This window comes from Hordeum vulgare, chromosome 2H (assembly GCF_904849725.1).
Source record: "Hordeum vulgare subsp. vulgare chromosome 2H, MorexV3_pseudomolecules_assembly, whole genome shotgun sequence".
Taxonomy (NCBI): Eukaryota; Viridiplantae; Streptophyta; class Magnoliopsida; order Poales; family Poaceae; genus Hordeum; species Hordeum vulgare.
Window position 1 is genome coordinate 58,743,109 of NC_058519.1, and position 72,089 is coordinate 58,815,197.

The 72,089-nt window shown below is 45.2% G+C and overlaps 2 protein-coding genes across 2 annotated transcripts; both read left to right on the forward strand.

Annotated features, from left to right (window-relative positions):
- Positions 1-2,212: 2,212 nt before the first annotated feature.
- Positions 2,213-8,307, forward strand: LOC123429551 (3-oxoacyl-[acyl-carrier-protein] synthase I, chloroplastic-like). Its single transcript, XM_045113576.1, has 6 exons — positions 2,213-3,061; positions 7,288-7,461; positions 7,614-7,727; positions 7,864-7,965; positions 8,078-8,147; positions 8,240-8,307. Exons 1-6 carry the CDS (start codon positions 2,213-2,215, stop codon positions 8,305-8,307), a joined length of 1,377 nt encoding a protein of 458 aa, XP_044969511.1.
- A 10,045-nt stretch (positions 8,308-18,352) lies between these two features.
- LOC123429552 (serine carboxypeptidase II-3-like) lies at positions 18,353-21,720 on the forward strand. The gene is made up of 7 exons (XM_045113577.1): positions 18,353-18,958; positions 19,076-19,338; positions 19,462-19,719; positions 20,542-20,660; positions 20,804-20,896; positions 21,001-21,106; positions 21,222-21,720. The coding sequence occupies exons 1-7, from the start codon at positions 18,433-18,435 to the stop codon at positions 21,387-21,389; spliced, it is 1,533 nt and encodes a 510-aa protein (XP_044969512.1). The 5' UTR covers positions 18,353-18,432; the 3' UTR covers positions 21,390-21,720.
- The last annotated feature ends 50,369 nt before the right edge of the window (positions 21,721-72,089 follow it).

Sequence of the window (72,089 nt, forward strand, 5' to 3'; positions counted from 1 at the left end):
TATGCCTTGTTTGGTACTAGTGTATTTTAAGAAATTAGTGGAGATTATTCCGGTCAAACTCCTAAATCCCCACATATCCCACAACACCATTTGGTTCTAGTGTCTTTGACATGTTTCATCCCCACATTTTTTCACAAATCCTCAAATTCTAATGCATTTTTCTCAATACCCAATACACTACCCCTACCTAGTGGATTGGGGATAAACGGGGATTTGAAGGGATTGGATGAAGGTTGGGGTTTCGTCCAATCCCTGTGGGGATTATCCCCACCAATCTCCTCAAAAACTCTAGTAGCAAACAAGGCCTTACATGTAACTTTGTACATTTCGCCCACCATTTATAAAATTAAAAATGACATTGTACATATAGGCCTTTCATACTGTGTCGCTAAAAACATACAATATATCCCAAATGGGAACATCTGACTTGCAACAGAGCGATGGTCGGCTCTGTTTCTAACTCCATTGCGCCTCAAGCAAGGCCTTCACATCTACCTTCATTATAGCAACAATATGACAACTTCAAGATATATCAAGACGCCAAAAGGAAAGTATACATTTTGGTTGGATTTATACACGTTGAGGGCTTTGCTATAGAAACCAAATCAACAACCATAAACTTTCGGATGCATTCCTTAAATCCTACTAACTGATTTTTTTTTGGATGACAGGGCACATATTACACCAAAAACTATATACAGCCTTCAATACTTCATGAATTCCACTCATGCATGGCACATTAAAAAAAGTGATGTATCTAAGAAAGCATAAACTTGTTGGTTCCTACTACTTGTGGAATGAATATGGCAAGGACGTCAGTGTCATATGACAACCACCTATACTCTAACAACCCTGACCGTCTATCCAATATTCCCCACCCCTGTCCCCCAATCTACATTTACGAAGCAGTTAACGAAGCTTGCAGATCGCGAAAATTATAGTGGATGCCGGTGGTAGAGCTATTGTCACTTGAGCCGAAGAGGAAGGCCTCGCCGCTTCTGATGCAGTCGTCGTGACGATCATCGTAATCCCCACAACGTAAGTGCACACCACTACAATCTTAGTCCCACCCCCGCATTCGAAGTACCCGCCGCCGATGATGGCTCAATACATGATGAGCGCGACGGGGTGCAGAAAGCGGGTGGTGCCTTGATCAGCTTTTTCCAACTCCCTGGGTTTGAGGCTCCCTTGCATCATCTCAACGACGGCTATCCTTTGGAGGTGAGCACTCTTGTAGGTGGGGAACCATTTGAGGAGCACGGTAATGAAGCAGCGTCGACCATCGATGGAAACAAAGGGCGTGAGAGAATGGGGTTTGGAGTGGTGATGAGAGTGGGGTTGTGAATTAAGGCTGAAGTGTCCCATCCCCCATGCTCCCAACACCTACAGACGCGTGCCATCCTGCGCCCGCTGGAGCATGGCTCATAGGAAACGGGCGATACGACCGTTCCTCCTTAAGACCCGTGCAGACCAAGTTTTTGATGCAACCAATGAAACCAAGCACGTGCATGTTGTGTCCGCATGGCCTGTATGGAGAAGTTGGGACCATAGGCACGAGGAGCTGAGACATGCGTCATGGGTGTTGCAACGGGCCACACGATGGAGGTGAGGATATTGCAACTGACATGGGTTCGTGTTGCGATCGGTGTCGCCGGGAGCTACAATAAGTTCATAGATATGCTGCGACAAGGCGCGAGCGTGACGATAATGTTGCGACCGACATGGGCCAATGTTGCCACCAGCAATGTTGGGAGCTACGACAGGTCTACGATGGTGATGTGACGAGAATAGGGGTGTGTTGACTATGTTGCAACTGGCTCGGGCTGGCGCTGCAACCGGGGCAACGACGCATGGTGGTACAACGAGCAGGCATGGCTGGAGCAGCAACGAACGTAACAGTGTTGCTAGGTCCAGTTGCTGTGGTGATCCGAGGTCGGTGCCGCGAATGTTGATGTCCAATATTGCGAGCAGTCCTCACAGGCAAGTATCGGACGGCTGGACGCAAGTACATCCGACGGCTGCCGAGGTTACTGATTGGCTGCCCAGATCGGGCGACCGACGCGATGTAACAAGGCACTCTGTCACGACATTCATATTGTACCCGGAATTCTCGGAACCTGGCGTGTCGAGGCCCATCAGCACCGAAGGCGGACACGTACTTCTTAGTGTGAAGTTGCCGGCGACGTTCCCCGAAGCCTCCCTCCTGCGCGCCATGCAAAACCTGCTTCTCCCGAACGCGGCCGCCGCGCCCTGGTGCGCGCGGCCATCCCGCCTCTCCGTTCGCGCCTCGGTAGTGTCGTCGTCGGCGCCTCGGCGGGAGACCGACCCGAGGAAGCGGGTGGTGATCACGGGGATGGGCCTGGTGTCGGTGTTCGGGAACGACGTGGATACCTACTACGACCGGCTCCTCGCCGGGGAGAGTGGCGTCGGCGCCATCGACCGCTTCGACGCCTCCGGGTTCCCCACGCGCTTCGCCGCCCAGATCCGCGGCTTCTCCTGCGAGGGCTACGTCGACGGCAAGCTCGACCGCCGCCTCGACGACTGCCACCGCTACGCCCTCGTCGCCACCAAGAAGGCCCTCGAGGGCGCAAGCCTCGCCCCCGGCACCAGCGCCATGGAGAAGGTCGACAAAGAACGGGCCGGCGTGGTCGTCGGCTCCGGCATGGGCTGCATCGCGGCGCTCTCCGACGGCATCGCCAACCTCGTGACCAAGGGGTGCGGGAAGATATCTCCCATGTGCATCCCGCACGCCATAACCAACATCAGCTCCGCCTTGGTCGCCATGGACGCCGCCGACGGCTTCCGAGGCCCGAACTACTCGATCGCCACCGCATGTGCCACCTCCAACCACTGTTTCATCAGCGCCGCCGACCAGATCCGGCTGGGCCGAGCCGACGTCATGATCGCCGGCGGCACCGAAGCTGGCATCATCCCGATCTCCCTCGGCGCGTTCTTCGCATGCAGGGCGCTGTCGCAGAGGAACGACGACCCCGGCACGGCGTCCAGGCCGTGGGACAAGGACCGGGACGGCTTTGTCCTTGGTGAAGGAGCCGGAGTACTGGTATGTTTGATAGGAATATCTTACCAAAAATGCTATCTTTTCGTAAGAGTCCTACAAAACCTGTACATACGTACTGTACTAGGATGCACGTTCACTTCACTCACGCGGTCACGCCCAACCCCGCTAGAAGACATGTTAGCCTTGCAAAGTTTGAACATGCATTTTATCCGGAGGACCGTTTTGGCTTTGTGGAGCATATGCCCCGGAGTAGTAAGCAACTTTCAAAAATACTGATTTTTCTTTTGAAGGCTTTCATGTTAGTCTAACTAGCGTGCCAGATAATTTTCATGCAAAATGTGGTAGCAGTGCGCGGTGAAAGAAAACGAAGTTAAAAGTAACATTATGCGTTTGATTTTTGTTTTTGTTTTTGATTTTGCACAGCTCAAATGCTTAAGCTATTTGGCTAAGAAACTGCAGGTAGCATTTGTGGCTGACAATGAACACATCAATTCCTTTTTCAGTTTTTTTAACATATGCAAAAGTTATTTTATTTGGCTGGCAGGAGCATATACTCCCAAGGGTCGAATTTGACTTCTACATTGTATCAATCTATATAAGCACTTGAATTAGATAAGAGAAAAGGTCCAGTTTGAACTATCAACTATATATTGTGTTACGTCCGGCTTCAACACTAAATTATGTAACGGTGTGAAAATTAAATCTTGAATTTCTTAACAGTTTAAAACGAAACATAGACTAGTTTGCGAGATCCATGAAAACTCTAAAACATATGACTACTATTGTCATATGCACAAATGAGAAGCGAGATTCATTTCTCTTTTGCGTTTCTTTATATCAAACAGGAACGGTATATATGGGTTGATGATTCATGCCTAATAGTCAAACTCGAAGATTGTTTTTAGAACACCAGAATGCGAAATCAACACCAAAGCTCCACCCGGCTATTTTGTAGGACGACTTTTTATATTAGAAGTTTTGAAAAATAAACTACAAATGTGACCATTTATGTTCCATAGAGAAAAAAGACACCCAATCTACCCATCTCTCTTTATTTTTGATGACATGAACAATCCACATTTTTATGAACATTTGCACATTATAAATTCCTAGAATTATCTACATCTATGAATGGTGCCACAATTTTCTGAAACACGAAAGTACAAAACAATAATGATATCTGACCTAAGTTCAAGTTCAGCATCTTTAAATGGTCAAGGTTCAATATGGACGGCTTCATGTTCCAGGTCCAAGCTAGACTTATAGCATTGTCCTGGGTGGATCACAAAGGGTGGGTTCCGAAGGCCCACCATCCTGTACAACCGTGTACAACCGTGCATGGGATGGGATCGCCGAAAGAAGCAGCAGGGAGTGGAATGACTGTGGGTTATGCGCGAGTGGGCATATGTGATATAATGTGATGTGGGTGATATAGGTCCGAGTCAGTCTCAACTTGTTCACAAAACACGACGTGCAAGTGGTAGAGGAGGAGCGCGCAGGAACCACTCTTCTTCTAGTGCCCCAATAGCATTTGAAAGTGAATCTGTTTTAAGGTCCAAAACTTCCTCCACTTGTAGGATGGTAAAATTCCCACCACCAAGTCATACACCCACATGGGTCTTTACAGATTTTTCTGAAATTGTATTGGCCTAAAGCCCATCTGTATTTCAACACTTGGTTCGGACAAAGAATCTTCATGTTCTTTTCTCTTCCATACTATCTCTCCACGTGCGTCCATGAGTGAGTGAATGGTGTGAGTGAGTAACCGGTTGTATTGGTGATAAAAGGTATTTAGATGTTGAAAACAACCAGGCTTTCCATCCAAGCTTTGTATATCGTAGCCTTGATTGGGCGCTCATATGAATTTTTGTAAATTGCAAACAAAGTTAAAATATCTCTTTGTACTGTATTTTTTACGATATGTGGTCAGTCTGTGACGTCAACCAGGACCTTTAGTATTTGATATTCTTGTTAATGCTACATGTAGTTAACCAGACAACATTTTGTTTAGAGACTAACATTGGCTCTTATTAATAGTCATTACAAAAAATATTGCATACATCTTGTTACTGTGATTATCCATGTTATGTGATAATTATTATATTACAATACATGCATAAATCTGCAACTTGGTTATGGTTGAGTAGGAGCATCATTGGCAAACATATTTGAAATTTGTTGGAAGGTCGTGATGTTGAGCAAATCAGTATTATAAATGATCTCTATGTTATTGTTGTCCCAGTTTTAAATTAAATACTTATAATTAACATTTATTTTTGCAAACATGAGTATTCCCTCCGATCCATATTAGTTGTCGCTGAAACGCATGTATGTAGCGACATACATGCGTTTCAGTGGCAACGAATATGGATTGTGGAGAATATCTGAATTTGTTGAAGCAGCAACTAGGAAAACTAGCCCATGCTATTTTTTATATCAAACTAATCAATTAAAAAATCGAATGTTGCTACCTTTCATATGTGATTGACTTCTCAGTTCCCAGTTTTTAAATTAGAGTTACTCTTATGTTTTTACACTCATCAGCATATAGTCACAATAAGTTTCTTGTTATTTTATATTTTAGTGCTTTGTACAAATGACTACTCTTGCAAAAAACAAATGTTTCTTATCTATTAGCCACAATCATTTTTTTGTTAAATATCATTTGATGTTTTCATGCTCCCCCCCCCCCAACACACACACAAGCATGCATAGTGGCAGTCATACTATACACTATGTGAGGATCAATACTATCAAGGAAATCACATTCTAATGATAATAACTAAATTATTTATTAACATTTTCAAAATTTGGCAGACAACACACACTTCTCAGTAGCTATTATCCCTTCTTATGCAATTCTCTCATAGCTATACCTTTTTCAGGAAGGGGGATGACCCCCGGCCTCCGCATAAAAACTATGCATGCAACCATCTTATTAATTATTCAGCAAGTCCTTACAAGGTAATACATCAATAAGTCTGAAGCCACCATCTCGGCAACATCTGTCGGTATTCCTATCAACTTGATGAAGGGGGTAGAGATTGTTTGAGCCGCATATCTAGACCTCGCACCAATGCCCAACATCTAAAGCCGGAGGCCACAACCAAGCCGCATTGCCGGGTCTGGAAAACGCACCGGTCTAGCTCACTCTCATAGCTATACCTAGGATCATGCTTGGTAGCCATTGGATTCTAGACACACGTCAATATCAAACCCTTGTTTATAATATATTTTCTAACTAGAGCGTTCTCCATAAATCTTATCTTTGAATATTCTACCATTTACAATTCACATATCTAAAATATGTATTCTAATATATTTATGGCAAATATCATTCTCTTTTAGTTTGCTAAACATTTTAAAAGCTTCTCACTTTGATATGAAGAATTACTTACATGGCTACCATGGGAAATAGTAAGTTACATGCTCATATGATCTCGCAAATCATTAGAAAGTTCTCATATATGCATTGCATGTTGAGCTCATATATGCATTGCATATTCTCAACATCTATAGTTGACATAATTTCAGGATAAATTCGATGCAATCCACTCATCGTCGTATATAGCGTTGGCACTAAGATGCTACAATTACATAAATTCTGTTCAGTGAAAGATAATAATGGGAGTAGTGACCTACTCCCATTTAGCTAGCTTACATGAAAGATAATAGTTTCAGTTGCTCTTTATTACCTGCAAGTTCTTGCTATTTTCACATGAAAAATTTTATACTTCATTAGTCAAATCTACTCATTACGTACATTGGTTCGGTCTGCACTGCCAAAATTTGTCACTAGTTTTGGAACACCGACATAGGAAAAACCAATACTTAAACCAGGCTAAACTCAAAGTTCAACGGTTTTAAATAGTTGAGGGTTTAATGACAAACATGGTTTCACATAGTTCAGGGTTCCAATAAGAATTGGCACCATACTTTGGAGTTTAACATAAACTTTTCCCAATAGGCAACAAATGTTTCATCTAGTTCACAGAAGGAAAAAAATGACGCTTACGGTCAAAATTTCTAAAATTTCCTCGAAACATGTCTGCAACATTATTATTTTTTAACTAGAGAGAGTATTCCGTTTGCAAGAATATTTTGGAATGGTGTTGTTGCGTGTGCTAACCGTCGTAAGGCAAAAACACATGCTTCTCTGGAACTTACCACAAGCATAAACATGGGAACAAAAGTGAAAAACATTACCACCCATAGACGATCGATTTTATTTGGAGTTGTACATCAATAAACTGTTATTTATTTTGCAGGTCATGGAGAGCCTCGAGCATGCAATGAGACGTGGCGCTCCAATTCTGGCGGAGTACTTGGGAGGCGCCATAAACAGCGACGCTCACCACATGACTGATCCGAGACCAGATGCACGTGGCGTTTCGTCGTGCATAGCAAGGAGCCTCGAAAACGCTGGTGTGGCGCCAGAGGAGGTGATGACCACCAACTTTTCTACTCCCTCCGTCTCGGTTTATAATTCATCTTAGGAGTATACCATTTTCGCATTAACTGCGATTTTGTCACTGTTTTTACTCTCAAACTGGTCAGAAAGGACACACAAATAATTACCCGCATAGCATTGCAGGTCAACTACATAAATGCCCATGCAACCTCTACCCTTGGTGGAGACCTGGCAGAAGTAAAAGCCTTGAAGCAAGTCTTCAAGGACCCATCCCAGATTAAGATAAATGCAACCAAGGTTATTTTCTCTTCTTTGCATATGTGTGTCATTCTATGGACACATTTTACGTGCTACCTTTGCAATTGCTCTTGAGAGATACTCGAGCAAGACAGTTTTTCTCAGGTCTTGATGCATGCAAAAGCTGTGTTTCCAGTCCATGATTGGCCATAGCCTTGGGGCGGCAGGTGGGTTGGAAGCCATTGCTACCATCAAAGCGATCACCACTGGATGGGTGCACCCAACTATAAACCAGTTTGTACGTACATATGAAACTCTAACAAAGTATTGCGAGTGACATATATATAATAATGCTCGACGCTCAGCCATATTCACATCACTGAAAGTTTCTTATGATTTATCAAACGCAGAATCCAGAACAGTCAGTTGATCAGTTTGACACGGTGTGTAACATAAAACAAAAACACGAAGTAAATGTTGGTGAGTATTATACGCAAATGTATAATACAAACGGAATAGTGGACACCCTATAAACTCCTCTGACTAATTCATATACGCCCTTTAAAATGCAGGCATCTCCAATTCATTTGGATTTGGCGGACACAATTCAGTGGTGGTGTTTGCGCCATTTAAGCCGTGATGTGTTGTTTGCACGATCTTCTGATGGAACAATTGTCTTGGATAGAACGATGAAGCACTTTCGTAGAGGTGACAACAAGGAAAATACTAAATGCAAGCAGTTCAGAGGACCACAGCGTGTTGCAATGCAGGAAAACTTGCATATATTTGGCTTCATCCAAATGAATTGGTTGCAAAAGTATTCTCGACCGTTGGAAGTAGCAGGGTGACCCATATATTTGCATGAATACTTTTTTATGTAATATTGTAATTTGTATTTACATATTTATTATATTACTGAGGTGTTGAACTACAATATGATGTAGTCATGTAGACATTTAAATATGGAAACTTGGCAGGAAAGTCCTATCATAGAGAAACTATCTCTGTCAATAATGTGTCCAGCACCTCAAATAGGATTTCCCCCATTTTATATTATAAAGCAACGAACACCGATCACAAGGTAATTGTTGGGGCAAACAACACATCAAGCCTAAAAAGAAAAAAGAAGAAATACATGCCAACAATGGCAGCTCTAATTTTTTCCCCGACACGCGACGAGGAGCGGGGGATGGGTAGCACCGACGCCCTTCAAGAAGGAATGGCGGCACCCTAAGGCATCGTCGCATCGGAGCCGGATGAACCGGTAGGGATTTCTCCCGCACCCCAATCATCGCCACCCACTCGAACCGGAGTCATTGAACCAACTAGCAACCCGCAAGCACGCGCCACCACGATCTTGAACCCAACCATCCCGCCCCGCTGCGAACACCACGATGAAGTCAAGAGAGTAGAGGCACCACGAGGTCCAGCACCGAGAGCGTCAATTAAGAGCCCAGATGCATCTACTTCCATTGTGGACAGTAAAATAAAAAAAATCCAAAAAGCCTGTTTTTTTGGCATGCAAGATGCTGAGTGCACTATATGCATGGAAATTTCATGGTGAAAGAACATTCAGGGGCTAGTGGCACAAAAACAAAATTCGACACTTAAGGTAACTTTAGGAAAAGGCACCTCTTGGAGACATGATTTGTTCGTTTTTCATGAGCTCCTAAGTGTCCCTTCATGGCGAATAATCTTCACGCACATAGCGCACATTTTTCATGAGCATGGATTTGCTATCAGCACTAGCTAAGGTGGTTGATATCTGAATCCTTTGTTTGCATCGAGATCCGAACTTTTTTGTAGATAAGGTTCCTATTTCTTGAATTCTGGAGAAGGGACCAAATCGCAACATATAACGTGCGGCACAGATTGCAGTCGTTCCAGCGAAACTTTATATATATATGACAAATTTTATCTATCATCGATGGTAGTTACCACCACTTGCTTTTTCTATGTTGTATGTTGTATCTATCAAATCGAAGAGTATGTACGCGTAGTATGTAGTATATAATAATGTTTAGGTAGTATATATACTATTTTTTTGGTAGTATGTATCATATTTTGTGTATGTTTTTTACGTACAAAAATATATGTATTTCGCAAATATAAAAAAACTATGAGCTAACTTGTAATTTTTTCATGTACTCACTTTGAAAAATATTATATATAATATATAAACATAATAAAAATGATAAATTAATATATATACTACCGCATGATAGTATATGGAACATGTCGGATAACTACCCCTGGGTGGTAAGACAAAAACAAAGATGTAAAGTTTCGCTGGAGCGACTGTGCAATCAGTGTTGCATGTTATATGTTGGGATACACGCATGTGTGTGTGCATGTGAGAGAGAGAACCTTATCTACAAGAAAGTGTGAATCTCGATGCAAACAAATGGTTCAGATAGCAACCATCCCAGCTAGTGTTGATAGAAATATATATATATATATACATATATATATACATATATATATATATATATATATATACACACACATATATATATATATACATATATATATATATATACATATATATATATATACCGTTTAGGGAACCTAGGTGCCCAGGCTCCTTACCTCGTGATCATCGGATCTTAGACTGATGCATGCAGATAGTAATGGATGCGAGTATATTTAGCATCTTCCATATATGCTTTATGAAAGTAAATGGTAAGTACCAATAAATTTTTGATTTAGGTGTCTTAATATCATGCGTTGAATAGGAAGGTAATAAATGCAATTTCTTCTTAAATTATTTCATTGTATGAAGAATGGAAACTCCGATCAAGTATATAGATATAAAGTTAGTATTTTTATGGGGTATGCATGTGCAGTACTCATGCATATGAGTATATTTACACACGTAATAATTTCTTGTGAATATACCTACCTTCAACGTATTTTCGGCTCATACACCACATGTGAGTATATTGAAAAGTAATAAATGCAATTTCTTCTTAATTTATTTCATTGTACGAAGAATGGAAACTTCGATAGAGTATATACATATAACGTTAGTATTTTTATGGGATATGGGTGTGCAATATACATGCATGTTATATATATGCACATACTAATTTTTGGGTGTATACCTACCTTCGGCATATTTTCAACCGATACATCACATGTGAGTATATTGATTTTGGGATGTATCACACGTGAGTATACTGATTTTGGGTATATAATTTTTGAGTATGTCTCATTTTAATTATATTCATCGGGTATATTCTTTTTGGGTATGTCTACTATCATTTACGGGTATGACTCGAACGATTATATATGTATATAAATACCTAAAAGTAAGAAAAGTGGCAAATATAAAGGATATATTTGGTATATACATACATGCACACACGCATACACTTGGGTGCATTGATATGCAACGATGGTCAAAATGTGATAAATATAAAGTAAACATACATGCCAGCGATGGGTATTAGTTTTGGAAAGCAATCATTGACCGTTGAGAGTAGTAGTGAATGCAAACAAAATATGAAAACCCATTATTTCGTGGATTGTATTGCATGCATTTATACATGGGTTCGTATATGTGTACATGTATTTGACATTCCCACGTAGCCCGTGATACGTGTTACTGGATATTATATTAAACAAAAATATGTATGTGTCGGTGTTATACTCAATAAAAATATGCACATAAATATCATACATTTTAATAAATATGTTTTAGTGTTATACTCCCTCATTTCCGGTTTATAGGGCTCAAATCTGAAATCTCATCAACGAAGGTGAATTGTGAGTAGATGACACTAGTTTAAACTAGCCAACGAAATATTTCTCACATATTCAATTTCCAAGGCAATAAATGTAGCATCTTTCCTTTCATTGGACTTGCATGGTGGATGTAGAAAACGATGCATGCATAGCCACTCATCTCCTTTCTCTAAACTCTATGAATTAAATATGGCATGAGATTCAAAGCATTTTAACTCACTTAGACTCAAAATGAGCCTAATATAATGGAAATCTGGAAATTTTGAAATGAGCCCTATAAACCCGAAAGGAGGGAGTACTCAATGAAAATATACATAGAAATATTCATACCTCGATGTGAATGTACACATAAAATATACAGATGAATATACATACCTAAGTGTGAATATAAAAATGAATATACACGTGTTGGTGCTATACCCAATAAAAATATACACATAAATATAAATTCCTTGATTTTATTTTTATTTTTATATATACCCATAAATGATGCACCATTTAATAAATGATACATGCATAGATATGTATACAAGTTAGTGAGTATTATACATAATGAAAATATGTATGTAATGATGTTGTACAAAATGAAAAGACGCATGTGTTAATGTTATATCCAACGAAAATACATACGCGCGCTGACATACATGCTACCATACATGACAACAAGTATGGTTAATAATTAATTACAATTTTCTATCATAAAGGGACAATTAATGACACGTATCAATTAGGGATGCAAACAAATAGTGAAGTAATAATGAATGCATGCATGCAAAATTTAAACCAATCTTAACAATGAAATCAAGTATAATCCAACGACATCTAGGTTAGGAGCCTGGGCACCTAGGTGGACCTATGAAAAATACATCCTACCACTCAGGTGTAGTTACCGCACATGTTTCATATACTATCATGCGGTAGTATATATACTAATTTATCATTTTAATTATATTATATATTATATATAAGATTTTTTAAAGTGAGTTAAATCAAAAAAATTACAAGTTAACCCATAGTTTTCATTATATTTTTGAAATACGTATATATTTAGACGTAAAAATGAGCATACACAAAATATGATACATAATACCGAAAAAATAGTATATATACTACCTAAACATTATTATATACTACATACTACGTGTACGTACTCTTCAATTTGATAGATAATACATACAACATACAAAACATAAGTGGTGGTAACTAACACCGGTGTATATATATATATATATATCTTATATATAGTATATAATAATATTTAGATAGTATATATACTAGTTTTTGACAGTATATATATAGCTTTTGAAATTCTAACACTTACCCCAAATCAAAGGACTGGAATATATTTGTTTCAATGAAAGTAAACTCCATCGACTGATGGAGGGGATGAGTGAAGTCCATGTGTTCTTCCTATGTAAATCAATCTAAAACTAAACCCAACCAAACCGCCAAACATGATAAGAAAAATTCTCAAGTACGCGTGAATGTGTGTATATTAAAGAAGAGATAGTGAGGGAAAGAACCATCCACCTCAAAGTGTTAAAAGTTACATGTTAAACTTATAGCACTCCACCACTGGCCAGCTTGCGGCCAAATCTACCCTCTCTCGTTAGCTGACCTAGCAAAGCAACCCCAAAAAATGCCTACGTCGCCTCTCATAATACCGGGTCTCATAAGACCAGCATAGCTCCAGCTCCTACCTCCCCTCTTGTTGCGATGGTGTTACCCCGTCAAATACAATATCATTTTGGTGTTTCCCGAGCACCCGCATGGTGAAGATTATGATAGCCCTAGACTCTGTAGTATGGTGATCGCTCATCATGCTTGTTGTTCAACAATCACTTATTATGTCATCCATTTCAGGTGCCTCCTTTGCTTCCCAAGGCCCGACAAATGATTGCCCTTGTCTAGTTGATGGACTCCTCACTCTGGGCATAGAACGAGGATGTATATTAATAGGGAAGCACCGATCTAGCTAGCCCGATGGAAGTCCAACATATATTCCGTAGGGCCAACCAAGTATATTACCCTTTAAATAAACAAAATGAACATAATTAAACAAATAATGGAAAAAATTGCACACAATTTCCAAATAAATTATGACATTTATAATATGAAATAATAAGCATACAATAGTGGAATTATCACAAAAACGAATTCCTAAAAAGAATGGACTAGTGGCAGGTATTACCGCCAAAGAAGAAGAAATTATATTAAATCTAAAATTTAATTAAAAATTATTTTTCAGGAAGAATAAATTATTGGTAATTGTAATACCCTTTAAGAAGAAGACAAATGAAGAAAAAATGAAAAAAATGCCCAAAATTTATACAAAAGTTGCAATTGTTATTATAATATTCCATAATAAGCATATAATACTGGATTTGTTGCAAAAATAATAATATAAGAATTAATGAATTATTGGCATTAATATTACTCTTGAAAACAAAAAAAAAGTACTCAACATATGAAAAAAATTACAAACAATTCACATAGAAATAAAAATGATTTTATACACTCCTGGCAAAAAAAATCTCAGAAGGAATGAACTAGTGGCACTGGTATTACCCTTAAAAGATGAAAACAATTGAAATAAACACTAAAACAAAACCAAAAGAAGGAAATTTTCTAAAATGACAAAGTAGCACATAATTTAATAAGAAAGAAAAATTAATTTTTAGAATGATATAATGACAATAGCACATAATTTACACAGAATTGTGTTTTTTATAATATACAAGAATAATAAAATAATAGTGGGAAGTTCACAAAAAAGAGTTTCCTAGGAAGTAATGAGTTGTTTTTACTGGGAATATGTCAGTTTATGGCATTTGTAGTACCATTAAACAATAAATAAAATGAAGTAAAAACTAAAATAAAACCAATTTTGATGAAGTATTCTAAGGAGAATATAAATTAGTGTCTTTAGTGTTAGGATTTAAGAAAAAATAAAATGAACTAAAAACTAAAAAAAAAGATAAAAATAATGAAGTTCTCTAAGAAGTGATGAATTAGTGGAATGTGTATTACCCTTTAAGAAGAAGAAAAATAACAATAATAAAACAAATGTTGACAAAATTCGCACACAAGTTACAGAAGAAAGAAAATGCTTTTCTAATATGCAATAGTAATCATATAATGGTGGATTTGAAAAAGGATGTTTCATTATAAGGAATGATTTAGTGGGTTTAGTATTACCATTAAAGAAGAAATAAAATGAAATAAAACTAAACAAGATAAAAGCGTTGAATTTTACGAAGAAAGAGTGAATTACCGTCTTTGGTATTACCCTTTTACGAAAAATAAATAAAACAAAAATTTAAAAAAAAATGAGATTTTACAAGGAAGAATGAAATAGCTGCGTTGGTTTTACTCTTTAAGAAAAAAGAAAATAAATAAGATAAAATTTGCACACACTAGAAATAATATTGAAATTTTTAAAAATATGCAAGAATGAGAATATAATACTCCCTCCGTTCTTAAATATAAGACCTTTTAGAAATTTCACTATGAACTACATACGGATGTATGTAGTCATATTTTAAGATGTAGATTCACTCATTTTGCTCCGTATTTAGTCTATAGTACAATCTCTAAAAGGTCTTATATTTAGGAACGGAGGGAGTAGTTGATTTTTAACAGAAATGAGTTTTCTAGGAAGAATAATGAATTGGTTGCATTGGTATTATCCTTAAAGAAGAAATAAAATAAAATAATCAAGTTTTATAATAAACAATGAATTAGTGGCATTAATACCACCCGTTAAGAAGAAATAAAATGAAATAAAAACTAAAATTACAAATTTTTTTAGTATGCAAAGAATAAACATATAATAGTGCAATTTTCACATATATTTTATAATGTATGCGTTTATACATCCGTAGTATGCAAAGAATAATCATATACAAGTGAATATTTATACATATATCTTATAGTGTTTGTGTGTATACATTTACACTCAACCAATATCCGCAATATAAGGAAAAAAAATGGCCAATAAACAAAAAGTAAAACTTAAAGCAAAAGGAAAAAAGAAAGAAGGAAGAGATGGGACGGCTGGGTCACAAAGTAGTGGTGTTCAGCCTGTTAAGAAATTGACTGACCCAAATTTGTGGTCATACAAAAAACGGAGCCCATAACAACTCACAAAACAAACTAGCAAAAAAGAAGATGCTCAAAATAAAACTAGCAAAAAAGAAGCACGAACCTGAAAGCTGAAATCAATGGCTAAAAAAACCATATTGACCCAAAATCAATTCTCATGTGACTTACTTACAGTTAAGTGATATATATTAAATCAAAGTACCTAAGAAAATCTTGATGTTAATGGTTAACTACATGAGTGTTTTTTAATCACGGGGAGGCAGTGAGGGTGGTTCCCTTAGTGGAACACCCCAAAGCTAACCATGCCCACGTCCAAATCACTTGGTAATTAATTGCCTAATTGGGAGCTGGCCTAACCAAATTACATTGGGGATATAGTACTTTTATTTGTGAAACATTAGGGATATACTTTGTAATAGCTGGAGTAGCGGTCAGGTTCAACACCACGGCCAAAGTATGTTCAACTCGTTTCCGCTAACGACACCCCGTTCGATCTTTTTGCTGCACATATGTCAACACTTCTAGATGACAATGATTGGCCATTAGGACTTCTTTGAGGTTAGCTACTACTCCCTCTCGGACACGAGCTTCGCAAACTTCACAAATTTTGACCAAATTTATCAATAATAATATCAATATTTAAAATATAAAATTATTATCATTAGATTCATCTTGAAATATATTTATATATTATATACATTTGATATTGTAATTATTTATATATTTTACTATAATGTTGGTTAAACATAAACAACGTTTGAATTTTTTAAAAACTATATACACCTTATATTTTAAAATGAAAGGAACACTTTAATAATCTAAACATTTTTATATTCGAGCAGCTTCCTTGCATTGCAATCAGATCTTTGTTCGAGAACGTGGGGGATAGCTACACTGCATGCCTATTCCACTAAGCTCAAGCATTTCCCGGCAAAAAAAAATCTAAGGATAAGCAACACTTTTATAGAAGATCTATATCCAACCCTGACCCCGCGTCACCCGAGCCAGGCGACGCGGGGGAAACCCTAGCCACCGCCGGCTCGCCCCTCACCTCCTGTCCACCCCATGTTGTCGTCACCTGAGGGTCGGCCGGCGAAGCCGCACCAAGCCCTGGGATGGCGGCGGTGGGGCCGATTCTTCTCCAACTCTCCCTCCGCCCACTCCCCCAGATCTGGCGCTCGAGACGTCAACGGCCTCCACCGACGGTGGGTGCGGCCCTGGCCTGCTTCTCCGACATGCTAGCGACGTTGGAGCCCCCCCCCCCTTCCCTTGGCTCCAAATCCCTTGCGGCGGCTCCGGCATGCCCCTTGCGCAGTCTGGAGACCTGCTCCGGCTGGATCTGGTGCTCTCCGACCGGCCTCCCCATGACGACCAGACGCGCCTTCTAGATGCCTCCCCCCTCCCCCCTGACCCTCCCTCCCGAACCTCCCTCCGTTCGAGCTTCGGCCCGACCTCTTCGGAGAGGCCGCCTCGGAGGCGGCTATATGTGCCCGGCGGTAACAGTTTCTCCAGCGCGCCGGTCGAGAGTTTTGGTTGAGCGCGAATCCCCCTCATTTCCCCCCGGCAGGGATGGCTTCACTTGGCAGCCACGAACATGCGCCCTCCTCTTGTGTTCTTGGGTTGCCGGCGCGGCCTTGGATTCGGTACGCCCGAGAGCTGCGCTCTTTCCGGCTCCTTTGGCGCGTCGGATCCTCGGCTTCTCCGCACCACCATCACCCTTCTTGTACCTTGGTTGGCCGTCCATCCCGGCACATCTTCGTCTCCGGCTAGCTTCAAGAGTTGCGTCCCCTTCCGGCTCCTTGGGCATACCGGTGTCCCTGCTGTTCCGCTCCTGTTGGACTAGATCCGTGTTCCCTTGCGGATACTGGCTCGTTCGAGGCTCTGACCACCATCACATCACCGCCACCTCATTCCGCTCAGCCGCGCAACCTCGTCCTCCTCCGGAGCTCGCACGTCCGGCGACGCCCGTTGCCTCCTTCACTGTCCGACGAAGCTCCCCTTCTTGCAGATGTTGATCTGACCAATGAGCGGCTGCCTTGTCTCGGATCTATGCTCCGATGGCTTGGGATTTCTCGGAATTTGGCCAGGGCGAAATCCCGACATCTTATGCTGGCAGCAGCGACACCGGCGGGTGTCGTCCCCTTCCTGGAGGCGCTGTCAAGGACATTATTCGTGCCCCTCTTCGAGCATCACAGGGAACCCTTGGTCTGCTCTTCCGAATCGAACGACGATGGCGCCCCGGTGTTGTTTCCCTTCATGAAGGTGTTGTCTTAATTTGCTCACGGCGTCCTCCGTGCTGGATTGGAGATGTTTGGTCGTTCGGTTGTTGTTGGTCAGATATCTTCTCTTGTCGGGGAGTTTAGTTGTGTTCTTCTTTTTGGATCGAGCATAGCTTGCCTCTTCGCTTCGGACACCATGTTCACGCCTTTTGCGTTCGTGTCATGTGTTATACCACCTCATGCACTCCTTCTATCTTCTTCTATCTATCAATGGAATATTGCGTATTCTCGAAAAAATATAGAAGATATCTCTCTTGGTCTCAACTTTGGACGTTGGATCAAATCAAAATCCCACCGTCGGATGCCACTTCACTTGCCATCTTCCATCTGAACCGTTGCTTATCTGAACTCTTAACGATAGATGCAGAGCATTTAGGCCCTGACAGTGTGCCTAGTGGCTACCGAACTTTCGAAAGAGAAAATGACAGTGCCACACTGCCACTAGTGCCTAGTGGATAGCCCATCTACGACCTTGAAGGAAATTCTCCGACACCGAGCTTGGTGGTCGGGAAAATCCCCGCCCTATAAATACAGCAGCCCTACACACGAGCAGACACGACTACACGAGCACCCAGCCGTCTCCGGTCCAGTGTGGCAGTGTGTAGTCACCGGCCGATAGAATAAGGGATAGAATAATGCCTGCAGAAGCTGAGAAACAGAGCACCATGAGGAAGGCCGTGCTGATGTTGTTGCTGGCGGTGGTGCAATGCCTCGCGCTGGGCTGCGGCACGGCAGCGGCGGCCAGGGCGCGGCAGGGCGACCACCTGCGCCGGCTGCGCCGGTCGTCGTCGCTGGCGGCCGTGGAGGGCCCGAGCAGCGCGACGGCTGACAGAAGACCCAAGCTGGTGCCGGCGGCGGAGGCCGGCAGCAAGGAGGCCGACCGCGTGGATGCGCTGCCCGGGCAGCCGCGCGGCGTGGACTTCGCGCAGTACGCCGGGTACGTGACGGTGGACGCGGCGGCCGGGCGCGCGCTGTTCTACTACCTCGCCGAGGCCGCCGGCGGCAACGGCAACGGCAACAAGCCCAAGCCCTTCCTCCTGTGGCTCAACGGTGGCCCCGGGTGCTCGTCGCTGGGGTACGGCGCCATGGAAGAGCTCGGCCCGTTCCGCGTCATGAGCGACGGCAAGACGCTCTACCGCAACCCCTACTCCTGGAACCGCGGTACGCATGCATGCATGGTCACCGTCACCTGCACGTACGCTCATTTCTCTCTCATGGTGTGCGATGATATGGTCCATTGGCGAGTGATCCGGTGACATAGATGAACTGATGGTGCAGCGGCGAACGTGCTGTTCTTGGAGAGCCCGGCGGGGGTGGGGTACTCGTACTCCAACACGACGGCGGACTACGACCGGAGCGGGGACAACCGGACGGCGGAGGACGCGTACATTTTCCTGGTCAGCTGGCTGCAGCGCTTTCCGGAGTACAAGGGCCGCGAGTTCTACATCGCCGGCGAGAGCTACGCCGGCCACTTCGCGCCGCAGCTCGCCCACGCCATCCTCCGCCACGCCTCCCCGGCCATCAACCTCAAAGGGGTCATGGTAAACGTGTCAAGCTCAAGCTTACACATTAACGAAGCATCATCGTCAGCTGTGCATGCATGCTTAGACAGACTGAAGTTTGTGGTCGCTAATTAAACGATGTGATGCGTGCCGTGTCTTAAGATTGGGAACGCGGTGATCAATGACGGGACGGACAAGAAGGGCACGTTCGACTTCTACTGGACGCACGCGCTCATCTCCGACGAGACGGCCGACGGCGTCAGCAGAAACTGCAACTTCACCAATGGCGCAGAGTCGAATGACCTCTGCGACGAAGCCAACGACGACGTGGTCGAGAACCTCCGGAACATCGACAATTACAACATCTACGCGCCCAACTGCCAGACGGAAGGGCTCGTCACGCCGCCCATCACCCCCTCGGTACATCTATATATACACCTACTTCACAACTCTCTTTTTTTGAGAAACATGCACTTCACAACTAAGTATAGGCCTAAGTAGGCCGGACCGACGTGTGCCCCAGACCAGATATGAGGTTTGGTTAGTGCCTCCTCCAGATATAGATGTTAGCTTTTGGTGCATGGTCTGTTTGGTACTCGGTTCAGACTATCTTCACCCTTTCATCAAGTGGATAGAAGTAGCGACATATATTTCTGTGATGGTTGCTTCAGATTTACTGATGTACTATTATCCCCCGTTCCAAAATAACTGGATTAAAACTAATACAAAGTTGAGACACTTATTTTAAGACGGAAAAAATATTTTGTAAGACTTTTGTGAATAATTAATAAAACGACTGCGTGCATCGTCGAGATGCAGAGGCGTGGGGTCATCCTCTGTTTTTTTTTAAAAAGGCCTAAGTGAAGGAGGATATAGGTTTTTTGTTTGTTTTGATTTCTGAGTAAAAAAATGTTAGCTTCTATATCTGAATAGCTAGCCCCCACTAACTATTTCTCATCCCACAACATACATGAGAAAAGTCTCACTCCCATTATCATAAGTATCTCAACATGCAAACATGCCACTTCATCATTAAATATGCATGAAAAAAGACTCATATCAACATGCAAACATATATATAAATTTTCATTCTATTAGCTATTCATATTTAATAACAAAAATTAAAATATGCTGCAAACATTTTTGCAACAACGTGGGGTATCAACTAGTTTTAGAAGTTTTGAGGGAAGAGGGTGTGAAGAGCACTGTTTTGAGTAATCAAATTGACTTACGTGTGGCCAGGTGGAGAGCTTTGATACGTGCACAAGTAATTATGTGGAGGCCTACCTCAACAAGCCGGATGTACAGAAGGCGCTCCACGCAAACGTCACCCGCCTCGACCGCCCTTGGTTAGCTTGCAGGTACGTACATCCACACTTCTTACCAATCATTTGTGATTATGGTAATCAATATCATGTGTCAAGATCAGTTTAGTTCTGAAAATCAGAAGGTTTCCGAAGATTGTACGCAGCACTAAAAAGAACTGTTCATTGCCCGTTTTCAGTGAGGTCTTCACGCGCTGGGTTGACAGCGCCGCAACTGTTTTGCCCATTATCCGGGAGCTGATGGAAAACAACATCAGAGTCTGGGTGTACAGGTACGCGTGCATCGGTAGATCATAATCCTCCTATTCAGAAAATAAAAAAAGCACTCGATCTTCAGATACGCATATGCATGGAAGTTAACGACTGATCTTGGCAGCGGAGACACCGACGGGAACGTGCCGGTCACCGCCACCCGATACTCCATCAACCAGCTCCAGCTCCCCGTGGCAGTGAAATGGAGGCGGTGGTTCAGCAGCACCAAGGTGCAGCAACCGAAACCCCCTGCCTTAATAATGTTAACTGAAACCCTAGCTGTTCAGCCCGACGAAGCATCTGCAGATCTTGTAATGACATGTTCAATCTTGTGAACGAACTCAGGGCGCTGGAGAGGTGGGCGGATACGTGGTGCAGTACAAGGGCGGCCTGAGCTTGGTGACCGTGAGAGGAGCGGGCCACGAGGTCCCTAGCTACCAGCCGCAGCGAGCGCTCCAGCTTCTCCAGGGCTTCCTCGCCGGCACAACGCTCCCTGACTGCAAGAAATGCTAGGAGGGAGATGGCAGATGGTAGTACAGCAGCAGCAGCAGCAACAACACCACCTTCAGTGCTTCACTGGTTATTACTAGATTTTACGGTACAAAATAGCGCTACTACAAGAAATAAGCAAAATCATGTGTGGTGTTGGATGCAGAAATCGATTAGCGCATGAACACTTCGCAGGTCAAGCAACTGCCCTGCTGCCGTTTTATCAAGTCTGAAGATTGTTTGCCAAAATGGCATGCTGAAAAGTCTTTTTTTCTCTTTCTTTGAAAAGGAGGCAAGAATTTGCCTCATCTCATTAATTAAGCAAAAAAGAGTAGGGATTGTCGATTACATGGCCACAAAGGCCATATAAGGCACGAATAGGCTGACTCAGATAGCCCACTCTGTTGTGCAACCGATTCAGATTGCGTTCATGTCTGGAAGACACATCCTAGAAGGGATCGTCGTCTTACATGAAACGCTGCATAAAATTCATAAAAAAATAGATGGGGTTATCTTTAAGGTGGATTTCAAAAAGTCATATGATAAGGTCAAATGGACATTCCTTCAACGGGCCTTACGTATGAAAGGGTTCAATGAATCCTGGAGGGATCATGTGTCTTCTTTCATTCAACAAGGAAATGTTGAGATTAAAGTTAATGATGACATAGGTCATTATTTTCAGATTCATAAGGAACTGAGACAGGGTGACTCAATGTCCCATGTGCTGTTCAACATAGTAGCGGATATGTTGGCAGTCTTTATTGGTCGGGCTAAAGAGAATGGTCCTGTAGGAGGGCTAGTCCCACACTTAGTAGAGGGGGGGGAGTATCCATACTACAATATGCGGACGACATGATAATATTTATGGAACGCGATCTTGCAAAAGCTAGAAACATGAAACTTGTGCTTTGCCTATTTGAACAATTGTCTGGACTTCAAATTAGTTTTAACGAAAACGAGTTGTTGTGCTTTGGAAGAGCAAAGGAGGAAGAAGACGCTTATAGGCAACTACTTGGGTGTGAAATGGGCTCACTACCCTTTAGTTACCTAGGGATCCCCATTCATCATAGACGTTTGACGAATAGGGAATGTAAATGTAGTGAGGATAGATTCGAAAAGAGACTAAGTTGTTGGAAGGGCAAGCTGATGTCCTATGGAGGAAGGCTGGTGCTGATAAACTCGATGTTGTCAAGCCTGCCAATGTTTACTCTATCTTTCTTTGAAGTATCGGTGGGTGTACAGTAAATATAATATTTTTATCGATCTCGTCTCTTCTGGCAATGTGATGAGGCTAAGAAGAAATACAGATTAGCAAAGTGGGATATTATCTGCAGACTCAAAGACCAAGGGGGCCTAGGCATAGAGAATTTAGAGGTTAAAAATAGATGTCTTCTTAGAAAATGGTTATACGTGCTGTCTATTGAGACCGAAGGGATGTGGATACAAATTTTAAAGAATAAGTACCTACATTTTAAGTCTCTGGCTCGGGTTAATGCTCGCCCTAACGACTCTCCTTTTTGGAAGGGATTAATGAAGGTGAAGGTAACTTTCTTTCAGAGGGTGAAGTTTTTAGTTGGTAATGGAACCACGACCAGATTCTGGGAGGACACATGGCTAGGGAATACACCGCTAGCCTTACAATATCCTATCCTATATAATATTGCATAACGTAGGGCAGATTACGTTGCGACAATATTTCAATCAATACCTCTAAATATACAATTTAGGCGAGCGCTAGTGGGAGAACGATGGAATGTGTGGATGCACGTGGTCACACATTTGATGGCTGTTGAACTTTTGGACCAGGTAGATTCCATTCACTCGAAATTAGCTACTTCGGGTAGATTTATGGTGAAATCGATGCACATGGATCTAATTAATTCTGGACCCTTTTTGAGATCTTTACATATTTCGAAGGTCAAGGTGTGCTCGGAATTAAAACTTTCATGTGGTTTATACACAAGGGGTTGTGTTAACCAAATATAATTTGCTAATACGAAGATGGATAGGCAGTCCTAAATGTTGCTATTGCGATAAAAATGAAACAGTTAAACACTTCTTTCTTGATTGCCCTATGGCCAAATTAAACATTTCTTGTTGCTATAGCATTTAACATTACTCAACAAACCAACATCAACACGCTATTTGGGATGTGACTCAATGGAGTAGACGGAACTATAGCGAATCATATCCGGATTGGAACAAGTGCGCTATTTTGGGCTATATGAAACACTAGAAATGAATCATACCCGGATTGGAACTAGAAGAGAGCTACATCTTGGATCTGTACGTGGTCGGTACTCAGCCATGCGAACTCCAGGAAGCTTTTGGCTATTGGGTGCAATCAGTGGGAGACGGTCGCACGGGCTATCTTCAGCCGGTTTGGATGGCGAGCTACTAATAGACTAGGTGTATAGGCATCGTAGTCTATTTGTTTATTTTCGTCGGATGTGGCAGTTCATTTTTGCTTTCGAGCGTTTTTCATCCAAGTTAGATATACACTTGAGAACTTAAGACCTTGTTTGGTTACTTGTTTAATAAATGGCTTCATGCATCAATTGATGCAGAGGCCGGGGGTTGTGATTCTCCTTTTCCAAAAGAAGGGATTACTCTTCGGGAATAAGGTTCCCCGCATACTTAGCCCCCTCCCTCACCCATAGCTGCGCCTCCGCCTTGATGGATGAAAATACGTGAGTGGACAAGAAGGCCTTGTATTGAAAGATTCTTGCATTTCTTTCATTTCAAATTTCCAACATATAAACATCTTCAGAGAGTTGAAGGCCTTCCTGCTTGCGCCATTGAGAAGTCCGTTAGCGTCCCACCACCTTTCAAGGGATGGAAGATCGGCCCAAGAATTTGTCTGTGACTGTATCCCCAACCAATCGTAGATCAAATTCTAAATCCTTACCGAGTAGCGACATTTAAAAATGAGGTGCACGGCAGATTACGGTTCCCTTTTAAAAAGTTGACAAATACCGCAATTGGACGTGTCCCTACGGGCAAGTCTATCTACTGTCCAAACTCTGTATTGGAGAATGAGCCATGAGAAGAATTTAATTTTAGGCACCACCCAAACCTTCCACACCACCCTAGGCATGTCATACTTTATCACTCCAGCGATTGTATTCTATACGTCGTGGCAGCAGAGTAGCATCCATCCATCGTAAATTTCCATGGAATGACATCCTGTGTGCGTGCCGCAAGTTGTATCTCCTGGACCTTGCTCCATAGATTGAGGAATTGTTGGATGCGGTCAATAGAGAGTCCTCCCCGCATCTTGATGTGGCGGATCTAATCATTGTTTGTCAAAGCCTTTGCCACACAGGCATTCTTACGCTTTGAAAGAGCAAAGATACCCGACGCCATGTCCTCTAGCTTTTGCCCCTATAGCCAATGCGCGAATCAGAAACTTGCATTCATGCCGTCACCTATGGTAACAGTCTTCGCAGAGTACAAAAGATCCATGTCGTCATCATCGCAAGGGATGTCAAAACCAACCCAAGCTCTTTGGGGTCCTCCCATTAAAATCATAGCCACGGAAGCGCGATTTCTCTAGAGAACTTATCGAGGTCAAGGATTCTTAATCCACCCTGGTTTAAGGGTATGTAAACCAGCTTCCACTTAACCTTGCACTGACCTCCTAACACCTTATTTGTGATGGCCCACAAGAAGGAACTTTGAGTCTTAGTTATATCATCAGTGGTCCCAACTAGAATATCGAATGTGGTGCGATAGTAGATGACATGCGAGGATAACACGGTCTTCACAAGAGTGGACCCCCCAGCAATGTTAATGTTTTAGCCTTGCAAAGGGGTAAGTTTCTGGGCCACCTTGTCCACCAAAAATTGACAATTAGATTTTGTGAGGCTGCGTGTGGATAGAGTAAGGCCCAGATAACACAGCGGGAATCCAGTTCAGATGGCAAGGAAGCTTTGGAGGATATCATCCAGATCTATGTTTGCACAATGGATGGGCGCCACAACGAAGATAGCAGTGTCATCAGCATAGAGAGATGTAAGAAGTTGTGTCCTCCCGTGTGTATATACATTGGCCATAAATTAGGGGATACCGTAGAATTTGTAAAATTGGCTTCCGCGCGTAAAGAAGCATCAAAGCGTTGCATCAGTGATAGACAGTAAGCCTCTCGCGAAGAGTACATATGAAAACCTCCTCCTGGTTCAGAACAGGGTGTACGCATACACTTCTTGAAAATAAATGGATTACGGTTGTGCGCAAAAAGGACATGATAGACATGTTGAAAGATACCACTACTTGCCACCCCATTGCACTCCATAGATGAAAAGCAAAAGAATTGTGTTTATCCGAAGTGCCCAACATTTATAGCATGACTCCCTGCACAAAACCAACCAATGGCTTGCTTCAAGCTCGAGAAAGCCTTCGTCCTCATGTCACGCATCATACTCACGCCAAAGGGTATATCACGGCAATCTACAATGAAAGTGACCCAAGAACTAGTAAGTAGAGTCGAGCCTAATTTTCATATTCTACTTGTGATTATTGTTTTACAGCTTCTACTTATAATGTTACGGACCGTTCGAATTGTCGTCTACTTTTCTGAATTGCCAGTTTCACGACAAGCCAGACGCCGCCTGCTTCCGACTGCAGTAGGATGCATTTGGGCCGCCAGCCCATGAAGGAAGCCTGAGGCCCAGTTAAGTGACTTGTAGCAGGATAAAAACGGGACCAACTATTTGAGGAGCGCTCCTTCGAAAGCCTCTCAACGGTTACACTCAGACGCCTTCACTTACCGCGTCCTCAGCCACCGTCCTGTGTCGCATTTTGGGTGTTTTCTTTATTTTTATTTTCTTTTCGCACGCGTGTTCGGCTTTTTAGATATTTTTCCTGATTGTTTTGGCGTTTTGGTTTTCCACGAGTCTTTCTTAGCTTTTGAACAAATAAAAAGTTTCAAAAAAAATTGCATGAAAAAATATATTCCTTTTTTCCTTCCTCGAGAGTCACGGTTTTGCATCCGTGAGAGGCACAGATTTGCTTCGGTGAAAGATATGATTTTGCTTCCGCAAGAGACACAACCACGTCCCTCGAAAATAAAAAAACACGGTTCTTTCCTTTCTTGAGGGACACGGTTTTGCTTTCACGAAAGACATCGGGTTTTTTCAACGAGAGGCCCGGCCGTGCCCCTCGAAAACGAAAAAAAACTTGTTTTTTTCTCAAGCACGGTTTTGTTTCTGTGACTCTTGGAAACGAAAAATATGTTTTTGTCCTTCGCGAAAGGCATGGTTTTTTTGTAGTTCGTCAAAAGTTATCAACAAGGGATCTAGTATTGAAGATCTCAACGTAAGGAATTCAATGGTGAAAATGGTTCGAGATTTGGATACACGGTTTAAGAGATAAACCATTTTAAATGATGGATCTACAAGAAAATGAGAAACCTCCCAGATTATGGTAAGTGGCACACATGTAATGCGTCTTTTGTCAAATCTCGATTAGTGATTTTGAAGAAAAACCGATTCGAGGAGAGGAAAATTGTTCGAGGGTGGCACTTTAGAAGGGAATTCCCACGCAATTTCTGCCAACTTCCCCTTCTCGTTTTCGCGAAGCTTCTCTTGACCTGCTTCCGAAATTTACACTGAAAGCTACTCTTTCTCCACAAGCGGGCTTCTCGGAGCTGGTTCATTCGGCTGGCTTCTCGCTTCTCGCGGCTATTTCCAGAAGCTGGATGGTGGAGAAGATCCAAACAGGCCCTTAGTTGTCTCCAATTATTAGTATGTAAAAACAAAATATCCTCTAGTAAAAAATCCAATCACTTCTATTAGGATTTTTTTTTTGTGAAATAATTAATCGGATCTGTGACGAGATGATTGACTTTTAGTTTGTAGCGTACATAGACTTTTAAAATGAAGCCTTCTTAGATTGGATTGAAATATTTTGAGGAACTTTGCATGACTTTTGCTATATGTTCACTTTCTTTGATTTGAGTTTAGACCCTGATAAATTGTCTTATGTAATTCTATGTGTATTAGCTCACATCATTGCAAATTCAAAGAGCTTTGAACTCTTGCAAAATCAAGAAAATCATTGTATCTACTACCACTGTTCCAAAATAAGTGACGGTCTTAGTTCAAATCCGATCTAAACTAAAACCATGTCACTTCTAATTCATGCATCCTAAAATTCACCCTTCTAAAAAATCTATGGGAAATTCAATTATGAGTTAAATGTAGGGACTTGATTGTTAGGGCAAACTGCAAAGCACATATCTCCTATAGTTTAGTACTAAAGGCCTCCAATTTTAATTTTCTCCCGAGCCTCCAAAATCTCAGGACCAGCCCTGCTCGTAATAAGATGGTCGGCTGGTCCATTCAAAATGCATCAAAAGGAGGAGGTGTGCATCTTTTAACAAAAGCATTGTAACCGACGAAATTCCCTATTTGACCCTCTTTGGGTTAAATTGCTAGGGCTCCGCACTAGTGAAGCGACCTAACGACAGGATGGGCCGCACATTTTGTCGGTTTTCCCTTTGTTTTATTTTTTCATTGTTTCATTTCTTTCCTTTCTTTCCTTTTTTCATTTTCTGTTTCTTCTTTTCCCCTTTTCCCTTTTCAAAGTTATTATATAATTTTAAACTAAGTTCATGTTCTGAAAAATTTCCTAAAATTCAAAAAATTGTTCAGGCTATTTAAAAACCTTCTTAATTTCAAATAACTGACGTTTTTCAAAAACTGTTCATAACATTGAAAAATGTGCACAATTTTTGAAAAATGATGGGGATTTTTTAAAAATGTTCTTGTTTTTGAAAAAATGCATTTTCTTCGAAAATTTCACAACTTCTAAAATATTGCTCAGACGCCAAAAAAATGTTTCTTTTTTATATATTGTAAAAAATGTTCATGTTTTCATTATTTCCATCGTTTCAAAAAATGATGCAGTTTCACTAATTGTTCCCGTTTTCCAAAAAATGTTCACTTTTTCCAAAAATTGGTCAGTGATTTCAAAAAAATTGTTCCAGCTTTTTAAAAATGGTTCACACATTCGGAAAATGTACGTGTTTCACAATATGTTCATCAATTCAAAAGATGTTCGCATTTTATATTTTGTTCACAAATTAGAAAATGTTCAGGAACTTTAAAAAATGTTCATTTTTTCAACTAAAGCAATAATATGCTTTTGTCTTTTCTTTTCTTTTGATGTTTCCTTTTCAATTTTCATGTATACTTTTACTGTCTAAAAGTTAATGTTTCAAAAATTGTTCAGAAGCTTAAAAAATGTCATCCTTTCTATAAATGTTGAATTTTAAAAAATTCTCGTGTTCTCAAAAATTGTTCTAATGTTTGCACTTTCAAAAAAAAATCAGGGCATTTCAAGAAATGTACTTGTAACGTTCAAGATGTGATCATATCCATATTTTTGATGCGAGGGCCTCGACAGTGATAGAAGAGTATCTCGTCGTTTCGCAAGAATGAATATCATTACAAGTATATGTACAGAAAAAATGAGTATATGAAATTGGATTACACTCGTCACAAGCTAGCAGGAACATCTTCATACAATAATACATACAAACATCATGTAGAAGAGCAGAGTCCGACTACAGACGAAATCAAATGATAAAAGAAAAGACGTACATCCTTACTATTTTAGTCGGCCGGCCTGAAACCCATCCTAGATCGAAGAAGAAGAAGAAAAAGAAGAAAAACTTCAAATAGAACAATCAGCGCACTCACGTCAAAAGATCGTTTTACCTGTACCTACGACTGTATTATGCAAAATTGTTTGGGATTTCAAAAAATGTTTCCGTTTTCAAAAAGAGGTCACAAATTTCAAGAAATGTTCTTGTTTTGAAATTCTATTCACGTATTTCGAAAGTTGTTTCCATTTTATATTTTATTTACAAATTCACAAAATGTTTGCATTTCTCAAAAAATGTTTGAAGGTTTCAAAAAGTTTCCATTTCAATATTTTGTTCAGTAAATAAAGATGTTTTTATTTCCAATAAAATCAGGATTTTCTGATTCTTCTCTGTTTTGGAAAATCGTTCATATTTTTTTAAAATTGAAGAATAATGTCAGTGCTTTCATATTTGAAAAAAATTGTTCATATTTTTCAAAATTTCATGTGTTTCTAAAAAAGTTTGACATTTTAAATATACTGTTGCTTTTCAAAAGAATTCGATTAATTCAAATTTCCCCGTTTGGAAAACAAATTTTTATCTTTTTTTCGCATTGCTTTTTTTGTGTTTCGTGTTGAAAACCCAATAAAAATTGCTTGGAAAATCAGGCGGGCTCGCTACACTGTCGAGTGCTACAGCACTCAATTGGCTAGAGTGGTATAGGCTGGCCCTGTCGGAGCTAGGCACCCTGAGCGAAGTGCGAACGTTTTGACGCAACGGCGTAACATAGGCATTCTTGTAACCGGCGCACATGACGCCAAATAAGTTTTACTGTAAATGTGAGTCTAATGGCCCGGAGGTGTTTTGTGAGGATGGCCTCCATGGAGCCCATTATTTTTTTTTCATCGAAACTTTTTGTACACTTCAAAATCTGAAAACGTATACACATACACATATGTGTAGTATATATGTACGAAATTTCAGTAACATATATGTTCATATGTGGTGTACACAAAACAAGAAAAATATGTATATTATTGTTTTTTGTTGTATTTGGGCCATATTTTGTGTAGTATGCAAAATAATCATATTATTTAATGAACATGTGCAAATACTTAGAGAACATGCATATGTATTTGCAGAGTCTTCTGGCATTTAGAATATATCTTTTGTTTTATCCTAAAAAACATGTTCCCTGAATTTCTCTATAGAAACAAGAATTTTATTGATTTCCAGGATCTTGCATGAAAATAATGCAAACAGCTCAACATAGTCCAATAATTCAGCAAAGAAGAAGAACATGTAGAAAAAGCAAAAGGCAATCATGTCACATAAAGTTGTCGTCATCTAATCGCCTAATTGACACATTGAAAGAAGATTCCCTATCCCTATCATATCTCATTTGCTTATTTGTTGAATCTTGTAGCCATGGGTTTATGTTATGTTGCACTACTTATTGTGGCCGACTATTCTTGTGGGTACGTCCCGTGGCTCGCCTGGGGAGGTAGGCAAAGGGCATGATTTCCTAGTTTTGGGTCTTTTTCTGATGATTTTTTGTTGAAAGTCATGGTGTAGTTTGGTTGGAAGAAGGTACCAACAGTTTTGTCGAGAGCTTATGGATTTCTAGTTGATGTTTTCACCAAGACTTTCTAGAAGTTTCAACCTCTTATTTTCGAAAGTTCACATCAAATATTCTAAACTCCTCCCTAGTTTGTGGAGGTCTCTTTCTCTCCTTAAATAAAGGGAAGATTTGTGTGAATTCTCACATTAGGTGAGCTCTATGTTATCGTTTTTTTTTTAAAGTTAATGTTCAAAAAATTTAAAAAAATTGTAGACAAACATTAATGTTTGATGTACAACCTCAAAAAGTTTGAGCTTCAAATCAAGTTACATTAATAGAAACAAAAAAGACAAAACCAGGTGTGAATAGTATCATAACACTATTCACTGAAAACCGCTACTATTCACATTCGAATTTACCTTTTTTGAATCTCTAAATGTACATCGAGTTTCGAGCTGATTTTTTCGGAAGTTGTAGACACATCCCACATGAATGTTGTTAAATAATTTCAGTTTTTTTAAATGTCTAAATATGTTATTTTGGGGCTGATCTCACGATTTTAAACACATCCTCTGATTTTAACCACACACAAAAGATGAAATCATTTTGTTTTTGTTTTTGCATTCCGTGACCGCGATCAACGACGACGCCCCTGCACCTGTTGATCCACAGGGTGACAGGGGACGGAAGCAGAGAGTTAACGGAAATGCAACGTGAGTCCAATATGTAGGGCTAACACTGAGCTAATGGTACCTTTACAAGAAGATTGATGCAACATGCACCATCCTGTCACAATCTGTCTATCATGTCCCTAGACCTAGAGTAATCCATGGCTCGTTCCGCACACCTATAGCCACAGCCCACATGCCGTACGTTTACTGTGCTATCTGTCACGGCCAAACGTGCAATAACCGTCTTTTTGTGCTAGCCCGGTCAGCGTATGCACACCATTAACTCTCGGGGCCAATTGGTGCGCGGTGACGTGCGACCGGCGCCGCCTCCGCATCCACGCAGCAATCATGCATGGCGTGTTGACGCCGACGCCGACGCCGACGGTGACCGGATTGGGCCGTCAGGGTTGCGGCCACACCGCCCGGCACTAGTAACGACGACGGACGATCCCGGGTGGGTCACGCAGAGCAATTGCTTGTGCGTCTGAATTGGGCAGCAGTAGGCCGGCCAGTTCCTCTTCAGCGCGAACCCTGTCGATGATCACATGGGACGACGCCGCTGCACCATTGAACACCATGTCGTTGCCATGATGCATGACATTGCTGGGTGCAGCTAGATTCATCAACCTAGAATCTTTTCCCCTTGTCGTCGCCGGGCAAAGCCCTCTCGCTCGGAATTGGGTGACGCGGGCCTTCCGAATCGGCAGGGGTTCATGCGCTGGTGAGGGTGCTCGCGTCCATGGCCGCGTGGCAAGGCGCGCACGCGGGAGCTCTCGATTGCCTGGTCGGCAGAGAGGTGTGGGTGCGTGGCGCCGGTCATGCAGGTCCGAGGCGAGGCCTGTGCGGCGAATCTGTCGGCTCCGGCTCCATCTATGGGTGTCGTTGATGCGTGGATGTCGGGGCACTGTTACAGTACTGCATGACGCCAGCGAGTGGAGGTTTGCAGGGAGGTGCATCAACATGCATCAAGGGGCGGCTGGAGGTGGAGGATCTGGTGCGGGAGGCGCGTCTGGCGGATCTGGCGCCCTGACGTGGTTCTGAGGGGTGATGAGGCGTGGGAGGCGGGCACATGGTGGTGTGCCTGGCGCATCCGGCTAAAGTGGCCGGGCGCTGGGCGATGTGCGCGCTCGGGGTTCGCTGGAGGAATTGGCAGCAAGGATCTACGTCATGGTGGATGCCTGCTACGGTGTGGTGAATGACTGCCATGGTGCTTGTGCTCAGGCGACGTTGCTACCCTGGCGGAACCCATGGTGGAGGGGCTTGAGCGGCATGCATGACGCTCGAGCGGTGGCTTCGGCCGCGAGGGGCGCGGTAGGTGTGTGTGCGCGCGGTCTAGCATCGTGTGGACGTCCTTGGGATGCACGGATCGAAGGCCCATGGCATGAAGGAAGTGCTCTCCGACGGCGTGTGATGCGGATCTGGTCTCCGGCTGTCGGTGGTCTCCGCGAGGTGCGGTTGGTTGTGGTAGATATTGGTGCTTCTTCGTCTATGGGCAGCTTCGATGGTGGTGATGTTTGGTGGGCTTGCCGACGCCAATGCGGGATGATGTGCTCCTCAGGTGGTGTGGATCTTGGTGAAACCATGTCTTGGCCTCATGCCGTGACCAGCGGTGGCGGCAGTTGTGGCTGTCGTTGACCTTCATGGAGGCATCGTTGCTTTGTTCTCCCACCCCTCCTGCGCGGATCTGGCCATTTTGGCCTCTCCGGGAGCAACCTTGATCTGTGATCGGACAAGGGCGACGCATTGGTGTCGTATTCCCTCTTGGGGGCTTCGTCTTGGGAGCTTGGTGTCGGCGAGCGGGACCTGTGGATGTCGGTTGGCGAAGGGTGTGCTGTCCAGATTTCTGTGGCAACGATGATGGTGGGAGCAATGTCGGCGACACGACAATGGTTGCGGTAGTCGGCTCTTCTTAGGCATCTCCATGATTTTGCCTCGGTATGTTTGTTGCTATAGCTGCGGCAGCGGGCCATGTGGTATATGATGACTGGTTGCAGGTAGCCCGATCAACGATCTCCCGTGGCACCACCCGTGCCTGATTTTGTCCTACAGAGTTTTCCGTCAGAATCGGAGTTGCGTCGTCTCGCTACAGGTGGTTGAGTTTTTGGTATAGATCTTCATGCATCTTCACGTGTTCTCTACAGTGTGAGTTGAGTCAACGGTCGCATTTGGCAGAGTCAGAGTTGTTTGCTCAGAGTGTAGGGATGGCGATGATGCCTCTAGGAAAGGAGTGATGATGATGACGTGTGTGTGTTGTCTCGGAGAGATCCCTCTTTGGAGTGGTGTGAGTGGACTTTTTTATGTGTGCAGTTCAACGGTTGTAATGGTTTTCGCTCGATTTTTCATAATTAATCAAGCTGGTAGAGGCTAGGGTTCTACCAGGTCTCGGACGTAGGTTGTAGGGATGGAAGTGCGGGCTGCGAGGTTGGGGACGCCGCCGCCGGCGGTTGGGCGCCGTCGCGGTGTGAGAGAGAGACAGAGAGAGGTGGCTAGGGTTAGGGGCTCCCGTCTCCTGAGGGAGACGACAACAGAATACTGTTTATTGTGTGCTTAATATCGAAGGGGTAAAGGAGGACAACCTCCACTAAACCCTAGATAACTTGGACTCTAATATAACTTGGACTCTAAGATAGCTAAGATAACTTGGGCTAAGCCCGTAACTAACCCTGCCCATTGGGCCTCCTCCGTTGGTACGTTGTACCGGTCATAACATCTCTCCCCGCCTTCTCAAACAGCTCGTCCTCGAGCTGAACATCTGGAAACTGCTGGCGGAAATCGTTGAGCTTCTCCCAAGTCGCTTCCTCCTCTGGCAGGCCGGTCCACTGTAACAAAACATGCTAGACGCCGCGACGCTGCTGCGCCTGCAACACCTTTGCCACCTGTGCGGAAGCTGGAAGGAGGCGGCCATCCGAAGTAGGAGGAAGGGCTGGCGTCGCTGCAGGAGGGTCCCCGCGGTAGGCCTTCAGTAAGCCGACATGGAAGACGTCGTGGAGGCGAGAACCAGCTGGCAGCTCCAAGCGGTATGCGAGTTTGCCGACACGCTCCAGCACACAAAAGGGACCGGCGTAGCGAGGTCCCAATTTGCGCTTGGAGCGCGGGTCTGGAGACTGCGTGGTCCCGTGGAGGAGGCGCAGCCACACCCAATCGCCCACCGCGAACTCCGCCTCGCGAAGATGAGCATCGTAGTATTTCCGAGCCAGCTACTGTGCTTGGAGAAGACGCTGGCATGCCTCAGCCAGAATGTCGTCGCGGGTGCGGAGTAAGTCGCCCGCCGTCTCGGACCGAGCCGTCCCAGGCTGGTAAGGGAGCATCGCCGGAGGTGGGCGCCCATAGACCACCTCGAAAGGTGTGGTGCGCAGGGCGGAGTGATAGGAGGTGTTGTAGCAGTACTCCATCCACGCCAACCAGTCCACCCAAGCTCTTGGACGATCACCAGTAACACAGCGCAGGTACATGGCGATCACCTTGTTGACCACCTCGGATTGGCCGTCTGTCTGAGGGTGGAACACCGTGCTCATGCAGAGCTTCACGCCCGCCAGTCGAAAGAGATCCCGCCAGACATGTCCCGTGAACATGGTGTTGGGGAACGTCGTATGGGAAACAAAAAATTTCCTACGCGCACGAAGACCTATCATGGTGATGTCCATCTACGAGAGGGGATGTGTGATCTACGTACCCTTGTAGACCGTATAGCAGAAGCGTTAGTGAATGCGGTTGATGTAGTGGAACGTCCTCACGTCCCTCGATCCGCCCCGCGAACCATCCCGCGATGAGTCCCACGATCTAGTGCCGAACGGACGGCACCTCCGCGTTCAGCACACGTACAACTCGAAGATGATCTCGGCCTTCTTGATCCAGAAAGAGAGATGGAGAGGTAGAAGAGTTCTTCGGCAGCGTGATGGCGCTCCGGAGGTTGGTGATGATCTCGTCTCAGCACGGCTCCGCCCGAGCTCCGCAGAAACGCGATCTAGAGGTAAAACCGTGGAGATATGTGGTCGGGCTGCCGTGGCAAAGTTGTGTCAAATCAGCCCTAAAACCTACGTATATATAGGGGGAAGAGGGGGAGCCTTGCCTTGGGGTCCAAGGACCCCTAAGGGCTTCGGCCGAGCCAAGGGGGGGAGATCTCCCCTTCCAAACCGAGTCCAACTAGGTTTGGAAGGAGGAGTCTTCCCCCTTTTCCCACCTCCTCTTTTTTTTTTTAATTTTCTCTTTGATTTTTCTTCCTATGGCGCATAGGGCTCTTTTGGGCTGTCCCACCAGCCCACTAAGGGCTGGTGCACCACCCCCAATGCCTATGGGCTTCCCCGGGGTGGGTTTCCCCCCCGGTGAACTCCCGGAACCATTCGTCATTCCCGGTACATTCCCGGTAACTCCGAAAACCTTCCGGTAATCAAATGAGGTCATCCTATATATCAATCTTCGTTCCGGACCATTCCGGAAACCCTCGTGACGTCCGTGATCTCATCCGGGACTCCGAACAACATTCGGTAACCAACCATATAACTCAAATACGCATAAACAACGTCGAACCTTAAGTGTGCAGACCCTGCGAGTTCGAGAACTATGTAGACATGACCCGAGATATTCCTCGGTCAATATCCAATAGCGGGACCTGGATGCCCATATTGGATCCTACATATTCTACGAAGATCTTATCGTTTGAACCTCAGTGCCAAGGATTCATATAATCCCGTATGTCATTCCCTTTGTCCTTCGGTATGTTACTTGCCCGAGATTCGATCGTCAGTATCCGCATACCTATTTCAATCTCGTTTACCGGCAAGTCTCTTTACTCGTTCCATAATACAAGATCCCGCAACTTACACTAAGTCACATTGCTTGCAAGGCTTGTGTGTGATGTTGTATTACCGAGTGGGCCCCGAGATACCTCTCCGTCACACGGAGTGACAAATCCCAGTCTCGATCCATACTAACTCAACGAACACCTTCGGAGATACCTGTAGAACATCTTTATAGTCACCCAGTTACGTTGCGATTTTTGATACACACAAAGTATTCCTCCGGTGTTAGTGAGTTATATGATCTCATGGTCATAGGAACAAATACTTGACACACAGAAAACAGTAGCTATAAAATGACACGATCAACATGCTACGTCTATTAATTTGGGTCTAGTCCATCACGCGATTCTCCTAATGACGTGATCCAGTTATCAAGCAACAACACCTTGTTCATAATCAGAAGACACTGACTATCTTTAATCAACTGGCTAGCCAACTAGAGGCTTGCTAGGGACAGTGTTTTGTCTATGTATCCACACATGTATATAAGTCTTCATTCAATACAATTATAGCATGGATAATAAAAGATTATCTTGATACAGGAATTATAATAATAACTATATTTATTATTGCCTCTAGGGCATAATTCCAACAGTCTCCCACTTGCACTAGAGTCAATAATCTAGACCTCACATCATCATGCGAATTACATTGTAATAAATCTAACACCCATACAGTTCTGGTGTTGATCATGCTTTGCCCGTGGAAGAGGTTTAGTCAGCGGGTCTGCTACATTCAGATCCGTGTGCACTTTGCATATATTTACGTCCTCCCCTTCGACGTAGTCGCGGATGAGGTTGAAGCGTCGTTTGATGTGTCTGGACTTCTTGTGAAACCGTGGTTCCTTTGCTAGGGCAATGGCACCCGTGTTGTTACAGAACAAGGTTATTTGATTCAGTGCGCTTGGCACCACTCCAAGATCCGCCATGAACTGCTTCATCCAGACACCCTCCTTAGCCACCTCCGAGGCAGCCATGTACTCCGCTTCACATGTAGAATCTGCTACGATGCTCTGCTTGGAACTGCACCAGCTTATCGCACCCCCATTAAGAATAAATACGTATCCGGTTTGCGACTTAGAGTCGTCCGGATCTGTGTCAAAGCTTGCATCGACGTAACCTTTTACGACGAGCTCTTCGTCACCTCCATACACGAGAAACATCTCCTTAGTCCTTTTCAGGTACTTCAGGATATTCTTGACCGCCGTCCAGTGATCCACTCCTGGATTACTCTGGAACCTACCTGCCATACTTATGGCCAGGCTAACGTCCGGTCTAGTGCACAGCATTGCATACATGATAGAACCTATGGCTGAAGCATAGGGGACGGATCGCATATGCTCTCTATCCACATCAGTTGCTGGGCACTGAGTCTTACTCAATCTCGTACCTTGTAAAACTGGCAAGAACCCTTTCTTGGACTGTTCCATTTTGAACCTCTTCAAAACTTTATCAAGGTATGTCCTTTGTGAAAGTCCTATCAGGCATTTTGATCTATCCCTGTAGATCTTAATGCCTAGAATGTAAGCAGCTTCTCCTAGGTCCTTCATAGAGAAACTTTTATTCAAGTAATCCTTTATGCTATCCAAAAACTCTACGTTGTTTCCAATCAGCAATATGTCATCCACATATAATATTAGAAACGCCACAGAGCTCCCACTCACTTTCTTGTAAATACAAGATTCTCCAACCACTTGTATAAACCCAAATGCTTTGATCACTTCATCAAAGCGTTTGTTCCAACTCCGAGATGCTTGCACCAGTCCATAAATGGATTGCTGGAGCTTGCACACCTTGTTAGCATTCTTAGGATCGACAAAACCTTCGGGTTGCATCATATACAACTCTTCCTTAAGAAAACCGTTAAGGAACGCTGTTTTGACATCCATCTGCCAGATTTCATAATCGAAAAATGCAGCTATTGCTAACATGATTCTGACGGACTTAAGCATCGCTACGGGTGAGAATGTCTCATCGTAGTCAACTCCTTGAACTTGTGAAAAACCCTTTGCCACAAGTCGAGCTTTATAAACGGTCACATTGCCGTCAGCGTCCGTCTTCCTCTTAAAGATCCATTTGTTCTGAATAGCCTTGCGGCCCTCAGGCAGTACTTCCAAAGTCCACACTTTGTTCTCATACATGGATCCTATCTCGGACTTCATGGCTTCTAGCCATTTGTTTGAATCTGGGCCCACCATTGCTTCTTCAAATTTGCAGGTTCATTGTTGTCTAACAACATGATTGATAAGACGGGATTACCGTACCACTCTGGAGCAGCACGTGGTCTCGTCGACCTGCGTGGTTCGACAGAAACTTGAACCGGAGTTTCATGATCATCATCATTAACTTCCTCCTCAACCGGTGTCGCAACGACAGAGGTTTCCCCTTGCCCTGCGCCACCATCCAGAGGGATGAGAGGTTCGACAACCTCGTCAAGTTCTATCTTCCTCCCACTCAATTCTCTCGAGAGAAACTCCTTCTCGAGAAAAGCTCCATTTTTAGCAACAAACACTTTGTCCTCGGATTTGAGATAGAAGGTGTACCCAACTGTCTCTTTTGGGTAACCTATGAAGATGCACTTTTCCGCTTTGGGTTCCAGCTTTTCAGGCTGAAGTTTTTTGACATAAGCATCACATCCCCAAACTTTAAGAAATGACAACTTTGGCCTTTTGCCATACCACAGTTCGTATGGTGTCGTCTCAACGGATTTTGATGGTACCCTATTTAAAGTGAATGGAGCCGTTTCTAATGCATAACCCCAAAATGATAATGGCAAATCGGTAAGAGACATCATAGATCGCACCATCTCTAATAAAGTACGATTACGACGTTCGGACACACCATTACGCTGTGGTGTTCCAGGCGGTGTCAACTGTGAAACAATTCCACATTGTCTTAAGTGAGCATCAAACTCGAAACTCACATACTCACCCCCACGATCAGACCGTAGGAACTTGATCTTCTTGTTACGATGATTTTCAACTTCACTCTAAAATTGCTTGAACTTTTCAAATGTTTCAGACTTGTGCTTCATTAAGTAGACATAACCATATCTACTCAAATCGTCAGTGAAGGTGAGAAAATAACGATATCCGCCGCGTGCCTCTACGCTCATCGGACCACACACATCGGTATGTATGATTTCCAACAAGTCACTTGCACGCTCCATTGTTCCGGAGAACGGAGTTTTAGTCATCTTGCCCATGAGGCATGGTTCGCACGTGTCAAGTGAATCAAAGTCATGTGACTCCAAAAGTCCATCGGTATGGAGTTTCTTCATGCGCTTTACACCAATATGACCTAAGCGGCAGTGCCATAAAAATATGGCGCTATCATTGTTAACTCTAACTCTTTTGGTCTCAATGTTATGTATGTGTGTATCACTATCAGGATTCAATATGAACAATCCTCTCACCTTGGGTGCATGACCATAAAAGATGTTACTCATAGAAATAGAGCAACCATTATTCTCTGGCTTAAAAGAGTAACCGTCTCGCAATAAACAAGATCCAGATATAATGTTCATGCTCAACGCAGGCACTAAATAACAATGATTTAAGTTCATAACTAATCCTGATGGTAACTGAAGTGAAACCGTGCCGACGGCGATTGCATCAACCTTGGAACCATTTCCTACGCGCATCGTCACTTCATGTTTCGCCAGCCTTCGTCTATTCCACAGTTCCTGTTTCGAGTTGCAAATATGAGCAACAGAACCGGTATCGAATACCCAGGCACTACTACGAGATCCGGTTAAGCACACATCAATAACATGGATATCAAATATACCTGATTTTTCTTTGGCCGCCTTCTTATCAGCCAGATACTTGGGGCAATTGCGCTTCCAGTGACCCATACCCTTGCAATAGTAACACTCTGTTTCAGGCTTAGGTCCAGCTTTGGGTTTCTTCGTCGGATTAGCAACAGGCTTGCTGCTCTTCTTTGAATTACCCTTCTTGCCTTTGCCATTTCTCTTGAAACTAGTGGTCTTATTCACCATCAACACTTGATGCTCTTTACGGAGTTCAGACTCTGCGACTTTCAGCATCGCAAACAACTCGCCGGGAGACTTGTTCATCCCTTGCATGTTGTAGTTCAACACAAAGCCTTTATAGCTTGGCAGCAGTGATTGAAGGATTCTGTCAGTGATAGCTTCTTGCGGGAGTTCAATCCCCAGCTCAGCTAGACGGTTTGAGTACCCAGACATTTTGAGCACATGTTCACTGACAGACGAGTTCTCCTCCATCTTGCAAGCATAGAATTTATCGGAGGTCTCATACCTCTCGATCCGGGCGTTCTTCTGAAAGATAAACTTCAACTCTTGGAACATCTCAAATGCTCCTTGATGCTCAAAGCGACGTTGAAGTCCCGGTTCTAAGCCATACAAGACTGCACATTGAACTACTGAGTAGTCCTCCTTACGTGCTAATCAAGCGTTCTTAACATCCTGATCAGCCGTAGCGGGTGGTTCATCTCCTAGCGCAGCATTAAGGACATAATCCTTCTTCCCAGCTTGTAAGATTAGCTTAAGATTACGAGCCCAGTCTACAAAGTTGCTTCCATCATCTTTCAACTTAGCTTTCTCTAGGAACGTATTAAAATTCAGGGTGACTGTCGCGTAAGCCATGATCTACAACACAAATATATTCAAAGTGGACTTACACTATGTTCAAGATAATTAGTGTTTAACTTAATCAAATTATTCGCTAAACTCCCACTCAAAAAGTACATCTCTCTAGTCATTTGAGTGGTTCATGATCCACTTACACTAGCTCAAGTCCGATCATCACGTGAGTCGAGCATAGTTTCAGTGGTAAGCATCCCCATGCTAATCATATCCTCTATATGATTCATGATCGACCTTTCGGTCTCATGTGTTCTGAGGCCATGTCTGCACATGCTAGGCTCGTCAAGCTTAACCCAAGTGTTCCGCGTGCGCAACTGTTTTGCACCCGTTGTATGTGAACGTTGAGTCTATCACACCCGATCATCACCTGGTGTCTCAAAACGACGAACTGTAGCAACGGTGCACAGTCGGGGAGACCACAATTTCGTCTTGAAATTTTAGTGAGAGATCACCTCATAATGCTACCGTCGTTCTAAGAAAAATAAGGTGCATAAAAGGATTAACATCACATGCAATTCATAAGTGACATGATATGGCCATCATCATGTGCTCCTTGATCTTCATCACCAAAGCACCGGCACGATCTTCTTGTCACCGGCGCCACACCATGATCTCCATCAACGTGAAGCCATCGGGGTTGTCGTGCTACTCATGCTATTACTACTATAGCTACATCCTAGCAAAATAGTAAACGCATCTGCAAGCACAAACGTTAGTTATAAAGACAACCCTATGGCTCCTGCCGGTTGCCGTACCATCGACGTGCAAGTCGATATTATCTATTATAACATGATCATTTCATACATCCAATATATCACATCACATCGTCGGCCATATCACATCACAAGCATACCCTGCAAAAACAAGTTAGACGTCCTCTAATTTTGTTGTTGCATGTTTTACGTGGTGACCATGGGTATCTAGTAGGATCGCATCTTACTTACGCAAACACCACAACAGAGATATATGAGTTGCTATTTAACCTCATCCAAGGACCTCCTCGGTCAAATCCGATTCAACTAAAGTTGGAGAAACTGACACCCGCCAATCATCTTTGAGCAACGGAGTTACTCGTAGCGATGAAACCAGTCTCTCGTAAGCGTACGAGTAATGTCGGTCCGAGCCGCTTCGATCCAACAATACCGCGAAATCAAGAAAAGACTAAGGAGGGCAGCAAAACGCACATCACCGCCCACAAAAACTTTTGTGTTCTACTCGAGAAGACATCTACGCATGAACCTAGCTCATGATGCCACTGTTGGGGAACGTCACATGGGAAACAAAAAAATTTCTATGCGCACGAAGACCTATCATGGTGATGTCCATCTACGAGAGGGGATGTGTGATCTACGTACCCTAGTAGAACGTACAGCAGAAGCGTTAGTGAACGCGGTTGATGTAGTGGAACGTCCTCACGTCCCTCGATCCGCCCCGCGAACCGTCCCGCGATCAGTCCCACGATCTAGTGCCGAACGGACGACACCTCCGCGTTCAGCACACGTACAGCTCGACGATGATCTCGGCCTTCTTGATCCAGCAAGAGATACGGAGAGGTAGAAGAGTTCTCCAGCAGTGTGACGGCGCTCCGGAGGTTGGTGATGATCTCGTCTCAGCACGGCTCCGCCCGAGCTCCGCAGAAACGCGATCTAGAGGTAGAACCGTGGAGATATGTGGTCGGGCTGCCGTGGCAAAGTTGTCTCAAATCAGCCCTAAAACCTCCGTATATATAGGGGGAAGAGGGGGAGCCTTGCCTTGGGGTCCAAGGACCCCTAAGGGCTTCGGCCGAGCCAAGGGGGGAGATCTCCTCTTCCAAACCGAGTCCAACTAGGTTTGGAAGGAGGAGTTCTTCCCCCTTTTCCCACCTCCTCTTTTTTTTCTTTTCGCTTTTATTTTTCTTCCTATGGCGCATAGGGCTCTTTTGGGCTGTCCCACCAGCCCACTAAGTGCTGGTGCGCCACCCCCAATGCCTATGGGCTTCCCCGGGGTGGGTTGCCCCCCCGGTGAACTCCCGGAACCCATTCGTCATTCCCGGTACATTCCCGGTAACTCCGAAAACCTTCCGGTAATCAAATGAGGTCATCCTATATATCAATCTTCGTTTCTGAACCATTCCGGAAACCCTCGTGACGTCCGTGATCTCATCCGGGACTCCGAACAACATTCAGTAACCAACCATATAACTCAAATACGCATAAAACAACATCGAACCTTAAGTGTGCAGACCCTGCGGGTTCGAGAACTATGTAGACATGACCCGAGAGATTCCTCGGTCAATATCCAATAGCGGGACCTGGATGCCCATATTGGATCCTACATATTCTACGAAGATCTTATCGTTTGAACCTCAGTGCCAATGATTCATATAATCCCGTATGTCATTCCCTTTGTCCTTCGGTATGTTACTTGCCCGAGATTCGATCGTCAGTATCCGCATACCTATTTCAATCTCGTTTACCGGCAAGTCTCTTTACTCGTTCCGTAATACAAGATCCCGCAACTTACACTAAGTCACATTGCTTGCAAGGCTTGTGTGTGATGTTGTATTACCGAGTGGGCCCCGAGATACCTCTCCGTCACACGGAGTGACAAATCCCAGTCTCGATCCATACTAACTCAACGAACACCTTCGGAGATACGTGTAGAGCATCTTTATAGTCACCCAGTTACGTTGTGACGTTTGATACACACAAAGTATTCCTCCGGTGTTAGTGAGTTATATGATCTCATGGTCATAGGAACAAATACTTGACACGCAGAAAACAGTAGCAATAAAATGACACGATCAACATGCTATGTCTATTAATTTGGGTCTAGTCCATCACGCGATTCTCCTAATGACGTGATCCAGTTATCAAGCAACAACATCTTGTTCATAATCAGAAGACACTGACTATCTTTGATCAACTGGCTAGCCAACTAGAGGCTTGCTAGGGACAGTGTTTTGTCTATGTATCCACACATGAATATAATTCTTTATTCAATACAATTATAGCATGGATAATAAAAGATTATCTTGATACAGGAATTATAATAATAACTATATTTATTATTGCTTCTAGGGCATAATTCCAACACATGGGATCACGATCGCTGACGATGGACGAAGGAAAACCGTGGAGGTGGACGATGCCATCGAAGAAGGCCCGCGTCACGGAGGCGGCTGTATATGGATGACCCAGGGCGATGAAGTGCGCGTACTTGGAGAAGCGGTCAACCACCGTGAGGATGACGGATTTGCCGCCCACCTTGGGAAGGCCCTCGATGAAGTCCATGGAAATATCCGCCCACACCTGGGAGGGTACGTCCGGCGACTACAGTAGACCCGCGAGTCGTAGTGTCTCCGTCTTGTTCCGCTGGCACGTCACGCACGACCGCACCCAGTCGCGGACCATCGCGCCATCACCGGGGATGTAAAAATCAGCACGGAGATGATGGAGAGTCTTCTGCACGCCCTCGTGCCCTGCAGAGTGCGCCAAGGTCAGGACCTGGTGGTGCAGGTCGCCATGGTCGGGCACGAAGATGCGGCGGCCATGTAGGAGCAGCCCCTCGTCCAAGCGCCAGGGCGCGTCCAGCTCGCCGGCGTCAAGGCGCTGGCGTAGGCCCTGCGCGTCCGGGGCCTTCGAAGTTGCCCGGCGAATGTCGTCGATGAAGGCGAAAGATGGCCCGGAGTGGATGCACATGATAGTGCCAGCTATGGCGACGTCGTCCGCGACATCCTCAGTGTCGCGGCGGGACAAGGCATCGGCGACCGTGTTGAGACGGCCGGGGCGGTACTCGACGATGAAGTCGAAGCCGAAGAGCTTGCTGATCCATTGGTGCTACGAAACTATGGAGAGGCGCTGATCCAGCAAGAACTTGAGGCTGTAGTGGTCCGTGCGCACATGGAAAGACCGACCCCAAAGATAAGGCCGCAAGTGGCGCACCGCCTGAACCAGCCCAAGAAGCTCGCGCTCGTAGACCGCGAGCTTGTGATGGCGAGCGGCGAAGGGGCGGCTGAAGAAGGCGAGCGGTCCCTCGCCCTGGTGGAGGATGGCGCCGAAGCCGATGCCACAGGCGTCGCTGTCCACCACGAACGGCATATCAAAGTCCGGCATCTGGAGGACAGTTCTCGTCGTGAGCGCTCGCTGGAGAGCCTCGAATGTCGTAGTCGCCTCCTCGTCCCAGGAGAAGGCGTCGCGTTGAAGGAGACACGTCAATGGCGCGGCGATGATGCCGAAGTCCCGGATGTACTTCCGGTAGTAGCCGGCGAGGCCCAAGAAGCCGCAGAGCGCCCACGGTGACCGCGGGGTCGGCCACGCGGCGACGGCGGCGACCTTGTCCACGTCCATTGCTACCCCATCCGCCGAGATGGCGTGCCCCAGGTATGCGATGGAGGTCGTGCCAAACGAGCACTTCGAGCGCTTGAGGTGAAGGCGATGTGCTCGAAGCTCGTTGAAGATGATGGCGAGGTGCTGTAGGTCCTTCACCCAAGATGAACTGTAGATAAGAATGTCATTAAAGAAAACAAGCACAAAGCGGCGCAAGTATGGGCTGAGCACGTCGTTCATCAGGGCCTGGAAGGTCGCCGACGCGTTGGAGAGGTCGAACGACATCACCAGGAACTTGAAGTGGTCATGGTGAGTGCGGAACGCCGTCTTCTCGATGTCGTCAGGGTGCATGCGCACCTGATGGTAGCCCGAGCGAAGGTCGAGCTTGGTGAAGAAGCGCGCTCCGTGTAGCTCGTCCAAGAGCTCATCCACGACGGGGATGGGGAACTTGTCCTTGGACGTCACGGCGTTGAGGGCGCGGTAGTCGATGCAGAAGCGCGATGTGCTGTCGGGCTTGCGCACAAGGAGCACCGGGGCAGAGAACGACGATGTCGAAATCCGGATGATGCCCTGCGCGAGCATGACCGCCACCTGACGCTCGAGCTCGTCTTTCTACAGCTGAGGGTACCGGTACGGGCGCATGGCGACAGGTGCCGTGTCCGACAGCAGGTGGATGCGGTGGTCACAGGGCCGCGCGGGAGGGAGGCCCTGTGGCTCGTCGAAGATGTCGCTGTGCTGCTGCAGGAGGTCGGCCAGTAGGGGATGCGCCTCGTCTAGTGCGGCTGCCATCAACTGGAGCTGCGTGGTCGCGGCGCCGGAGCCGTCGATGCCTGTCCACTAAACGCGATGGCCGCCCTCGCACCAGAAGATGAGGGACATCACATCGAGGTCCCAAGGATGGGGCCAAGAGTGGACAGGAAGTCGATGCCGAGGATGAAGTCGTAGCAGCCCAGGTCGATGCCGACACAGTCGATGGAGAACGGCTCATCATCGATGAGGACGGGAACCTGCCGCGCCACCCCTTGGCAAGCAAGGCGGTCCCCGTTGGCGACGGTGACGCTGAACTTCTCCAAGCCCGCTGGGTGGAGTGCGAGGCGGTGCATGGTGTCCTCGGACAGGAAGTTGTGCGCCGAACCCGTGTCCACGAGCGCGGTGAGACGCTCCCCATTGATCGTCACCGGAAGCAGCATCGTCTTTGCCGTCTTGATGCCAGCCATGGCATGAAGGGAGACGATGAAGGCGGTCGCGTCGACCGGCCCGTAGGTCGTGACGCCGGCCTCGGAGAGTGTGGTGGCATCGAGCTCCATGGTGAGGGCCTCCACCTCCGCGTCGTCGACGGTCTCCAAGTAGAACAGGCGGGCGCACGTATGACCCACGCATACGGCTCGTCGCAGTTGAAGCACAGGCCCTAACGGCGCCGCTCGAGCTGCTCGGCCAACGTCTAGCGCCCGAAGGTGCGAGTCGGCGCGGGGGCAGCCGCCGTAGTGGCCGGTAGGGCGGGGCGTGTCGGGGTGGCGGCCGCCGGGGCGGGGCGGGTCGGTGGACGGGTGCCGCGGCCCGGGAACGCCTGCTACAGGGCGTTGGCGCGCTACTCGTACGCGCGTGCGTAATACATGGCCGTCTGCAGGTCCTGGGGGTCGCGCATCTCGACGTCGATGCGGATTTGGTCGGGAAGGCCGCCGACAAAGACCTCGGCGCGTTGGCGAGCCGTGACATCAGGCGCATGGCAGGCCAACGTCTGGAAGCGGTCGGCGAAGTCCTGCACCGAGGTGGTGAAGGGAAGGCGACCGAGCTCGGCCAAGCGGCTCCCACGTATGGGGGGGGGGCGAACCGAAGGAGACACAGGTCGCGAAAGCGCTCCCACGGAGGCATCCCACCCTCGTCCTGCTCGAGGGCGTGGTACCACGTCTGGGCGGCGCCACGGAGGTGGTAGGAGGCGATCCACATGCGGTCGGACGCCATGGTCTGTTGGAAATATGCCCTAGAGGCAATAATAATTAGTTATTATTATATTTCTTTGTTCATGATAATCGTTTATTATCCATGCTATAATTGTATTGATTGGAAACACAATACTTGTGTGGATACATAGACAAAACACTGTCCCTAGTAAGCCTCTAGTTGACTAGCTCGTTGATCAAAGATGGTCAAGGTTTCCTAACCATAGGCAAGTGTTGTCACTTGATAACGGGATCACATCATTAGGAGAATCATGTGATGGACTAGAACCAAACTAATAGACGTAGCATGTTGATCGTGTCATTTTGTTGCTACTGTTTTCTGCGTGTCAAGTATTTGTTCCTATGACCATGAGATCATATAACTCACTGACACCGGAGGAATGCTTTGTGTGTATCAAACGACGCAACGTAACTGGGTGACTATAAATATGCTCTACAGGTATCTCCGAAGGTGTTCGTTGAGTTAGTATGGATCAAGATTGGGTTTTGTCACTCCGTATGACGGAGAGGTATCTCGGGGCCCACTCGGTAATACAACATCACACACAAGCCTTGCAAGCAATGTGACTTAGTGTAAGTTGCGGGATCTTGTATTACGGAACGAGTAAAGAGATTTGCCGGTAAACGAGATTGAAATAGGTATGCGGATACTGACGATCGAATCTCGGGCAAGTAACATACCGAAGGACAAAGGGAATGACATACGGGATTATATGAATCCTTGGCACCGAGGTTCAAACGATAATATCTTCGTAGAATATGTAGGATCCAATATGGGCATCCAGGTCCCGCTATTGGATATTGACCGAGGAGTCACTCGGGTCATGTCTACATAGTTCTCGAACCCGCAGGGTCTGCACACTTAAGGTTCGATGTTGTTTTATGCGTATTTGAGTTATATGGTTGGTTACCGAATGTTGTTCGGAGTCCCGGATGAGATCACGGACGTCACGAGGGTTTCCGGGATGGTCCGGAAACGAAGATTGATATATAGGATGACCTCATTTGATTACCGGAAGGTTTTCGGAGTTACCGGGAATGTACCGGGAATGATGAATGGGTTCCGGGTGTTCACCGGGGGGGGGGGGGCAACCCACCCCGGGGAAGCCCATATGCCTTGGGGGTGGCGCACCAGCCCTTGGTGGGCTGGTGAGACAGCCTAAGAAGGCCCTATGCACCATAGGAAGAAAATCAAAGAGGAAAAGGAAAAAAAAGTGGAGGTGGGAAAAAGGGGAAGGACTCCTCCTTCCAAACCTAGTTGGATTCGGTTTGGAAGGGGGGGACTCCCCCTTGGCTCGGCCGACCGCCTTGGGGCCCCTTGAGCCCCAAGGCAAGGCTCCCCCTCTTCCCCCTATATATACAGAGGTTTTAGGGCTGATTTGAGACAACTTTGCTACGGCAGCCCGACCACATATCTCCACGGTTTTACCTCTAGATCGCGTTTCTGCGGAGCTCGGGCGGAGCCCTGCTGAGATTAGATCACCACCAACCTCCGGAGCGCCGTCACGCTACCGGAGAACTCATCTACCTATCTGCCTCTCTTGCTGGATCAAGAAGGCCGAGGTCATCGTCGAGCTGTACGTGTGCTGAACGCGGAGGTGTCGTCCGTTCGGCACTAGATCGTGGGACTGATCGCGGGACGGTTCGCGGGGTGGATCGATGGACGTGAGGACGTTCCACTACATCAACCGCGTTCACTAACGCTTCTGCTGTGCGGTCTACAAGGGTACGTAGATTGAATATCCCCTCTCGTAGATGGACATCACCATGATAGGTCTTCGTGCGCGTAGGAAAATTTTTGTTTCCCATGCGACATTCCCCAACAGTGGCATCATGAGCTAGGTTCATGCGTAGATGTCTTCTCGAGTAGAACACAAAAGTTTTTGTGGGCCGTGATGTGCGTTTTGCTTCCCTCCTTAGTCTTTTCTTGATTCCGCGGTATTGTTGGATCGAAGCGGCTTGGACCGACATTACTCGTACGCTTACGAGAGACTGGTTTCATCGCTACGAGTAACCCCGTTGCTCAAAGATGACTGGCAAGTGTCAGTTTCTCCAACTTTAGTTGATTCGGATTTGACCGAGGAGGTCCTTGTATAAGGTTAAATAGCAATTCATATATCTCCGTTTTGGTGTTTGCGTAAGTAAGATGCGATCCTACTAGATACCCATGGTCACCACGTAAAACATGCAACAACAAAATTAGAGGACGTCTAACTTGTTTTTGCAGGGTATGTTTGTGATGTGATATGGCCAACGATGTGATGTGATATATTGGATGTATGAGATGATCATGTTGTAATAGATAATATCGACTTGCACGTCGATGGTACGGCAACCGGCAGGAGCCATAGGGTTGTCTTTAAACTAACGTTTGTGCTTGCAGATGCGTTTACTATTTTGCTAGGATGTAGCTTTAGTAGTAATAGCATGAGTAGCACGACAACCCCGATGGCAACACGTTGATGGAGATCATGGTGTGGCGCCGGTGACAAGAAGATCGTGCTGGTGCTTTGGTGATGGAGATCAAGGAGCACGTGATGATGGCCATATCATGTCACTTATGAATTGCATGTGATGTTAATCCTTTATGCACCTTATCTTGCTTAGAACGACGGTAGCATTATGAGGTTATCTCTCACTAAAATTTCAAGACGAAATTGTGTTCTCCCCGACTGGGCACCGTTGCGACAGTTCTTCGTTTCGAGACACCACGCGATGATCGGGTGTGATAGACTCAACGTTCACATACAACGGGTGCAAAACAGTTGCACACGCGGAACACTCAGGTTAAGCTTGACGAGCCTAGCATGTGCAGACATGGCCTCGGAACACATGAGACCGAAAGGTCGAGCATGAATTGTATAGTTGATATGATTAGCATAGAGATGCTTACCACTGAAACTATTCTCGACTCATGTGATGATCGGACTTGAGATAGTGGATTTGGATCATGTACCACTCAAATGACTAGAGAGATTTACTTTTTGAGTGGGAGTTCTTAAGTAATATGATTAATTGAACTAATTGTCATGAACATAGTCTAATGGTCTTTGCGATTACGATGTAGCTTGCGCTATAGCTCTACTGTTTTTTATATGTTCCTAGAGAAAATTTAGTTGAAAGTTGATAGTAGCAAACTTTGCAGACTGAGTGTGTAAAACCGAGGATTGTCCTCGTTGCTGCGCAGAAGGCTTATGTCCTTAATGCACCACTCGGTGTGCTGCACCTCGAGCGTCGTCTGTAGATGTTGTGAACATCCGACATACACGTTTTTGATGACTACACGATAGTTCAGTGCAAAATACTTAATGGCTTAGAAGCAAGGCGCTGAAGACGTTTTGAAACGTCACGGAACATAAGTGATGTTCTAAAGAGATGAAATTGTGATTTCATGCTTGTGCCCTTGTTAAGAGGTACGAGACCTCCAACAAGATTCTTTGTCCACAAAGTAAAGGAGAAAAGCTCAATCGTTGAGCGTGTGCTCAGATTGTCTGAGTATGACAATCGCTTGAATCAAGTGGGAGTTAATCTTCCAAATGAGATAGTGATAGTTCTCCAAAGTCACTGCCACCAAGCCGTGAGAGCTTCGTGATGAACTATAACATATCAAGGATAGATACAATGATCCTTGAGCGATTCGCGATGTTTGACACTGCGAAAGTAGAAATCAAGAAGGAGCACCAATAGTTGATGGTTTGTAAAACCACTAAGTTTCAAGAAAGGCAAGGGCTAGAAGGGATACTTCGTGAAACGGCAAAATAGTTGCTCCACTAATGAAGAAACGCAAGATTAAACCCAAACCCGAGACTAAGTGCTTCTGTAATGAGGGGAACAGTCACTGAGGCGGAGCAACTCTAGATACTTGGTAGATAAGAAGGCTGGCAAAAGTCGAAAGAAGTGTATTTGATATACATGATGTTGATGTGTACTTTACTAGTACTCCTAGTAGCATGAGGGTATTAGATACCGGTTCGGTTGCTAAGTGATTAGTAACACGAAATGAAAGCTACGGCATAAACGGAGACTAGCTAAAGGCGGGGTGATGATACGTGTTGAAAGTGTTTCCAAGGTTGATATGATCAAACGCCGCACACTCCCTCTACCATCGGGATTGGTGTTAAACCTAAATAATTGTTATTTGGTGCTTGCGTTAAGCATGAACATGATTGGATCGTGTTTATTGCAATACGATTATTCATTTAAAGAGAATAATGGTTACTCTATTTGCTTGAATAATCACCTTCAATGGTTTATTGAATCTCGATCGTAGTGTTACACATGTTCATGATATTGGTGCCAAAAGATACAACGTAATGATGATAATACCACTTACTTGTGGCACTGCCGCTTGAGTCATGTTGGTATAAAATGCATGAAGAGCCTCCATGCTGATGGATCTTTATACTCACTTGATTTTGAATCACTAATGACATGCAAATCATACCACATGAGCAAGGCCTTGTTTTCATTGAGATGAAACAAGATAGTAACTTGTTGGAAGTGATACATTTTGATGTATGCAGTCCAATGGGTGCTGAGGCACGCAATGGATATCATTATGTTCTTACTTCAATGAAGATTTGTGCAGATACAAGAGTATTTACTTAATGAATCACAAGTCTGAAATATTGAAAAGTTCAATTCTGTTTCGGAGTGAAGTTCGTCGTAACAAGAGGATAAACTGTCTACGATATGATCATAGAAATGAATATCTGAGTTACGAGTTTTGGTACGCAGTTAAGACAATATGGAAATTGTTTCGCAGTTCATGCCACCCGGAACATCATAGTGTGATGATGTGTCTGAATGTCATAGCCACGCACTATTTGGTATGGTGCATGCTATGATGTCTCTTATCGAATTACCACTATCGTTTATGGGTTATGCATTAGAGACAACCGCATTCACTTTAAATAGGGCACCGCGTATTTCCGTTGAGATGACACAGTATAGACTGAGGTTTAGAGGAATCTAAACTGTCGTTTCTTGAAAGTTTGGGGCTTCGACACTTATGTGAAAAAGTTTCAGTCTGATAAGCTCGAACCCAAAGTGGATAAATGCATCTTCATAGGATATCCAAAACAGGTGGGTACATCTCCTATCTCAGATCCGAAAGCAAAGTATTTGTTTCTAGAAACGGATCCTTTCTCGAGGAAAGGTTTCTCTCGAAAGAATTGAGTGGGAGGGTGGTAGAACTTGATGAGGTTATTGAACCATCACTTCGACCAGTGTGTAGCAGGGCGCAGGAAGTTGTTCCTGTGGCGCCTACATCAATTGAAGTGAAAGCTGATGATGGTGATCATCGAGCATCGGATCAAGTTACTACAAACCTCGTAGGTTGACAAGGTCGCGTACTACTGCAGAGTGGTACGGTAACCCTGTCTTGGAGGTCATGTTATTGAGCAACAGTGAACCTACGAGTTATGGAGAAAGCAATGGTGGGCCCGGATTCCGACAAATGGCTGAAAGCCATGAAATCAGAGAGAGGATCCATGTATGAAAACAAAGTGTAGACTTTGGAAGAACTACTTGATGGTCATAGGACTATTGAGTAAAGACGAATCTTTGAAAGAAAGACAGACGATGATGGTGATAAGTCACTATTAAGAAAAGGTCGACTTGTCGCAAAGATGTTTCTGACAAGATCAAACAGTTGACTATGATGAGACTATCTCACTCGTAGCGATGCTAAAAGTCTGTTAGAATTATGTTAGTAGTTGATGCATTATTTATGAAATATTGCACATAGGATGTCAAAACATTGTTTCCTCGACGGTTTCCTTGAGCAAACATTGTATGTGATACAACCAGGAGGTTTTGTCGATCCTAAAGACACTAGCAAGTATGCAAGCTCCAGCGATCCTTCAATGGACTGGTGCAGGCATCTCGGAGTTGGAATATACACTTTCATGAGATGATCAAAGATTTTGGGTTTGTACAAGGTTTATGAGAAACTTGTATTTCCAAAGAAGTGAGTGGGAGCACTATAGAATTTCTGATAAGTATATGTGGTTGACATACTGTTGATCAGAAGTAATGTAGAATTTCTGTGAAGCATAAAAGGTTGTTTGAAAGGAGTTTTTCAAAGGAATACCTAGATTAAGCTACTTGAACGTTGAGCATCAAGATCTATGGAGATAGATCAAAGGCGCTTAATGGAAGGTTCAACAAGATGCATGCCTTGACAAGTTTTTGAAAGAGTTCAAAATAGATCAGCAAAGAAGGAGTTCTTGGTTGCGTTGTAAGTTGGGAATTTGAGTAAGACTCAAAACCCGACCAGGGCAGAATAAAGAGAATAGACGAAGGTCGTCTTCTATGCCTTAGCCGTAGACTCTAAAGTATGCCATGCTGAGTACCGCACCTGATATGTGCCTTGGAGCAAGTCTGTTAAGAGGTACACAGAGTGATCCAGGATTGAATCACTGATCAGCGGTCAAAGTATCCTTAGTAACTAAATAGACTAAGGAATTTTTCTCGATTACGGAGGTGGTTCAAGAGTTCGTCGTAAAGGGTTACGTCGATGCAAGCTTTGACACTAATCCGAATAACTATGAGTAGTGAAACCGATTCGTATAGTAGAGTAGATATTTGGAGCATTTCCGAATAGCACGTAGTAGCAGCATCTATAAGATGACAAAAAGATTTGTAAAGAACGCACGGATCTAAAAGTTTCAAAACCGTTGACTAAAACCTCTCTCACGAGCAAGACGTGATGAGACCCCAGAACTATATGGGTGTTGGATTCGTTGAAATCACATGGTGATGTGAACTAGATTATTGACTCTAGTGCAAGTGGGAGACTGTTGGAAATATGCCCTAGAGGCAATAATAATTAGTTATTATTATATTTCTTTGTTCATGATAATCGTTTATTATCCATGCTATAATTGTACTGATTGGAAACACAATACTTGTGTGGATACATAGACAAAACACTGTCCCTAGTAAGCCTCTAGTTGACTAGCTCGTTGATAAAAGATGGTCAAGGTTTCCTGGCCATAGGCAAGTGTTGTTACTTGATAACGGGATTACATCATTAGGAGAATCATGTGATGGACTAGACCCAAACTAATAGACGTAGCATGTTGATCGTGTCATTTTGTTGCTACTGTTTTCTGCGTGTCAAGTATTTGTTCCTATGACCATGAGATCATATAACTCACTGACACCGGAGGAATGCTTTGTGTGTACCAAACATCGCAACGTAACTGGGTGACTATAAAGATGCTCTACAGGTATCTCCGAAGGTGTTCGTTGAGTTAGTATGGATCAAGACTGGGTTTTGTCACTCCGTATGACGGAGAGGTATCTCGGGGCCCACTCGGTAATACAACATCACACACAAGCCTTGCAAGCAATGTGACTTAGTGTAAGTTGCGGGATCTTGTATTACGGAACGAGTAAAGAGACTTTCCGGTAAACGAGATTGAAATAGGTATGCGGATACTGACGATCGAATCTCAGGCAAGTAACATACCGAAGGACAAAGGGAATGACATACGGGATTATATGAATCCTTGGCACTGAGGTTCAAACGATAAGATCTTCGTAGAATATGTAGGATCCAATATGGGCATCCAGGTCCCGCTATTGGATATTGACCGAGGAGTCACTCGGGTCATGTCTACATAGTTCTCGAACCCGCAGGGTCTGCACACTTAAGGTTCGACGTTGTTTTATGCGTATTTGAGTTATATGGTTGGTTACGGAATGTTGTTCGGAGTCTCGTATGAGATCACGGACGTCACGAGGGTTTCCAGAATGGTCCGGAAATGAAGATTGATATATAGGATGACCTCATTTGATTACGGGAAGGTTTTCGGAGTTACCGGGAATGTACCGGGAATGACGAATGGGTTCCGTGTGTTCACCGGGGGGGGGGGGGGCAACCCACCCCGGGGAAGCCCATAGGCCTTGGGGGTGGCGCACCAGCCCTTGGTGGGCTGGTGAGACAGCCTAAGAAGGCCCTATGCACCATAGGAAGAAAATCAAAGAGGAAAAGGAAAAAAAAAGAGGAGGTGGGAAAAAGGGGAAGGACTCCTCCTTCCAAACCTAGTTGGATTCGGTTTGGAAGGGGAGGACTCCCCCCCTTGGCTCGGCCGATCCCCTTGGGGCCCCTTGAGCCCCAAGGCAAGGCTCGCCCTCTTCCCCCTATATATACGGAGGTTTTAGGGCTGATTTGAGACAACTTTGCCACGACAGCCCGACCACATATCTCCATGGTTTTACCTCTAGATCGCGTTTCCGCGGAGCTCGGGCGGAGCCCTGCTGAGATTAGATCACCACCATCCTCCGGAGCACCGTCACGCTGCCGGAGAACTCATCTACCTCTCCGTCTCTCTTGCTGGATCAAGAAGGCCGAGATCATCGTCGAGCTGTACGTGTGCTGAACGCGGAGGTGTCGTCCGTTCGGCACTAGATCGTGGGACGGATCGCGGGACGGTTCGCGGGGCGGATCGAGGGACATTCCACTACATCAACCGCGTTCACTAACGCTTCTGCTATGCGGTCTACAAGGGTACGTAGATCGAATATCCCCTCTCGTAGATGGACATCACCATGATAGGTCTTCGTGCGCGTAGGAAATTTTTTGTTTCCCATGCGATGTTCCCCAACATGGCCCGCTGCCCCCTCAAAAACTGGTCGCACTGATTGAGCCACTTCAGGGGGTCAACGGTGCCGTTGTAGGTGGTGAACTCTAGCTTGGTGAAGCGGGGCGGCTGCTGCACGTGTGGCGAGGCCGCGTAGGTGCCCTCGTGACGACCCAGCGCGGCGAAAGGAGAGTGCTGCGGCACCACGGAGCTCCCGGCGTACGGGTCAGTGTACCCGCTGAACCCCCCGAAGGTGGGGGCGGGTGGATGCAACACCGTCGGCTGTAGCGGCGCCGTCGTGTAGGTCGTCCTGTCGATCCACGTCGGTAGTGGGGATGACGACGGCGGCCACCGGACCTGGGTGATCGGCAGACCCTGGGGCACGACGGTGGCCGGGGGCGATGGCACGAAGGGCGCCGCCGACGGAGGCGGTGGTCGCGGGGTTGCGTACGGAGCCTGGAGGAAAGTTCGAAGGTCCGAGACCGCCAGGTTGAGGTCGCGGATCGCCAAGGACATCTCCGCCGGGGAGAGGACGGGGGTGGGTTCGGCCGCCAGGGCCGCGGTTCCAGAGGCGGCCGGACCTGTGGTGGCCGGCGGCTGTTGCAGGTGGCGGGGAAGGCGGTGGCGGCGGCGGCGGTGGTGTTGGGAAGGTCCGACAAACTCATCGAACCCAAGCTACGTGATACCAAATTGGTAGAGGCTAGGGTTCTACTAGGTCTCGGACGTAGGTTGTAGGGGTGGAAGTGCGGGCTACGAGGTTGGGGATGCCGGCGCCGGCGGTTGGGCGCCGTGGCGGCGTGAGAGAGAGAGACGGGCTAGGGTTTGGGGCTCCCGTCTCCTGAGGGAGACGACAACAAAATACTATTTATTGTCTGTTTAATATTGAAGGGGTACATGTGTTTATAAAGGAGGACAGCCTCCACTAAACCCCAGATAACTTGGACTCTAATATAACTTGGACTCTAATATAACTTGGACTCTAAGATAGCTAAGATAACTTGGGCTAAGCCCATAACTAACCCTGCCCATTGGGCCTCCTCCGTTGGTACGTTTTACTGGTCATAACACAAGCAATCTGGTTTTTGCTCGGTATTTCTTAATTAACTGAGCAACTTTTTTCTTTTTAATGAATGCAAGATAACTGTCATTAAAAAAAAGACATTGTTGGGTGCACCAAAACCCAAAAATAGCTCTCTGCGCCACAACACCACTTACGGGTTGACGGCGAAATCAAGTATGGCATCGAGTCGAGCATCTCTAGTCGGTCATGGCGAGGCGGTGGCACAGGGGACTTTAGAGCATCTACAACTCCTATGGACAAATCCAACCCCTCAATGTCGTGAACAGTGATCGATCAATTCTAAAATAATGCATTCTAAAATTGGTTCCCTAAATTAAAAACCAGGGATATCCTACTATTAAATAAAACGTAAACCAGGGATATAGTAAGCGGAGCTCGTCCACATTTGTCATGTTTATATCGGACGGCTGGCTGCGTCCCTTGTAGTGTTGGCCCGGTCGCCGACGAGGTAGAGTAGGACATGGGACACTAACCGATTCACGGGAGTCAAGCTTCTGCCGTCTACCATGCCCAACTCTTCATCATCGGAGCTTGTAACCCGAACGACGTTGATGGATGTGAGATCATTGATGGATTCCTCCTAATGGATCCCTCCTAGGAGAAGCCAGAATCCACCACGACATGGTTGCGGTGCGTGCACTGGTTCACCAGACGGGGTGCCGGAGAGTGCGACTCCGTCTCACCAACGTCCACCATCATGAGGGCTTTCGTCGCCTCCCACACCCGCTGCCTCGCACGACGGTCACACTGCACCATGTTTGCGATCGAGGACATCCATGGTGCGCCCTCCATCTCAGCACGCCAATAGAGGGGTTGCGTGTCCGCCACCGCGTTCAGATGTCAGACGGTCCCCACCTCCTTTGGTGAGATAGTGACGATAGATCCATGCACCGGTTGTGCGGGCATGATGGATTCCCGACGAAAGGAGTCCAAGCGTTGCCGTCGGGCGGCCACCTCCCGGGAGCGACGGAGCGCAAGCCGGACGGCCATCTCCTCCTTAGGACCGCGGGGGATGAGCTTGGGGTCGATGGATCTGAATGTAAAGTACTCAAATTCGTTGTCCGCCATGTCAAAGAACAATGGAGATCACGTGAGGTGAGCTTGAATTGCGAAGGGGAGTAGAGGGAAATGGAGAGGAGGAAAGTGAAGTGACTAGGTTTAATCTAGCGAGCGGATGCATACAAATATATGTGAGGTCGGGTGTAGGGGTGGGCATTATAAAACCGAAAACCAAAAAACCAAACCGAACCGAATCGTATTAACCGATTTATCGGTTTATTTGGTGGTTTGATTTTTGGTTCGGTGGGTAATTTTAAGGTTGTTCGGTGTTTTGTTTTTGTTTGGTTTTTGGTGCCCAGAAACCGAATAGACCGAACAAACCGATATGTGGGATACCCCATGTAGTACCTTGTTTCCAAAAATGCAACAGTACGGAGGCATCACACATTTCTCCGCACATAATACATTTTACGTTCCATGTGCTTTTTCTACTTAATTATGGTTACTTCTTTGTTTGACCGAATAAACCATAGAATGATACGGTTGCTAAAACTTGTGATTATCTTTTGAGAACTGCTAGACATCTATTGATGGATTTGTAGTAACCATCCACCATTCATAAACCGAACCGTATTAACCATATGAACCGAACGCCCAGCTTTAGTCGGGTGTGCGAGCGTGGGCCAGCTCCGACGTGGTTGACGCGCCAAGGTCGAATGCATGTTGTCGCACCACAGCATCGTCTTCAACCTTCAGGCCCTGTTCGGTTGCAACAGATTTGAAGGGAATTGGAGTGGATTGGGGAGGATTAAATCCCCCTGTAAGTTAAAATCCACCTCAATCCCCTCCAACCTCTCCAATCCCCTTGTGATGGGGATTAACCGAACAAGCCCTTATGTGGAAATCTTGCACCCATGATATCGTGGCGCCCACGTTGCATGATCCCCACGCGTGCACGCCCGAGCTCACCACCCCTTTCTTACAAATAGCCTTGGCCGCCCTGTCATTTTGCTTCTAATAACGCTCGACATCACTGTCAAGCTGTTGCTAACTGAGCCCATCGCCACTGCGAGTACCGTCGCCAATGGATCCCGGTGAGCACAGACCTCCCTCGCCTCGCCGACAACACCATCGTCACCATTCAGTCATTCACCACCGAGTCACTACACATCACCTGGACGTCGTGTGCAACCCCTAGAGCGCCCTCACAGTTTAAAAACACTATGAGGCCCGCTTGCGTTCAATAGGGGCAGGACGCACAGGGAAAGCTTTGACTGGGCTGGCTCAGTTTTGCACGCATTGTAGCAGCATGATTGTAGCGCAATATTTCTTTTCTATTTCATGCGGTTGAAAACACACTTAGTTTTCTGAAAAAGTGAATATTTTTTAAAACATGATTTTTTTAAAGTTTGTGAACATCATTTTATAAGGTGAACAATTTTCTGAATTTTCGAATAATTTTTTGAAATGCTTGCCATTTTTTTGGAAAACTCAAACCATTTTTGGAAGTTCTAATTTTTTTTTCTGAAAACACGAAAATTTTCTTTTGAAATTGGGAATATTTTTTTAGGCATCAAACTATTATTGAAAATTTCAAACAATATTTTAAAAATACAAACACTTTTTGAACAACCCCCGTACATATTTCGAGTTTTTTAATAGATTTTGAAAATTTATTTTTTTTACTTCCAAAAAATATTTGAAAACCTGAATATTTTATAAAAAATCCAAACATTAGTTTGAATTCATGAACAATTTTTTTAAAAGTTAAAAAATATCTGAAAATCCTGAGTTTTTTAAAGCTTCCGAATTCAAGAAAGCAAAAAGAAGAAGAAGAACAAAGAACAAAAACCAAAAATATCACAAAACCGGTTCAAGAACCATCTAGAAGGTTCCTAAAACATGTAAAAGCCCGGGTTGGAACCTTCTCAAAACTCAAGGTAGATACGCTTTGCCTACACCTAGAATGGGTCGACACACTTACTCGTTAATCGATTATGCGTGTGCATTTTGGCGCCTCTTTGCCACATGCAACAAATTTGGTGTTCGCTCCATAATATGAAGGCTATTGGGCTTGGACCTATTTGCTTCTTCTCTTAGTGTCCAAGCCTTGTGTGAACTCTAGAAGCCAATTGTTGTGAGTATCAACGGTTCACCTACCCCCAACCCCGCATCACCCGCATCTCATTACTCGGGGTATATGGCGCTTCTGCATCCTACCCTATAATCTTTTCTTTGGTCTAGCCGCCACGAGAGTTGAACCACTTGTGAAGCTTGAGCGGGCGCCTAGGGAGGTGGCGGTGGGACACTCTGCTCCGCACCAACGGCGACGATTGTCTCACGCGTGGCAGCCCCTCTCTCTGTTGCACATCACATTATATTGGTTGGCGGCTTTCCCATCGACATCTCCGTCGAGGAGTCGCCTTTGTCTCGCGAGCCTTGGCATGGCTTACTTTGGCTCACCCATGAGTCCCTCCAATTATTGCTATATTTAGCTATCTTTGGCTAGTTATAGCTTGCCCCCATTAGTTGGCGGTTGTTGGCCTGATCTGGATCGTTCCATGGTGGCGCAGTTGTGATGGCTATGTAGGTTTGGCCCTATGCCAGCCCTCCCTGCTGGTTCAGGTGATGCGTGTCGGCAAGGAGTGCTTCCACTGTTAATGATGGTTTGTGTGGTGGCCACTCCGTCCCGCGACGAGGGCCTCCTAGGAGATTGCGGTGGCCATCAAAATACTTCATGAGAATTCCACTCTCAAGATCAAGTGGTTGCTTCACGCAGGTCATAGTGGTGACGTAGCGAGATGCAGCCATAAGGCTCCTTGGTGGGTTTTGGTGGGTCTCATTGCGGCCAGCTCGTGTTCTGTGATGAGATGCAATCTATGACAACACCTTGATGCAAAGGGTATGGTTGTGCAGAGGCAACGATCATACTTCTAGTGCAACACATGTAGTTGTTCGGATTGTGAAAAAGTTGTGGCGATAACATATAATTACCCTCTATTTGGTGGTGCTTCTCGAGTACCCGGTCTCAAGCTCTGGGTTGAAAACTGAGGGCTAACCTGAGTTGGTTATACATGGCAATGGTGACATTTTTGTGTCGTTACCTTGTTGAAGGCATTGCTCTTATATGCTGGGACGTGTTCTTGAGGGTGAAAACCTTGATTCTGGTCTTTGGTGATTGGATTCAGTGACAGTGGCACTTAAAAGTCGATCCCTTGCTGAAGGCATTGATGTTAAAGAACCTGGTTGTCCTTGTGATGTCAAGGGATGATTGGTGGGGATATAATTATTGTACTCCCTCCGTTCCTAAATATAGGTGTATAGTTTTTGGCACGGAAATTAAAGAACACACGTGGAGGGAAAATTTCACAAGTTTTGGGTGAGATTACACTTGACTAATTGACATCGGAAAATAGAGGAGCTTGCCTGATATAAGGAAATGTAATCAAATCCCTAAAACAAATATCCATACGATTGATGCAACGCGCTACACCTTATATTTCAGATTTTTTTCTCAAAAATCTATACACCTTATATCAAGGAACGGAGGGAGTAGTAGTTTGTCGTTGATCGCTTCAGTTTTTTCCTTGGTTAGGCATAGCTTTGGTATTATATGACTTTGTCATGTGCGGTGTGTTTATTTGTTTTATGTGTATTGGTGTAGGTTGTGTGCATTCTAAGACCCTATACAATGCAAGTGTCTAGACATGTGACTCAATAAAAAATGATTTTTTACACACTAGGATTAGTTGGTGCTTGAAGAATGAAATGAGTGCTTGAGTTTACTTTGGAGCCACCCCGGTGCTTCCTAAAGTAATCACCCTTTTTAGAGAACATCTAACTCGGCTTTGAATTAACAAATCCATCTACCTACTAGGATACAATCAACATCACAAGAAAACCGAAGAGTAGAAGAAACACGGGACACAACCACAAACGACAGGTACAAGGTGAGGAGGGTAACTAACCGAGTAGGAAGCACGAAGCAGAAGATACAACATCAAGGTCTCGAATGTCAATGCATCCGTAGCAGGGGAATCGTCAACGCCCCAAACACAAAGCACACCATGAAGCTACAAAAGGCAGAGTCGCCACCGAAGACATGGCCGGAAGGGGAGCACCACAGCCATGGGACCAAACTAGAGCTCACCAGGACCATTTGGCCCTTACCACCAACACATCACCCTCGTTGGAGAGAGGACCCATATCCCCTCTTGCCCAGGATAGAGGACGCCTCACAGCCGTACTAACTATAGCACTTGAGGAAGGAACTCATCACGCAGAAGAGACATGAGACCTTCCCAGAGATACGCTGATGTAGATTAGACGGGCCGCCACTGAGAACAAGCTTACACCGCCACGAACACCCACCGTCCCCATTGAAAGGACGTGTATGTCGCCTAGAGCGGGGGTGAATAGGCGCTTTAAAATAATTACGGTTTAGGCTTGAACAAATGCGGAATAAAACTAACATTTCATTTGCCAAGAACAAAACCTAAAACAACTAGGATCACCTATGTGCACGAATAACTTATGCTAAGCAAGATAAAAAACTAAGTGATAGCAAGATATATAGCAAGAAACAATATGGCTATCACAAAAGTAAAGTGCATAAGTAAAAGGCTCGGGTAAGTGATAACCGAGGGACGCGGAGACGATGATGTATCCTGAAGTTCACACCCTTGCAGATGCTAATCTCCATTTGGAGTGGTGTGGAGGCACAATGCTCTCCAAGATGCCACTAAGGCCACCGTAATCTCCTCACGCCCTCGCAGAATGCAAGATGTTGTGATTCCACTAAGGGACCCTTGAGGGCAGTCACTGATAACCCACAAGTGTAGGGGATCGCAACAGTTTTCGAGGGTAGATTATTCAACCCAAATTTATTGATTCGATACAAGGGGAAGCGAAAGAATATTCTCAAATATTAGCAGCTGAGTTTGTCAGATTCAACCACACCTGAAAGATTAGTGTCTGCAAGCAACGTATCAGTAGCAAAGTGGTATGATAGCAACGGTGCCAGAAACAGATCTGTTGACGGCAGACTATTCCTAACTGCTGTATCAATGGCGCCAGTAAATAGCACGTGGACGGGGAACTATTCTTCCCTGGCAACGGCTACAGAAAATTCTTGCAACAACTAATAGCAAAGTAGCAAGTAACAACAGTAGTGACAGTAGTAGCAAGCAACAACAGTAGCAACAGTAATAGCGACAAAGTAACGTAGCTAGGACCAGTAGTAAAAGACTCATAGGCAGTGGATCGGTGATGGATGAGTATGACGGATGTGATTCATCATGTAACAACTATAACACGGAGAGATAAGTAACTAGCTCCCGTTCGTCAATCTAATGTAGGCATGTATTCCGTATGTAGTCATACGTGCTTAGGGAAAAGAACTTGCATGACATCTATTGTCCATCCCTCCCGTGGCAGCGAGGTCCTAATGGAAACTACGAGATATTAAGGTTCTCCTTTTAATAAAGAACCGGACCAACGCATTAACACTTGGTGAATACATGAACTCCTCATACTATAGTCATCTCCAGGAGTGGTTCCGGCTATTGTCACTCCGGGGTTGCCGGGTCATAACACATAGTAGGTGACTACAACTTGCAAGATAGGATCTAAAACACACATATATTGGCGACAACATAATAGGTTCAGATCTGAAATCATGGCACTCGGGCCCTAGTGACAAGCATTAAGCATGGCAAAGCAGTAGCAACATCAATCTCAGAACATAGTGGATACTAGGGATCAATCCCCGCCAAAACTAACTCGATTACATGATAGATCTCATCCAACTCATCACCGTCCAGCAAGCCTACGATGAGATTACTCACGAACGATGAAGAGCATCATGGAATTGTCGATGGAGGAAGGTTGATGATGACGATGGCGATGATTTCCCCTCTCCGGAGCCCAAAACGGACTCCAGATCTGCCCTCCCGATGAAGAACAGGGGGTGGTGGCGCCTCCGTATCGTAAAATGCGATGAATCCTTCTCTCTGATTTTTTTTCCGGGCGAAACGGAAGATATAGAGCTGAGTTTGGGGGCGGTGGTGCCACGTGGTCCCCACAAGCCCTCACGACGCGGCCAGGGGGGGGGGGGTGGCCCCGACCTGTGGGCTTGTGGCCACTGGCACACCTCCTCCGGTGGATCTTTGCGCAGGTATTTTTCATTTATTCCAGAAAAATTCTCCATAAATTTTCAGGACATTCCGAGAACTTTTATTTCTGCACAAAAACAACACCATGGCAATTCTGCTAAAAACAGCGTCAGTCCGGGTTAGTTCCATTCAAATCTTGCAAATTAGAGTCCAAAACAAGGGCAAAAGAGTTCAGAAAAGTAGATACGACGGAGACGTATCAACTCCCCCAAGCTTAAAGCCTTGCTTGTCCTCAAGCAATTATGTTGACAAACTGAAAGAGACAAAAGAAAAACTGTGACGAACTCTGTTTGATCTTGTTGTTGCAACTATGTCTAACTCATATCCAGAGTTTCAGCAAGATCACAAGCAAACCACATAAGCAAATGACATCTAGGTCTCACGGTAAACTCATATCAATGGCACAATCAACTAGCGAGCAAATAATAATAAGCCTCAAATGTCAACACTTCAATCAAAACAACATGAAGCAGTATGAATAGATGGTATCTCGCTAGCTCTTTCTCAGACCGCAAAACATAAATGCAGAGCACCTTCAAAGACCAAGGGCTGACTAAACATTGTAATTCATGACAAAGAAGATCCAGTCACAGTCATACTCAACACAGTTAAAAGCAAAGCATAAAAATGATAGAGGTGCTCTCTAATTGGTGCTTTTGTAAGAGGAGGATGACTCAACAGGAACATAAATAGACAGGCCCTTCGCAGAGGGAAGCATTGATTTGCAGAGGTGCCAGAGCTCGAGCTTTGAAAACAGAGATAATAATTTTGGGTGGCATGCTTTCATTGTCAACGCAATGACTAAGAGTTCTCAACATCTTCCACGCTACACATGCTATAGGTGGTCCCCAAACAGAAAAGTAAAGTTTTGACTCCCCCACTACCAATCAATCACACTCCACGGCTAGCCGAATCCTCGGGTACCGTCCATACTAACATCAATCTTGGGGGAGTTTTGTTTGCAATTATCTTTTCGATTTGAGCATGGAACTGGAAATTCCAATTACCAGCCCCTTTCTCGTGAATGATAGTGAATAAACACATATCAAGGATAACGCGCCTAGCATGGAAGATACCAATAGCCCCCTGTCACTACATGAGCGGTTCGGGCATGCAAATCAGATTATTTCTTGAAGATTTAGAGAATGGCACATGCAAATTTACTTGGAACGGCAGGTAGATACCGCACATAGGTAGGTATGGTGGACTCATATGGCACAACTTTGGGTTTATGGAAGTGGATGCATGATGTGAGCTATGCTAATGCACAAAAGTCCTTCCAATGGCGCCAGAAATAGGTGTGTCGACGGCACCAGGAATCCTTTAGCTGCCGCTATGCCTTAAGGGACTTCCTAGGCAACTATGCAAAGGATTTCCCCCGTGGCCTCGGAGCCTTGCGTTGGTGTTCCCTTGAAGCGGAAAGGGTGATGTAGCACAATGACGGTAAGAATTTCCCTCAGTTTGAGAACCAAGGTATCAATCCGGTGGAGGAGTATCACAAGATCCTGCACAAACACAAAAGCTTGCTCCCAATGCTATGAAGGGGTTGTTAATCCCTTATAGATTGTTTGCTAAGTGAGAACTGAAAGCAACAAAGTAACAAAGCAAAGTAAAAGCGGAGGTGTAAACGATGGATGTGAATAGACCCAGGGGCCGTAGTGTTTACTAGTGGCTTCTCTCATGAAAGCAAGTAGACGGTGGGTGAACAAATTACTGTCGAGCAATTGATAGAACCACGCAAAGTCGTGACGATATCTATGCAATGATTATATCTATAGGCATCACGTCCAAAACAAGTAGACCGATACTTTCTGCATCTACTACTATTACTCCACACGTCGACCGCTATCCAGCATGCATCTAGTGTATTAAGTCCATAAGAACAGAGTAACGCCTTAAGCAAGATGACATGATGTAGAGGGATAATCTCAAACCAATGATAAAAACCCCATCTTTTTACCCTTGATTGCAACTACTTGATGTGTGCCTTGCTGCCCCTACTGTCACTGGGAAAGGTCACCACATGGTAGAACCCAAAACCAAACACTTCTCCCATTGCAAGAATCATAGATCTAGTTGGCCAAACAAAACCCAAGACTCGGAGAGACTTACAAGGATATCAAATCATGCATATAAGAAATCAGCAAAGACTCAAATATATATCATAGATAATCTGATCACAAATCCACAATTCATCGGATCTCGACAAACACACCGCCAAATAAGATTACGTCGGATAGATCTCCATGAAGATCATGGAGAACTTTGTATTGAAGATCCACGAGAGAGAAGAAGCCATCTAGCTGGTAACTACGGACCCGTAGGTCTGAAGTGAACTACTCACGAGTCATTGGAGGGGCGGTGATGATGATGAAGAAGCCCTCCAACTCCAAAGTCCCCTCTGGCAAGGCGCCGGGAAGGGTCTCCAGATGAGATCTCGCGGAAACGGAAGCTTGCGGCGGCGGAAAAGTATTTTCGAGGCTCCCCTGATTTTTTGCGGAATATTTGGGAATTTATAGGCCAAAGACCTAGGTCAGGGGGCGGCCAGGGAGGCCACAAGCCTGACCACCGCCGTCTCCCCCTGGTGGTGGAGTGGGGGCTTGTGGGCTCCCTGGAGCCCACCTGGCTTGGCCCAAAAGCCCCCTGGTCTTCTTCCGTTCGGGAAAAAATCATTTCGGGTTTTTCTTCCGTTTGGACTCCGTTCCAAAATCAGATTTGAAAAGAGTCAAAAACACGAAAAAACAGGAACTGGCACTTGGCACTGAATTAATAAGTTAGTCCCAAAAAAGATATAAAAGGTACATAAAACAACCAAAGAAGACAAGATAACAGCGTGAAACCATCAAAAATTATAGATACGTTTGAGACGTATCAATGCACAAGCAATATTCCCGCTTTGTACAAGTGAAGTCTAGCAAAAGACTGGGAAGCGACCAACTAGAGAGCGACAAGAGTCATCAAAATGCATTAAGATTAACTAACATTAAGTGCAAGCATGAGTAGGACATAAATCACCATGAACATGAATATCATAGAGGCTATGTTGATTTTGTTTCAACTACATGCGTGAACATGCGCCAAGTCTAGCCACTTGAATCATTCAAAGGAGAATACCATCCTATCATACTACATCATAGTCATCTCAACATTCATGTTGGCAGCCAAGGCAAACCATTATAAGCTCCTAGCTAAGTAAGCATGGCATAAGCAACTATTATCTCTAAGTTGTCATCTAAAACATGTTTCTCTCACAACAAAGCTGAATCAGGCATGATGAGCTAGTCATATTTACAAAAACAAAATAGATCGAGTTCATACCAGCTTTTCCAGGCTCAGTTACTTCATCACATATCGTCATTATTGCCTTTCACTTGCACGACCGAACAATGTGAACAATAATAAGCGTGCTCGTGCATTGGACTAAAGCTGGAATTTGCAGGCAAACACAAAGGAGAAGACAAAGTAATATGGCTCTTTGAAAGCTAATCAGGTATGCATGCAAGAGCCACTAAACATTGTAACCATTACCTTCTACCTTGACCCAAAGAAAAAAAACTATTTACACGGGAAAGCTCCCCACAAGTAAAAGAAGAAAAAGAAAATATTTTTGGGTTTTCTCAAACTAGACAGACACACGAAAAGAAAACGAGAACAAGAAAATAAACTAGCATGGATGATACAGTGGCAAAGTGTGAACACCGATTAACAAAGTGAAAGCATAAGCAAGAATGTAAAGTCGGTGAGAACACATACTCCCTCAAGCTTAGGATTTTGGCCTAAGTTGGTCTACTCCCAAGGATGGTCCTGGCGAAACCCAAAATCATAATGGGGGTTATACGGGAGCGCTGCAGCCACTGCCTGAATAGCTGCCTCGCAGAGACGAGCAGCCTTTGCCTCCCTCTCATACTCCTCTACCTCTCCTCTGGTTATGTAATATCTCCGTTTTACGTGAAAGTCAAAGAAGGCAGGAGCAGGAAGGGTAATATGGAAAACACGCTGCCGGTTAAATATCAAACGGTATAGGAGGGATTCATCATCCCTCTCAAGGAACTGGTAGCGTGTCAAAGCGACGCGGTCAAGGAAAGCTGTATGAAGCGGGGGATCTCCTTCGCGGATGGGTATTCCAAGAAAATTTGCTATGCGAGTGGCATAGATCCCACCAAAGAAATCCCCTTCATTAGCATTCTTATTTAGCATCCTTGCTATTATAGCTCCCATGTTGAAACTCTTGTCACCCGTCACTGCACTCTTAAGGATACTAAGGTCGGGTGCGCAGAGGTGACAATGCTCAATCTTGCCATTAATGCATCTGCCTATGAAGAGGGCAAAATAATGCAAGGCAGGAAAAATGAATACTCCCCATGGTAGCTTGCGTAATGTCTCTAGTTTCTCCAACTGTAAAACCAGAGCAAAAATCTCTAACCGAAGATTTAGGATGATCATTGAGGCTACCCAAATAGGTATTGTCGTGGGTATAAGTCTGACAATAGATGTGTAGGGTACGAAAGGATGGGCAGAGCCTTAGCTACGGCGAGGTTGTATGAGTTCAGGCCCCTCTATGGTGGAGGTAATAGCCCTACCTCTCAGTGCTCTTGGGAGCTTGTTGTCGAGTGGAATATGGATTACAGTGAATTGCTAACCCTTGCACCAGTGGGGGAGAGCGGCTTATATAGAGTGCGCTGCCCTCCACAACGGTTCGGTGCACAGGGGTGGAGTAGTGGCGAATAAATGCCTACGTTACAGGTAACGTATGTCTTAAATGCTAATAAAGGCACATGGAAACGTACGGCCGTTTCCCTCCAGGGGGGTTACGATGCACAGAGTGGAATCCAGTCGATTAGTTTGATACACTCCGAATGCTCATCTCCGACTGGATGGTGGAGGATTCATTACCGACTGGATGATGGGAAGTCCTTAATTCAGTCGAAACTGACTAAGGGTCTTATCCCTTATGAAGGGTAGCCCTTGGGTAGGACTTATAAGGTAGGCCTATGACCCTACCCTAGGACTATAACCCCATCATTAGTCCCCGAATGGATTGGGGTTGGAACGACGAAGCGATGCTTGAAGTATGGATCCGACTGGTACGGATGCGACTTTGGCGTTGCTTGCCTCGATCCATTTTATCTTCTTTGACCAACGATCCGAGTGGAAGTATTTGTGAAACGAACTGTCGGGAACCGAGTGCTTTCGTGGTATCTTCTGACGTGACCAGTCAACTGACAGCGGCGGATTTTCGGGATCGTCAAATTTCGGTTGCCGCGCGCTCAGCGGGGATGACGACATCACGCTCGAGTAGGACCTGACGCCTCGATTCCCACGCCTTCATCTTCTCCACTGATATCGCCGCGACCGGTCGGGGGATAAGATTTCGGGGCCACTTGCCAGTGACCCAGTCGGAACCTTATTTAAACCTCAGCGGCGAGGGTTTTTTCGTTACACTCGCCGGATAAGTTGCCTTTGCTCCGCTTCTCTCGCCATCTTCTGCGCATCCCAAGCTCCTTCCCTCTCTTTCTCCCTCGCGAATCCGCACCCTCCGCCATGACAAAGGGGCAGACTAGCAAGCTAGAGGCGCGGAAGAAGAAGGGGAAGGTGGCGGCTCCTGCTCAGCGGAGGCAGCGAACGCTACCAGCGGGGTGGATCTAGGGGGATTTCCTCCCCTCCACGGTGACGGAGGAGAACTTGCTGGAGTTGGTGGAGCACGGGATGATTGTGCACAAGTCGTGGAGGTTGCCGACGGAGGACGAGACCGAGCCGGCGCCCCGGGAGGGGGAGCGCGTCCTGCTTCTCAGCCACGTGCACCGAGGTTTCTCTCTGCCCCCACATCCCTTCTTTAAAGGCATAATGAACCACTTCGGAGCGCAGCTCCACCATTTTCCCCCAAATGCCATAGCTCATTTCTCTGCCTTCGTAGTCTTGTGCGAGTGTTTCATCGGCTGTCCTCCCCATTGGGGGCTTTTCAATCACATCTTCTCTGCTAGATCCCAAACCATCAAACGACTTAACCAGTCGGATGATAAAACTCACCTTCTCTAGCTCTGCGGAGGCTTAGACTTCCAAAAGAAGAGTAAAAGTAGTTATCCCGCTCTTCAGCTGAGTGAATCTGTTAGGAATTGGCAGTCGACATGGTTTTACTGCCAGGATGTTGCTTGCCCGAATGCCACGACAGGATTGCCTCCTTTTAGCTTAGATCGACCGGCTCCGCCTAAGCAGCTCGCGCTCACGAAGGCGGAGAAGATCCATATCCAGCCTCTGGTCGACGCACTCGTAGATGTCATCCGAAGGGGAGTCACCGGCATAGATATGCTCGAGGTTTTCCTGGGCCGACGCATCCAGCCTCTGCAGGCTCGGCACCACGCCATGTGGCACTACACGGGGCCTGAGGACTCCACTCGGACCAACGTCGAGTGCGTGACCGGGGAGAGGGTGGCGTCGTGGGTGCTCAACATCACAGGTGTTGGGGAACATCACATGGGAAACAAAATTTTTCCTACGCGCACGAAGACCTATCATGGTGATGTCCATCTACGAGAGGGGATTTCCGATCTACGTACCCTTGTAGATTGCACAGCAGAAGCGTTAAGAAACGTGGTTGATGTAGTGGAACGTCCTCACGTCCCTTGATCCGCCCCGCGAACCGTCCCACAAACCGTCCCGCTATCCGTCCCACGATCCGCTCCGGTCTAGTGCCTAACGGACGTCACCTTCGCGTTCAGCACACGTACAGCTCGACGATGATCTCGGCCTTCTTGATCCAGCAAGAGAGACGGAGAGGTAGATGAGTTCTCCGGCAGCGTGACGGTGCTCCGAAGGTTGGTGGTGATCTAATCTCAGCAGGGCTCCGCCCGAGCTCCGCAGAAACGCGATCTAGAGGAAAAACCGTGGAGGTATGTGGTCGGGCTGCCGAGGCAAAGTTGTCTCAAATCAGCCCTAATACCTCAGTATATATAGGATGGAGGGGGAGGGAAGAGGCAGCCTCAAACCCTCAAGGTTTGGCCGAAATTGGAGGTGGAGGAGTCCTACTCCAATCCTACTTGGAGTAGGATTCCACCTTCCCACTTGGAAACTCTTTCCACCTTGTGTTTTTTCCTTCTCAAACCTTATGGGCCTTAGTGGGAACTTATTCCAGCCCACTAGGGGCTGGTTTATCTCTTCCCATAGCCCATGAGACCCCTTGGGGCGTGACACCCCTCCTGATGGTCCCCGACACCCCTCCCGGCACTCCTAGTACACTACCGATGAGCCCGAAACTTTTCCGGTAATGCACGAAAACATTCCGGTAACCAAATGAGGTCATCCTATATATAAATCTTCGTTTCCGGACCATTCCGGAAACCCTCGTGACGTCCGTGATCTCATCCGGGACTTCGAACAACATTCGGTAACCAACCATATAACTCAAATACGCATAAAACAACGTCGAACCTTAAGTGTGCAGACCCTGCGGGTTCGAGAACTATGTAGACATGACCCGACAGACTCCTCGGTCAATATCCACTAGCGGGACCTGGATGCCCATATTGGATCCTAAATATTCTACGAAGATCTTATCGTTTGAACCTCAGTGCCAAGGATTCATATAATCCCGTATGTCATTCCCTTTGTCCTTCGGTATGTTACTTGCCTGAGATTCGATCGTCAGTATCCGCATACCTATTTCAATCTCGTTTACCGGCAAGTCTCTTTACTCGTTCTGTAATACAAGATCCCGCAACTTACACTAAGTCACATTGCTTGCAAGGCTTGTGTGTGATGTTGTATTACCGAGTGGGCCCCGAGATACCTCTCCATCATACGGAGTGACAAATCCCAGTCTTGATCCATACTAACTCAACGAACACCTTCGGAGATACGTGTAGAGCACCTTTATAGTCACCCAGTTACGTTGCGACGTTTGATACACACAAAGCATTCCTACGGTGTTAGTGAGTTATATGATCTCATGGTCATAGGAACAAATACTTGACACGCAGAAAACAGTAGCAACAAAATGACACGATCAACATGCTACGTCTATTAGTTTGGGTCTAGTCCATCACATGATTCTCCTAATGATGTAATCCCGTTATCAAGTAACAACACTTGCCTATGGCCAGGAAACCTTGACCATCTTTTATCAACGAGCTAGTCAACTAGAGGCTTACTAGGGACAGTGTTTTGTCTATGTACCCACACAAGTATTGTGTTTCCAATCAATACAATTATAGCATGGATAATAAACGATTATCATGAACAAAGAAATATAATAATAACTAATTATTATTGCCTCTAGGGCATATTCCAACAGTCTCCCACTTGCACTAGAGTCAATAATCTAGTTCACATCACCATGTGATTTCAACGAATCCAACACCCATATAGTTCTGG

Bases quoted from the DNA above. Each gene is read 5' to 3' on its own strand.
- LOC123429551 (XM_045113576.1), top strand. From the start codon at position 2,213: ATGCAAAACCTGCTTCTCCCGAACGCGGCCGCCGCGCCCTGGTGCGCG. The intron at 7,728-7,863 runs GTTATTTTCTCT...CTGTGTTTCCAG, and splicing joins TTAAGATAAATGCAACCAAG to TCCATGATTGGCCATAGCCT. The intron at 7,966-8,077 runs GTACGTACATAT...TATCAAACGCAG, and splicing joins ACCCAACTATAAACCAGTTT to AATCCAGAACAGTCAGTTGA.
- LOC123429552 (XM_045113577.1), top strand. From the start codon at position 18,433: ATGCCTGCAGAAGCTGAGAAACAGAGCACCATGAGGAAGGCCGTGCTG. The intron at 19,720-20,541 runs GTACATCTATAT...ACGTGTGGCCAG, and splicing joins CGCCGCCCATCACCCCCTCG to GTGGAGAGCTTTGATACGTG. The intron at 21,107-21,221 runs GTGCAGCAACCG...GAACGAACTCAG, and splicing joins GGTGGTTCAGCAGCACCAAG to GGCGCTGGAGAGGTGGGCGG.